At 39.5% G+C, this 72,089-nt stretch overlaps 2 protein-coding genes across 3 annotated transcripts; both read left to right on the top strand.

The window, feature by feature from the left end:
- The first annotated feature begins 13,837 nt into the window (after positions 1-13,837).
- LOC130913718 (homeobox protein orthopedia B-like) lies at positions 13,838-17,993 on the top strand. Of its 2 annotated transcripts, none has more exons than XM_057832530.1 (3): positions 13,838-13,983; positions 14,223-14,644; positions 17,053-17,993. In XM_057832530.1, exons 1-3 carry the CDS (start codon positions 13,908-13,910, stop codon positions 17,554-17,556), a joined length of 1,002 nt encoding a protein of 333 aa, XP_057688513.1. In that variant the 5' UTR covers positions 13,838-13,907; the 3' UTR covers positions 17,557-17,993. The 2 variants fall into 2 exon arrangements, with proteins under 2 accessions (XP_057688513.1, XP_057688514.1); XM_057832531.1 differs by having other exon boundaries at positions 13,840-13,944.
- A 30,651-nt stretch (positions 17,994-48,644) lies between these two features.
- On the top strand, positions 48,645-68,880 carry LOC130913500 (corticotropin-releasing factor-binding protein-like). Its single transcript, XM_057832165.1, has 7 exons — positions 48,645-48,770; positions 48,838-48,928; positions 56,363-56,523; positions 56,815-57,025; positions 62,582-62,736; positions 65,977-66,097; positions 68,484-68,880. Exons 1-7 carry the CDS (start codon positions 48,687-48,689, stop codon positions 68,636-68,638), a joined length of 978 nt encoding a protein of 325 aa, XP_057688148.1. The 5' UTR covers positions 48,645-48,686; the 3' UTR covers positions 68,639-68,880.
- The last annotated feature ends 3,209 nt before the right edge of the window (positions 68,881-72,089 follow it).

Here is a 72,089-nt window from a genome sequence, read left to right as displayed (position 1 = left end):
TGATCATTAGGGCCCGAGCACTAGACGTGCGAAGGCCCTATTGTTTTGCAAAGGATTATTATTTTTTTTTTTATTATTATTATTTTTTTTCAGGGCAAATGAAAACGGCCAATTTGGAGGCCTCAACATGCACGAAAAGTCACCAAAATTTGCACATACGTCCGGAAAATTGTAAATTTCGATAATTTTGCAACGTTGCAAAAAAATATAACAAAATGGCTCAGTGGCGCCCCCTTGAAATTTTAAAATTGGCCTATAACATTAGGGTCTGTCAGCGTAGAGCAATGAAATTTGGGGGGTCTATACCTTGTCCAAAACCGCTCCAAAAAAGCATTTACACGCATATTCCAAACCCAACAGGAAATCGGTTATTTTGGATCAAATATGAAATTTTTATCGATTTACAGGGTGCACATTTGAGACCTTTTCGCCGAGGGAGTTAGTTGGATCATCTTCAAAATTGGTGAGACTGTTCAGGAGACATATGAAATCTTAAGTTTTGAAAATGGTGCGTTTTCATTCACGGGTCTGACCTGGGCGTGGTGCCAAAGTCGACCATTTTTTCGGCAAAATGACAAATTCAGTAAATGACTTGTAGTTCCTTGACACAACGTTCAATCTTTTTCATATTTGGCATGTATGTGTGGTATCCCACCCTTAACACGAGTGCATTGAAATATTACCCATTAGGTCTAGCGCCCTCTAGTGAGAACAGGAAATGCCTTTTTTTACGAGACAGGTTCCTCCTCCAAGGGAAAAAAATCTGTTGACCTCAAACCTGCATCAGGGGAGCCTTAAGACCTGTGTTCAGGTGCCTGATGAAAAATATTGAGGTTTCGTTGAGGCGGAGGGGTCCAAACAGGAAAGTGAAAATGAACGTCAACAATTTGTCACGCAAAAAACTTTGAACAGTCATAACTCGGCAGATATACAACATATCTGCGCCAAACTTCCCGTGTTTGTTGAGAGTCATACCCTGAAGGTTCTTGTAGGGGTCATTTGCATCAACTCTACAGTGCCAACTAGTGGCGACAGAAAGAAGTTTTAAAAAAGGCCTTTCCTATTGGGTTTTTTCAACATAGAGCAAGGAAATTTGGGGAGTAGATACCTTATGCAAAACTGCTCCAAAAAGTCTCTTGCACCCATATTCCAAATCCAACAGGAAATCGGGTATTTTGGATCGAATGTGAAATTTTCATGGGTTCACAGTAGGAGTTTACATTTGGAGGCTTGAATATGCACAAAAACTCGTAAAAATTTGCACATACATGCGGCTTTAGATAACGTTCGATAATCTTGCAATGTTACGAAAAAATGTAGCAAAATGCCTCAGTGGCGCCCCCTTGAATTTTTCAAAAAGGCGTTTCCTATTAGGTTTTTTCAACGTAGAGTGATGAAATTTGGGGAGTCGATACCTTGTGCAAAACTGCTCCAAAAAGTCTCTTGCACCCGTATTCCCAATCCAACAGGAAATCGGGTATTTTGGATCGAATGTGAAATTTTTATCGGTTCACAGTAGGAGTTTACATTTGGAGGCTTGAACATGCACGAAAACTCACAAAAATTTGGACATACATGTGGCTTTGCATAACGTTCGATAATCTTGCAATGTTACGAAAAAATGTAGCAAAATGCCTCAGTGGCGCCCCCTTGAATTTTTCAAAAAGGCGTTTCCTATTAGGTTTTTTCAACAGAGAGTGATGAAATTTGGGGAGTCGATACCTTGTACAAAACTGCTCCAAAAAGTCTCTTGCATGCATATTCCAAACCCAACAGGAAATCGGGTATTTTGGATTGAATGTGAAATTTTTATCGATGTACAGTGTGCACATTTTACACCTTGGCACCTAGGGAATTAGTTTGATCATTCTCAAAATTGGCGAGACTGTTCATGAGGCATATGAAATCTTAAGTTATCAAAATGGTGTGTTTTCATTCACGGGCCTGACCTGGGCAGGGTGCCAAAGTCGGCCATTTTTTCGCCAAAACACCGAATTCGGAAAATGACTGATAACTCCCTCATACAACGTTCAATCTATTTTAAATCTGGCATGTGTGTGAGGTATACCAGCCTGAGCAGGACTGGATTGAAAATTTACCATTTGTGCTTGGCGCCTCCTAGTGGGAACAGGAAATGCCCTTTTTTTACGGGACACACTCCTCCTCTAAAGGGAAAAAATCAATCTACCTCAAAGCTGCATAAGGGAAGCCTTAAGACCTGTCTTCAGGTGCCTGATGAAAAATATTGAAGTTTCGTTGAAGCGGAGGGGTCCAAACAGGAAAGTGAAAATGACTGTCAACAATTTTTCTCTCCAAAAACTTTGAACAGTCATAACTCGGCAGATATACAACATATCTGCGCCAAACTTCCCGTGCTTGTTGAGAGTCATACCCTGAAGGGCCTTGTAGGGGTCATTTGCATCAAACCTACAGCGCCAACTAGTGGCAATAGAAAGTCACTCGTTTTTCCAATACATGTTCAGTTCTTTTCAGGTTGGTCATTGTAGTTTCAAGACCTATTAAAATACTTATTTACGGCCCATGTCCACGTGTCTCTGTCTGTTGCCGTGACGACCCTTTGTTCGCCATTTAAAGGAAATATTTTTTTTCAGAGACTCAGGCAGCTTATAGAGCCACAATATTTGGCACACTTGGTCGAATTGGCCCACTTAGAAGATTAGTTTTGGGTTTTGAATAAGGGCTTGGCTGCACAGCTCAGTAGTGGCTCCTTTTTTGTAGTACTCTCTCCAATAGGGGTTTTTATCTCTTGGGTGTGGGAATGTATATAGGCTACTTTCGAGCATCTTAGGTTCTAATGAGATGATTAGAGAGGAGGATCTGCCACCACCCTGACCTGCACACAGTCCGAGTTGCGTGACGTCTGAGTTGCGCTAGATTGCGAGGGCCCGTTCAGTCCTGCTTGCAGGCCTAGTTACTTTTTTTTTTTTCCCCCTCAAAAAAAAAAAAAAAAAAAAAAAAAAAAAAAAAACATTGGCCACACTATGTGAAGTTTTTTGTGGAGGTTTTTGGTACAATTGGCCCGAGCCCAATTCTGTACCCTAATTTACCCTTTACCCTGAATCAACTGTTAAAAGTTGTTAAAATTGCTCCCATTATTGCATTAGTTCCCTTCTCTCTACTTTCGACATATGAAAGTTTTAAAACTGTTTCATCATTTAAAGATAGATTCAAGTCAAGATTTTGCCGATTTAGAAGTATTTTAGATAAAAAGTTACTTAGGTTCGCTAGGAAGGTTGTCTACAACAGAGCCGTCCTAAAAAGCCTACTGCTTTAAGATGGCGGCTGTCTACTAACGCATTTAGTGCCATGTCTGTCATTTTGCATCTAGTTATATCTATGTACAGTACATGTGATATCTACCATGTCTACCATATCTACCATAACATGCGGGTACACGGGCGTAGTTTGTCGGCTATCGGCTATGTCATATTGGAGCTACCTAGCATCGCGTTTGCTCGGCGTCACAACTTTCTTGCCTCCTCCCCGCTCCTGCTCTGCTCTGTCGTCTCGGTGAGTCCGTCTCCCTCAGACTTTTCGACCAATATAGTAACGCATGCCTTTCCGTCCTCAGTAACGGTAACGGCGTTGCCAAGATGAGAAAAGTAATTAATTAGATTACCCACTACTGAAAAGAATAACGCCGTTAGTAACGCCGTTATATTGTAACGCCGTTATTAACAACACTGATCGCCTCACATTGAAATTTTTAAAAACAGCTACTGTCTCTTTGCAAATGAGGCAGACCGAGTTGTTGCGTATTTTAGTGAAGAAATAGTCCAATTTCCACCTATCCTTGAAGCGTCGGCTGTCGTAGTCAACTTTCTTTTTTTTTGTTTATTGTCGCCATTTTAGAAAATTGGAAGGGTCACATGGAGTAATGTTGTTTAGAGTGCTGCTGCCTTTTAGCGGGTAAATGAGCAGCAGCATTTAGTGTGTAAGCTACTTCGTATGCTGGTAGCAGCACTGCTGACCAATTTATTAAGTCTGTGCGGGCCAGACGTAATTGATTTTATGACAGGCTGTGGGCCGGATGAAATTTGACTGCGGGCCGCATTTGGCCCCCGGGCCGGACTTTGGACACACCTGAGGTAAGGCGTGATGCAAAGAATGACTAAGTGTCATGTCAATAGGTAATGAAGTCCATGATAGAGTAAAAATAAACAAAATTAGACGCAATTGTATTTCATTCCAACAGCGTCTAATTTGCGTCTCATTGCGCCATCAATAGCACTGAATTTAAGTCATTTGGACATCTATTGTTGTCAGTGGAAGCGAACGAGTTAATGTCTTCCCTTCCCTTCTTTCACTTCCTTGTAATGTTAGGGTACTTACAGTTCACGTCCTGTACACTTTGGATCATTTCCTGTTGATTTTAGTGGATTTCTGGGTAACTTCTTGTTCATTTTGGGATATACCCAGGTTACTACCTGTTGATTTCAGGTCACTTCCTGCTGGTTTGGAGGCATTTTTGGGTACTTCTTTGCTCATTATTTGGCTGCCATTGATGGTGCTGGACGTCAATTCTATTTTGACTGGGAGAGGGCGAATGAAGAATGTAACTGCCTACAGATAAGTGAGTCAAAATGCAGTTGTGTACAAATATCTGGTTGTTATGTCAAAAAAAAGCATGTCATTCTGTATGAATAGTTTAAATGAACTATAAGATGCCTGTCAGGCAGAAAAACCCCGGGGGCCAAATTGGACACCTTGGTGGGCCACTAACGGCCTACGGGCCATATGTTTGACACTACTGCATTACGCCTTTATGAAACTTTACCTGTTTTACAAATGTCCATTGAAATTTTAAGATAAGTTAGACAGCCTCTAATACCCCTTAAGTTGACATCTTTTTACCTTTATCTAGAGTTGTCCAATATTATCGGGTAGCCGAAAACATCAGCCGGTTTAAGCATTTAAATAGATATTGAATGGTTTCGATATTGCTTTTGAGCCAATATGCATGTTGACTTCAATGTGAATGCAGAAGCCTTTTGTCTATGCACAGAGCTGGTCACAGCTTTGCAAAGTAGTTATGCTTATTAACTATTAGATATCTCCAAACTAAGATGCTTGGGATGTGTTATGTTAGCACACCATTTGCATTTATGGTGCAAAAATCATTCAATAAATGACTGAAAAACAATGAATTATAAACTCATTATATTTAACTACTGAGTTACCAGAAAGAAATAGTCTCTAAGAAAAGTAATAAAATACAAAAATCCAATGAAAAGGCCCAGCTAAAAGCATCTTGGGGATTGTCATTGTATTGGCTTATCATATGACTGCTTCCTGTTTTTTGGGGTAACTACTGTAAATGTGATTTAAATGTGAATGATTCCTCTTATTTAATTATGGACATTTTGGCTCATTTATTATTATTTTCTGTAACTTCAGTTGAAGTTGTTCTCTTTTTTTCACAGAATATTTATTTTATTGGGAAAACCTGAAGTTCTTATATTTATCATTCTTATAGCATCCAGTAAATGCATGACCGCATGTATCGGTATCTGTTTGATATCGGTCTCAGATTCTTGGAGTTGGACAATTTCGGTTATCGGTTAAAAAGTCATTATTGGACAACTTTACCTTCATCCATTGTTACCGTCTCCATCAAAAAAGACAAAATTCTGGCAATATAACTTAACTAATAAACACATATTTTTCAACAGGGTATTTACCTCGAAATCAGAGGCGGGGTTAGTTGACCGGCAAGTCAGGCAAATGCTTAGTGCCTTGGCTAATTAAGGGGTTCCAGAGCACTGACAAATTGTACCAAACAGAAATTAAATGATACCGCAGTAGAAAACCCCCTTGTGGGGCTCCACCCCACCTGCCGTAGCAACCTGCACGTATTTCGTGAAAAGTGAAACTTGAGTGTTTCATTTTTTAAATGATGTTATTTATTTATGGTATTAAATGTTTTTCTATTAAAATGTTTAAAATATTGTGTATATTGTATATTTTGTGTGCCAACTTCATTTTTTTTTTGATGTGGCCTTATACATTGTTCACTTATTGTGCATTTATATGTGCAAAAATATATATATTTGCAGTGTGCATAGGTGAGGAAGGGGCCCCTGAGATTGCTTGTTTGTAGCCCTAAAAGCAACGAGCAAGGCCACAGCTCACAATGGCAGCTATTTCAGAGTCAAATGCAAAATGCTGAATTTGGTAATGAGAATAAAATATAACTGGGGGAAAAAATATATATATATGTATATATGTATATAATAAACATATGTTTCAGATAATAATTATTCGCGGAATAACCCAATCCTGTTACAATAGCCTTAGCAGTGAATCACATGATATGCTCGCCTTCACATCATCAGACAGTTTTCCAAAAGGTCGAGGAAAATTAAACCTATTTTTCATATTATCTTAAATTAGTTAGTCTTGATTGAATGTCATGCAACCATTTCATGAATATGATCAGAATAATAAGACGTCTTTTTCTGTACTTATTTACATAAGTAAATGTGTCCTGTAGGTCATAGCACTAACAGATAAACAGCTAGCATTTTACTCCAGCGAAAAAGCCAACATTAGTTCGGATTTGCAAGCCTGTTAGTGTGATTACACCATATATTGTAAACACCACATAAATCAAGTCATCATTTTTAGCACTAATCAAGCATTTGATAAGTTATTGGCTATTATTAATAAATGTGTGGCAGAAAATCAGAAAAATGAAGGCTTATTTTTCAAGAATTTTGATTGCAACAGCATTATAAAATGAATTTTTGTGCTGTCGTCTGTGCCAATTTTTGTCAGTTTAAAAGATTTTCGTGACTGCCTTGATTCATCAGATTTAAACCATATTCCCAGTTGCTTTTTAATCTGATTTTACTGAATCTGAATAAATCATCAAAATGATCTCCAAATAAAAGTTCAATAGATGACACTTAAACATAATGATATTAAACACTTAAACCATCATTCCCCCAATTTGACTCCATCTGCCAGAATTTGCAGTGTATATATATATATATATATATTACAATTAAAAGTTCATTAAAATGTTGTAGTTACACGTTTTTTTGTCATTCATATTAGTGGCTATTAGCCTTGGCTTTACCATTCATGCAGTAACCACACAAGTCTTTTAATGAAAGAATAGCCGAGTAAATCTCATGCGAAATTTAGGCCCATGCTGCACTATGTGTCCACTGCCCGCCGGCACCTGTAATGTAAGGCCCTCATTACCTTAAATGATGCATCACAGCTTCCTAATGATGGAGCCACTGTAACGGAGCCACCTAATGAAATGCCCTTAAAAGAGAGCATATTCTTATTGTTGGAGCAGAACTGGAGGGAAAGTTGAGGCATGGGATGTAAACATATTATATTAAAGCTTCATAGTTAATCCTTGGACCCCATTCACTTCAATATTTACCTTCTTTTGTTTGGCATTTGGCCTCTTACGCCTTAACACTTAAATTATATGGACAAAAGAGAAGCAGATTCAAGTCATTTACTGTTCATTTTAATCAAGTAAATATGACATTTAGAGAAACGGCAGCAAGAAGTCTGAATACTAAATAATATACGCCATCTGTATTCTGGGAATCATCTGGTCTCTGATGAATGAATGCAGTTTGCTGTTATTTAGATTTCCACAGTGCGGATGAGCCCTGCAAAAGGGTTGTCACGGAGTCAAGTGGGAAATCAGACGGTGATATTTTTTCCTGATGTTTCTATGAATATTTATAGCATTCCCAAGGAGAATCCACAAGAGGCTGTACATTTTCACACATTTTCTGTCTGTTTTTAACACCATAAGGCACTTTAATATGTCATCTGTTCAACTGGTTATCCAAATCCTCATTTGCTGCCATTGGCGGCGATAGATGTCCGTTCCATTTAATCTTGGATGGCTAGCAGCAGCTTCCCAGTTTAAATGAATTGGACGTCTGTTACCGTCAATGGCCGCCAATGAGTTAACTGGAAGCACAACCACATCCTGGTCACTAGAAGGTGCGCATACTTGTGCAATCACATTTCATGTGTTTATTTTTATTCATATTTGCAAAATGACAAAAATCTATATAACATTTTATTCCCATGTGCATTCACTTTTAATAACTATCATTTTCTTGATACATGCTTTGTGTTGTGGCTATTTTAATAACCCCTCCACCGCACGCGCATGCACCCACGCACGCACCACCATCACCCTCTGCGTGACACACTCCTCCTCTTCATCATTAAGGAAATGGCTCTTCTTGGCTGATTATTTTATTTGGGACCTGTGATTACCGCCATGTGCAATAGATCACGCAGTAGCGGGGAGCAGGCGGAGGGCGGCGGGCCTAATTGGGGCTCAGGATGCACGCCGTGGTGCAGCCGAGTTGTGTGGCCAGCCGGAGAGGGAAGCCTGTCACGAGGAGGGAGTGAGTGAGTGAGTGCATGGGGGCGTCTCGTCACATCACCTGCACACACACAAATGCCATTTGAACCATTTCTCCAGATGGAACATCGATTTCCCCCCTTAAGCGAGTCAATGTATGTGCCTAAAAAGTGATAGACCTAATCCAACCTAAACACTGTATTTTTTGTGTATTCTTCTTCTACGGTTTGTTCTGTTAAAAAAAGAAAAAGAAAAAAAAAAAAAAACGATTTCCACAAAGAATTTAAGCATTTCAATAAGTGGAAGTTTGCACCAAATTTTGGGCCGCTCTGAATATGCCAGAAACGTTCTGTTTCGGTCCCAAAGCACAAAACAAAACAATAACAACAGCAAAAATAAAATAAAATAAAGAACACTGATTTTTTTAATTTGAATGTGATGACCGTAAACAGAGATTAAGGGAGGCTGGGTTGCATAGCCCCCCATGGTGGCTTAAAATGTCATTGCATATAATTGACTTTCCAATATATGAAGTTAAAATTAAGACTTTGCCGGTAAAATGTTGTCTAGAAAAGTTGTAAAGCAATAAAACAAACAACAAAAATGTATTAAATGAACAAAACATATATTTTCATAATGAGTCGAAATTATTTATCAAACAGACCATGTGACTAGCACCTTAGAGACAGTCATTTGCTTTGCTTCGCCCCCCCAAAAAACACCTGAGGACAGAAGAGGCAAGATGGATATACGTAATTTTTTCAAACCTAAGCTTTCAAAAGCGACAAAAACTACTGAGCGAGGACCAAAGATTGAAGATGTGGACAGTGAAACGCCAGAAAGCACAGCCAAAATCGTGAGCGGAGTTTCACTTTGCTCCACTTAAGACATTAACCCTAAAAAATGATGGGAAACAAAAAGACGCTCATTTTCAACAAATTATTATAAATGTTCCTGGCTGGAATATTCAGTCAAAATGGATGCAGCATCTACTTCTCCACTAGGCAAGACAGAAAAACACGCACGCTCACAACCGCACACACACACAGCTGGGATGGGCTAAGCTACTAAACGAGCATATATCTTGTAAGTTGATTTTATTGCTGACACTGCGTTTCGGGGTCATCAACATTTTTGCCTAGGTGATGATGAAATATGATCAATCACGTTCAATTCTCCCAGTGAAAACAAATTGGACGTCTGTCGCAGTCAATGGCAGCCAATGATTGAAGTATCAACTTGATTTGTTGTTCAAGTTGCTCGTTCTTACTCGTCTGGTTGGAGGTCCCCTGCAGAAGACACTACCGTCTGGGGGTGACGTCTTCCCAATAAGGCCTTTTCCTTCACAGTATTTACTTTCGACTTCACAGGAAGGAATCCTATTTATTTAACTTCCTTTTACTTGACTTCATTTTTTTTTTTTTTTTTTTTAAACTCTAAATATGTATGCGCATGTGTTAGATAAAATGTCAAAACATGCACGTGCACACGTATGATACAGTGGGGAGAGCAAGTATTTGATACACTGTCAATGGGTTTTCCCATTGGCAGTGTATCAAATACTTGTTCTCCCCACTGTATGTGTATCACTTGTATTTTTTTCTAATATAGGACATTGTGCTGCATGATGTTGTTTGCATCAAAAAGTGCTGTATGATTTAATGTCTCGAATTGGCTGATTTAAAATGCCAACATACTTACCAAAGAAGCAACAATGGGCCTCACTCTTAAGATAAGCGGATTTTAAGGGGGGGCCAGCTGAAAAGTATCATTGCATGAAATTGACTTTCCTATATAGATAAAAGTTATAAAGCAATAAAACTGCAACAAAAAATGAATGAAAGGAACAAAAAAATATTTTTTTTTATAAAGGGTCAAAATTATATTTCGAACAGATCATGTGACTAGCACCTTAGACAGTCATTTGCTATGCACATAAATATTTTTCTTTGATTGAAAATATTTTTTTGGATTGAGGCAACTTTTTGGGGGATTGAATGATTTAGACACAAATGTCCTACCCATAATATGGCCCAAACACAAAAAGGATTGCTCCAATCAAATAAAACTTTTTCAATGAAAAATTAAGTGTTCAAATGCAAATTTTTCAATCTCAAATATTTGTTTGCATTCAAAAACGTTTTCTATGATTGAAATATTTTCTTTTTTTGATTGAAGTGATTTATCATTTTGAAAATATATATTTTTTGAAGCAACTTATTTTTGATTGAATAATAAAGACAAAAACGTCCTATAGCCAAAATGTGGCCCAAACACAAATCAACATTACTTCAATCAAAAAAGTTGCTTCAATCAAAAAAACAAACAAAAAAAAATTAAATCAAAGAAAAATAGCTTTCACGTGCATTTTTTTGTTTGTTTCAAATTTAGTTTCCCATTGACACATTTTTGTTGAAAATGTATATTTTGATTGAAGCAACGTTTTTTATTTCTTATTTTTTTGATTGGATAATAAAGACACAAATCTACTTCTATATGGCTCCGCCCAGGGGATACAATTTTTGACTGGGGTATCTACATTGGCACGACACCGGCGGGCGTCCCATATTCAATGGTTGACGATCTTGGCGAAAAGTATTGCCTAAGCTGCCTGATTTAGAATTCCCCTCAAGAGCGATGGGAAACAAAAAACACTCATTGTCAACCTATTATTATAAATATTCTTGTAAGTTAATTTTATTGCTGACACTGCGTTTCGGGGTCTTTAACGTGATATTTCCCTCCTGCCCCAAAAGTCAAATTCCGCCTATGCTCTTTATTTGGCAAAGTGCGCAAAATAAAATATCATACATATAAATTTTGGGTGGGGGGGTTGGTCGGCCTTGGTTTCCTCATTTTCGGTTTGGACAAAAATCTTTATTGGAGTGCATCCAAAGTGTTGCAATGTTGATCTTTTCAATTCAAAATCACAATTGTTTTTCTTTTGCGTTGCTTTCCATTCAAAGTGTGTGTGCTGGCGTATAAACAGCCCCGCGTGCACTCAGATGCGCCGCATTAACCCGCGTGGATTGCGCGCGAGTGTTTCCAGTGCAAACGAGAAAGATTGATGTGGTCCAGTTAGGGAGGCTGAGTGAGACATAGAGCCTGCACAAGTGTCTCCCTCTTATTACACCAATAAAGTTTGAGTCGGAGGCGCGAACGGCAGCAGAGGTTGCTGATTGCGTTCCGCTTTCCTCCACCCGTAACAAACAGCGTTTTGCTGCTGCATGTTTTCTCACGCACGACCCCAAAATATACACAATTGCTAATCTTTAATTATTGTGCTTTTAATTTGAATATTTCCTCATTGTTCATGAGCAATATTTGTTTATTTTCAGGCGAAACTGAAACTACAATTGAACTGGATAATATTACAAGATCAAACGTTATTAATGAGATATCATTACTATAAATCTAATTGTATTAATTTAAATTTTGGGACAGCATGTCATTTATAAATGCCATTGTAATACCCAAATATTAAATGAATCACTTATATTGATATAGTAATTCGAGATTTACTTCAAACATTGCGTTTGTTTCTCATTTCAATTATTTATGTTGTTTTTGGAAAATCGGTTCAAACGTTAACAATGGTATCACTTATAGAGCAAATAATGATTTTGTGTGCCCTTTCTTTTGAAGCTATAAATAATTATATAGACGCAAAGCTTATACAATGATGCAAAAATAAATGTTTCCTGTACTTGGCATAAATCTGAGTCAGCCTTTTCCATATTATTGCTAGATATTTTCAAGAAGCTTATACATTTCTTTAACCAATTCGATTTCTGGCAAACAATTACCTTATTCAAAATGACTTATTTTGCACTTCATAACTGAGAAAAAATGTGCCTTGTATTATATCGCATGCAATATATATTACACCATTTTGTGTTCGTATTTTACAAAATTCCCTGAAACAGTAGAAATACAAATTAGGATTTCATTTACCGGATTTTAGATGTGCTTTAGAAGTCTTCGAACCCCTTCTAGAACCTTCTAAAAATAATAATAATAAAACTTGCATGGCCTCCTTGTTCCTCTCTGAATTTACAGCTTCTCATGATGACGATAATGATTAGGATGATGAAGTTCGGGATCCCTCCTCATCACATGCACGTACCGGTCCATTTCCTGGTGTTTTTCACGCTGCATGCCCTCCTTGTCTGCATCCTGACAGATTGAGCACAAAGCGGAGAAGCAGGGACTCCTCGCTCGGACGCCTCCTTTGTCAAGTCCCGGGGTGTGCTGCTCCATTCACCGGCCTCCATCCGAACATCTGCCCCCCGGGAAAAGAAAAAAAAAATCATCCCATATCCCCAACGCGTCGTGACGAGTTGCAGATCAATGCTCGTCCCTTCTTTTAATTGTGGAGCAGTCCTACTTGTGTGCAAGACGGGGGCAAGCGTTTAGGCTCCTGCACGTCTGATTTAGTTCCAAGCAAAGCGGGCCTAAATGGCTCTAATTGCCAACGCCTTGATGAAAAGTCGATGGGAGTTAAAGCGGCCCGATCACTAAGCGGAGTTGCGATCCATCTGTACTCGTTTATTTATTTAGTTCCTCCATTTGTCTCCACAAATCACCTGCCAGTCGGGACTGGGACGCATATTTGTTTTCTTTCTGCAAGCGTTACCAAAATAATCGCCATCGTTTGGCTGAGCTCTCGCTTCCAATTCATATCGTGGATTTTATTTGATTATTTCAATGGAACTAAAAATAAATAATAATAATAAAAAATATTTGAAGTGAACTAATTCACTGCCACTGAGACGATAGACGTCCAATCTATGCTGTCAAGATGGATTGGACGTCTATCACCGTCATTGGCATTGAAACATCATTTACTGCCATAGATTTAAATTTTGGGACAACATGATCAATTATATATTCCAATGAATTACCTAAAGATTAAATGACTTACTTGTATTGATATTGTATTTAATAATTTACTATAAAAATTGAATTTATTTCTCATTTCAATTATTTGTTTATCCACCCAAAATGAATTGGACGTCTAAAGCCGTCAATGGCAGTGAAGTATGATCACGGACTGCCAGATCTCTCCAATCAAACGGATTGGACGTCTATCGGCGTCATTAGCACTGAACGAGTTAAACAAACACATTAAGGCGTTTTAACGTGGAATAATTTGAGCATGAAAACGCTAATAAATCAGAGGATGGTATGGCACAATTGAATTGTAGTGCTTTTTTACGCGTGCTCACTCGGGCGCGTGCGTGGCTTAAAAACACACACACGCACACACAACAGGAGGGTGGGTGCGGACTTGGGGGTGTTGGTTCGGTCCGATCCTTGCCTCTGATTGGTTCTTATTTGAGGAAGCCGACGGCGTCTCTCCACTAATAAGCGCCTCCCAGCCTTTCTAAGGGCCATTATAATGCAAGAGACCTCCTTTTTTTAAGCACAAAGCGAATTTTCCTTCATTTAGAACATCTATGCCCCTTAAATTGCCCCCAAAGTTTGTAGGAGCGTTTAGCCCGGACCTCTTTTCGCCCTGGAGCGCTACGCGATGCTCTCCCACGCCGACCTCCTGGATGCTCGGCTCGGTGAGTTCTCGGCTCTAAACCCGGGAGCTAAACTCCACTGTAAGACTTAACTTCTTATTTATTTCAACTTGTCTATGCACGTGTGTGTATGTATGTGCGTGCAGTGATCAATTGAGTGTGTATTTAATTACGTGTAAGTGTTTTTGTGGAATTAGGAATCATTTGACAGCATAAATGTGATTAAGATCCCCAGCTAAATTAAGTTAATTTATTATTTTGTCATCATTTTTGTGTGCGCGCGCGCTTTTGAGCTATATTGACATTCTGCCTACTCACAGGGATGAAAGATGCTGCAGAGTTACTCGGACACCGAGAGGCTCTCAAGTGTCGGCTGGGCGGTGGGGTGCCGGACCAGGGCCATCCGGGAGACATGGCCCCCGGTTCGGACTCCGTGGAGGGAGCCACACTCCTGCCCGGCGAAGACATCACCACCGTGGGATCCAATGCGGCCGGTATGCCGGTGAACGGGAAGGAGCCCGAGAAGCAGCAGCAGCAACAACAACAACAGCAGCAGCAACAACAACCCCAGCAGAGCTCAGGCGGCCAGGCCAGTCAACAGAAACAGAAACGGCACCGAACCCGCTTCACGCCAGCACAGCTCAACGAACTGGAGCGGAGCTTCGCCAAGACTCACTACCCGGACATCTTCATGAGGGAGGAATTGGCTCTCAGGATCGGCCTCACCGAATCCAGAGTTCAGGTGGGCCCCCAATTGCGTCCGATCAACCTGCAAAGATGTCATCATTCTGCATGGAGCGGTCGGCATCAGTGCGAACCTCACCTTCGAGCTCATATATCAGTTTTAATTTCGCAATCAATTCATATTGATGCCATCGAGGTATATAGACAAACTGATGTGATGGTTTTTTGTTAGACTAACAATGTTAAATGTAGTTAATTAACACTGTTTAGTTTTAAATCTCGTTGTACACTGTATAATGACAATAAGTACACAATAAGTTGTGTTAAATATTAGCTAAATTGTTTTATTGAAAAACAAACAAACAAACAAACAAAAAAAACATTGCATCTTTCCGGAGAAAAAGAATTTCGATTTCTAGGCGCTGTCCATTGTGCTGAAGTAAATAAATATTCATACAGACGCATATGGTACAGGAAATTATATAACGAAGAAAACATATTATAATTTTCTAATCTAAGTAGTTTTATACAAGTCAGTCAAAAAAAAATGAAAAATACATTTTTTCTTTTTAATTGTTAAAAAAAAAAATAAGAAAACGTAATTGAAATAATTCGTCAATATTTTTTTTTACTTTGAGCACATTTGTCAACGTCTAATTATTCCGAGTTTTTACTGATGTCTTTCTTCCACCCCCAAAACATAATTATATCAATTGTGCTCATGAGCTCCACCCCTACCAGAATTTGTAAAAGAAAACACGAGTTATGACAAAACGTACTTTCTTCTTTATGACAGAATTCAAAACTTGCATTATAATTGTATTTCAGAAAATCACAATGATAAGCAAAACATAATAACGAATATAATGACATGGTCACAGTTTAAAAAAACATTTTACTTTTATTGATACATTACAAAAAATGTGCATGATTATGTAACACTCGAAACCAAAACAACAAATGATACAATTATGTCTTTTGACACGTATTTTTTTCCCTACAAGTGTAAATTTGAGTTGCAGTAAAGCCAAGACATAATCGGCCACTTTAAACGCTTTTTTATTATGACTGCGAATTAACGCGTTATTAAACAGTGATGCGGACTCCATGCAAATAAAAGCAATAAAAGCAACCCAATGGTTAAAGGTAATTATAATACTGACGGCGAGGACGTCCAACCCATTTAAATAGGGAGATCTGTTCCCACCCAGTTCAAATGGATTGGACGTTCATCGCCGTCAATTGAAAGACCTCGGCGGTGACTTGCACGCCCTGCTCTGCTTTTGCCAAAATATTCCATCAACAAGCTCTTAATAGGATTCTAGGAGAATATCTATACTCTTTTTTTGAACGGGATGAGAGATTGCATTTTCTTTGTGGTCGTCATGTAATAACCTCGGCTGGTGCGTCACGCGTGGCTGCGTGGAAGGAGAGCGAGTTCATCACATGCTGCCTCGCCTGATGAAATCTTTACGACGGAGACGGCGCGTGTTTGTGTTGTCGCGCTGCAAAAACGGTCTTGCTCTTTTTAAATTTTATTCACACGATAGTTGAAGAGAAATTTTGGCCGCCCTTAACGGACAAAACAACACTTTTCCAATGGAAATGTGAACATAATAATGGCGCAGTGACTTATATTCAGAGTGATCACACTTCAATATTTTACTCATATAGAGTTCTCAAGGTCACATTGCAAGAATTTATTGATTTTAGTTTTAAAAATGTAATATGCGTTGTGATTATTGCTAAAAGGATAACTGTATTTTTAAATTTCTGTCATATATATCAAACTATAACAATGTGACTTTTGAACGAGACGAAATCTTTTTATTTTCTCAAAACTAAAATAATGACAATATACGAATTTCGTGACATTCAATTTGTACTAAAATATAGCAATTCAAGTACGTGAAGGTCATATTTCAGCTATAATATAGCCTATATTTACTTGCGTGTGATAATATTCAAATAATGCTCGGAGGTATTAAATATTTCATTTTTTCACTAATAATTATATCATGACATGCTGTATATTTTTCTGTGTTGAAATAATTTGCTCCACAGCATTCCTTTATTTGTTGCATATTTCAATGAATATAGTCAATAGATAAATTAAATGGTCAGCTAAAATGCTCTTAAAATGAATGAATAGTAACTGTAAACAATGACGATACATCCTAAACGTAAATAATTTAATGGAGTCCTGATGAAGAAATAAAAGACCGATATTTTGACAGGGAAATAATCTTGTTTTTGATTGGAATATTTATGTTATGTTGTCAGACGAAAATCTAAATTTCATTTTACTTAAAAATGAAAATGCTGCTTATGTTGATTGGTGTCTTCCTTATCGCCGCCCTTCTGAGGTGGACACGCAGGGCTTGATGATATTTATTATTATTCGATCGTGTACGTGTAGTGGGTCTCACTATAGTTGAGCAACGCCCGTGTCCGTTCGCCCTTCAGGTGTGGTTCCAGAACCGGCGCGCCAAGTGGAAGAAGCGGAAGAAGACGACCAATGTGTTCCGCGCCCCTGGCACGCTGCTGCCCACCCCGGGCCTGCCGCAGTTCTCGGCCGCCGCCATGGAGAACAGCCTGTGCTCGTTCCACGCCAACGACTCCCGCTGGGCCACGGGCATGCCGGGCGTGTCCCAGCTGCAGCTGCCACCGGCGCTCGGCCGCCAGCCGCCGGGGATGGCGCAGTCGCTGTCGCAGTGCAGCCTGGGTCACGGCCCGCCGCCCAACTCCATGGGGCTCTCCAACGGCCTGTCGTCCAACGGCTCCGGCCTGCAGTCGCACCTCTACCAGTCGCCTTTCCCCGGCATGTCGGCGTCGCTCTCCGGCCCGACGAACGTGTCGGGCTCCCCGCAGCTGTGTAGCTCCCCGGACAGTGACATGTGGAGAGGGACCAGCATCGCGTCCCTGAGGCGCAAGGCGCTCGAGCACACAGTCTCCATGAGCTTCACTTAGTGACTTGTACACAAGAGAAGAAGAAAAAGAAGACAAAAAAAAAAAAACCGAGACAAAAAATTAAAAAACGAGCTTATACCCATCACCGCCATGCACTCGTCCCAATTTAGACGCCAAACGAGTGCAGGAGCCTGTAAAGATGACGCGAGGAGCGACGTTCGTGCAGCAGCCACGCGTGGGTTGATTTGTAATGTTGTGTTCAAGTGAACTTGTGTTATGTCCAACGGTTATTTATTAAATAGACATCAGGTTGTTTGCTTTCCCAACAGCCTATGCGTGCAGAGCCCGTCCGAGCTGCAGGCATGCACTCTGCATGCGTGGGGATTTTACACGAGGGGACACGCGCATGCACGCGCTCACTTATTCTATAACAGTGATCTTTCAGTCTAGGCCTAAACTCTGTTTTAGGGTGTTTTTGTGTAGATAAACAAAACATTCTCGTGTGACATGTTTTAACTTATTGTATGTGCTATATTACTTGACACATTTCTTATTCAATGTTTGATCTTACATCGAAATGCATCACATTGACAGGTTTGTACCAATTTAAAAACACACAAAAAAAGCAACAAATAAAAGTACTTTTAAAGAATAGCCAAATGTGTCCCCATTAAGTCTGGTTCTATACTGTTTTAGCTCATTTCCTGCCTTTGACGACTTCCAATCCATTGGATTGGACGACAATCACCGTCCATGCATGGCAGAAAACGAGTTAATTGCCTTCTCAACATGATAATAATGGTAATCAAAATTTGGTGAGTTTAAAATAGGTGCGATTTGACTTTCCAGTATAGCACCTGCCCGCGAGCTTTAATTTTATTTATTTATTTTTTTTTTTAGCTTTTTTTTTTGTCAAAACAGCGCGCTCTTAATCAAGGATTCCCACCAATTAACAAAAGTTTAGTGTCGTTTGCTTGGCAGCTTTTTCTAGCTTCAACTTGTTTGCTGCAAATATCACAATGAGGCCATAACCTTAACGACAATTTATTGCTGTAATGTGCCTGTGCACAGCGGAATAGATCGTACATCTAATAATGGAATTGTAGCAATTTAGAGTTTATAAATTTCAGTGATGTTGTTAGGTGTTTTTGGTGCGGGGTAGTGTTGGAGGGGCATTGTTCTGAAGCTCCCCTAAATAATCTGGGTTTTTCATTATATACAGTATACTGTATGAGTAGGTGTGTGTGTGCTTGTATATGTGTATACACGCACACATATACAGTATATGTATATTAACAATAAGAATAATCATAAGAATAGCTGACTAAAGGATGTAACAATCACCCATGATCGGCATGTGAATTGTTTTTCAAACACATTCAAATCGAAATTGATAAGGCATCCATTCAAACATGAGTTAACATCTTCATTCTTTACATTTTATTTTTTTTTGGGGGGGGGGGGGGGGTAAAACGAAGCCTTTTAATTCAAATGTCAAAAATATTTCGGGAACAAAATTGTCAAAAACATCAAAATGGCTTTGTGTTTTTTAATGCTTAAGGTGAAATAGAGCTGATTGACTTATATAATTTTGCATTAAATTACTCGAGGGGCCTATAAATCAAATCAAATTGTGGCAGACTTTGTAATATCGGCAAAAATCATATCGATCATATCATAGCTATTATTGATCTGAAAAAAAAGCTGCAGCTTGTGTTTACGTCCAGCGTTTATCATGTTAACGTGATACAAACTGAGCTCATCCACAGCAGACAATCACAACTGAATAAGTACGAGAACACACCTCTATTCCTACTGAGTCTGAAGAGTAAAACATTTGAGTCCAGGTGCATCACATTAAGATTTCATTTGTATTAGGAGAGAAAGGATCAGATCAGGCATCGATGGAAAAATATCACAGCAAAAAAGCCCCAAAAGTATGAATACTAAAAAATGTATGTGTGTGTGAAATATGGGCCTTTTTAACTGTAAGTTGTTCTCTCAAGAATCAATGACAAAAAGTAAAGTACAGTATTATGAGAATGGCAACAGGTTGATACAGAACTTAATCTAACGTTCTTTGGCCAACTAATGGACTAGCATCTGATTATTCTTTTTGTTAGTGCTTCATAGATACGAAATGAACAAAAAGATATTCCTATTGAATAATTATTTAAATATAATATATAAATATAATTAGGTTCTGTGTGTCTTTTGATACATCAATTATTCAATTGATTAATTAAATAATCAGGTGAACATTCATTTGAAATTAAACTCAACAATTATTACCAGATTCTTTTTGTGGCTAAAATCAGGGGCCGCACAGTGGCTAACTAGTTAGCATGTCAGCCTCATATAGTAATGAGGTCATGACTTCTCTCCAAGGTTCTGGTCTTGCTGTGTGGAATTTGTCCTATATGGTTTTTGACTGGATCCTGTAGTTTCCGCCAGCATCCCAATACATGCATGCTAGGTGAATTGAACACTCCAAATTGTCCGTTCGTGTGATTTCAATTGGCCGTTTGTCTGCTTGTGCCCATTGTCAGCTGAGATTGGCTCCAGCACACCTGTGACAACCCAGATTAATTGGTTATCAAAATAGTTAACTGATTAATCGTGAAAGCTGTAAACACTATATCTCATTAACCCGGGGCTAAGCAACCCGTGGCTCTACAACCACATGTAGCTCTTTAGCACTACTCTAGTGGCTCCCTGGGGCATTTAAAAAAATGTTTGAAAATGGAAAAAGATGCGGGAAGGAAATATATGATTAGTTTTATTCTGCTTATTGTTGCACAAACATGACACAAACAATCTTCTAATTCATTAATATTGTAATGAAGTTAAACTTGAGGCGACATCGTACAACAGAAGAGTCACATGGTGCCTCATTCTCTATGGGATGCACTGCAGGGAAAATGAATATTTACTGTATTTTCCGCACTATAAGGCCCATCAGAGTATAAAGCGCATCTTCAATGAATGGCCTATTTTAAAACAGTTTTCATGTATAGGGTGCACAGCATTATAAGGTGCAGTAGTAGTATTAGTAGTTGTAGTAGTGGTTGGCATTATGCTATGCATCCACAAGATGGAGCCGTGTTAAATTTAATGTCTTGCCATGATTAACCAATATTAATCCATATAGAAGGCAAATCGGATTATAAGGCGCACGGTCAGTTTGTGAAAAAATTGAAGCCTTCAGGTGTGCCTTTTAGTACGGAAAATACGGTAATCATGAAGGCTCATTATGTATTTGTAGCCAACTTAGTCATTTTGATAGTAGGCTAATATAGCTAAGATAGATACAGTACATACAGCATGTGTTGCCTTCAATATAAGGCTGATATAAGGCTTCAATTTTTTGCAGCTCCAGACATTTTATTTGTTTGGTTTTTTTTTTTTCTCCAGTATGGCTCTTTCAACATTTTGGGTTGCTGACCCCTGCATTAGCCTAATAGCATAATTGCCTCCGTCATTTTTTTGGCCAAATTGTGGTATCTGCCAAACTGTATGCTACTTTAAATCTGCATAATTATGACATTGTGCTTATATCCATGGCTAAATCACAACACTTTTGATAAACTCAAATAATATAAATGAAAAAAAAAGCCAATTTGTTTTTAGAAAAGTATGTTTTTTCTTGTTTTGAAAAACCAGTGAAATAGGATTTAGGCAATTATGATATGAGGCTAATGATATGTATTGACGGTAGCGTGTATGTGTGCTACATTTGCACACATTCTGTATATATCCTGGCGGCTAAAGCTAAACCCTCCCTAACAACAAAATTTAACTGGCGCATACTTTCCATTTGGAAAAATATCGTTGCACCCACGCGACATTGCTTCTCTACAAACTAATCGTTTTGTTATGTAAACACTCACAAAGCATCGGCGTAAGTGTGTAAAGTCATGTCTTCCATTTTAAAATATCATCATCAAAACCCATTAGGTCACTATCATATCTTCAATGTTGAGATGAAGCATTTCCTCTCCCTGCAATCTCCATCTTCTCAGCTGGCCATTGCCTTTACTTTACAGTGCATTGCATCATTTCCTCTCTCCCTCTCGCTCTTATCAGTGCATGAGAAATCATCTAATGAGGAGTGGGTCGCACATTTCCACAAACTCATTAACCCGCGAGCGAGTGAGACTAATTGCGGTGTTCGGTTAATGCGATTCCGCATCTGTCGGTGTGCAGCCCGGGCGGGCAGGACCCTCACAGGCCGTCAGCACTGCCCAGCTGGATGTGCTGGGCTGTGCCCGTGAAGAGCACTCTGCGGGGAGATTTAGCAGAACATCACACTCATATGACACCCTTTCAACCAGACGGGGCTGGAGTTCATCAGTCTTGGTGTTTATTACATTTGTTCAACTATTGTTGCGCGCTATCCTTTCATGATGTGACTGTCTGGGAAGCACCTGCATGTCCATACTGGAGCGCAGCTGCACCAGAATGTCACATACAGTATTACAAATTTTCATGCCACTTGCTGTACTATATAGACACACAGGCCCAAAATAGAAGATTTTATTTCTCATATAATGTGATCATGATTATTCTTATAAATTTTTAAAAACTTGATTTTTCCATTGTCTAAATCGTACTTTTTAAATAATCTGCAATGGAATCATAGGAAACTAGAGTGTATTATTCACGCATGAAGTAAACATTAACAAAATTAACAGCACTAAATACTCTGCCTCTTGAAAACAAATCTTAAGTTCTATGGCTCACCAGATACCAAATTATCGAGATTTAAAGTCAATAATAAGTCAGATCAATAAAATAAAATGAATATTGAAACAATTATAAAGACACACTCGATTGTATAAATCTTTCCATTTGCTTGGCCCTGATTGTGTGCGCGCCTTGGTGACTAGGATGCAGTGATGTTTTGTAGAGAATCGCAAACAGTAACATACAATAGCAGAAGGAAGGCGTCATAGGAGAATAAAGCATTGTTGATATAACTTAGTTATAGAGTACAAAGAGAATATACACTGTATGTATTTCTGTCTACGAGTATTCCAGAAGTATTTGTGTATGAATATTCATTGTTTGGGTAGTTAAATATCACTACATGATGCTAATTTTCACCAGCGTGTGAATGGCATCTTCCATTACCTATTAGCATTAAGGCAGGCGCATTGGAAGTCACACAAAGCAGGTGGTGCTGATGGTCTTATTTTGTTCATCCCATCCAAAAACAGCCGTTTCGGTCCAAATTTGTCATGCTAACACTTTTTCTCCATACAAGGCGTGCTCAACGGCAAAACACACGCATGCTGGACAGTTTACATACTACTACTAGGCTACTACAAAGACAATGTTCTATTTCAGCTACAGTGTGTGGTGGAGTTTTTGTATTGGGAAAAACAAAACAGCCCACGTAGTATAATGGAAATCCCTACAGCTCGACGGCACAATGACACATAAACACATTTGAAAACTAAAAGGTCCAATAAGCCTCGGTTTATTACCCACTTTTCAGAACGCTCAAAAAGAAAGCTGAGTGAGGTAAATTTACTTGAAGCACTACCAGATAATTTCACTTATTTCTAGAAGATTTACACTGAAAACAAGGGAATTTTAATCTTTTATAATAATATTTTTTCCCCTTCTTTTTTCCCTCAGTTTTAACAAGATGGGGTTTTGCAGTGCATATTTATTGGTTTAGGTGGTACATCGTTCGATACAAACCCTTATTTTGAAAAGCTGTCAGGAATGAGCGGGCAGGCAGGTGGTGCGGACCCAAATGCAGGGAAACAAAAAAAGGCAGCAAGGCAGGGAACTCAAAAAACGTTTTAATTATAACTAACCAAAGGCACAAAGTACAAACAAAAGGACTGGGGATCAAAAAGGCAAGGTTCAAACAAAGCTTACTTTACCGGAGGGACTAATACACGAGGGCTTGGGCAGGACTTCAACTTTGACGCAGACACTGACATTCACAATGACGCAACAAGCAGTGACAAGAAACTGGGTCTTTATATACACACACGCAGACAAGGGGTAACGAGACAACGAGGAACAGCTGGGTAACACAGGTGGATGCAGACTGCAGGATACACTGGGAGAACACACACAGGTGAAAGCAATGGGCAATCACAGGGACAAGTCACACTAGGAGAAAACAAACACAAAACCTAACAAAAGCTACAAAAGAAACATTTTGAAAACTTCCAGAATATGTGTCTGGATTTTATAAGCAAATTTAAATTGCAATATTTGAACGCTAATTTCATCATCATACACAAGAAATACAAACTTGTTAATCGTTACTTAACTATCCAGGAATGCAAAAAATTAATTGTTCTGCGCATGCGCGTAATGTTAAAAATGGCTGCGAATGGCACAGTTCCAAAGGAAACACTACAAACTTTCGATAAAGAAAGGAGTATTTACTTACGTTTGATCATGGACGGACATGTAGAAAAGTTCTCCTCAAACACATCCTGCCATGTGGCTGCACACAACTGAACTACACGCCGCTCTATCACTTTTAACTTCTTCACCGTGTCTTAAAGCATTCATTTATGCCATATTCATGTTGCACATGTAAGTTTATGATAACTTGTTTATTTAGCACCTTTGGATAACATTGAGAGTCCAACTGAATGTAAAAGAGTTCTTATTCATCCCCACAAAAGCTGCGGGAGCAAAATATTATCAGGGTGAAAATTTTGACACAACACTGGCTGTGAACGCGTGTGTGAGTGGGGGTCAGGGGGATGAAGTCATCACCCAATCAAACTTGCATTTGAGGGAAAAAAATGGACTGGCACATTCTGCAAGTGAAAAGAGGTCAGTGTAAGTCTGAACATACTGTAATTAAAGTACTGTAATTCACTGAATAATGGTAGGGTGAATCCTATCCTTACAACATGGGAAGACAATTTAAATTACCTATATATTTGACGTCATTATATAATGCAAATAAGGTTGTCTAAAAGTTGGTGGGGACAATTTGAGCATCCTGAAAAGTTGGTAGTGTTATGTCACACAAAAAAATGAATCAGGCAGGTTGTAAAGTTTACTAAAAGACAGTGTGCATTTTCAGCAAGAAACCATCATGTTTCGAAGGTGAGCATGATTGAATCTTGCAGTCTCTACATAAACATGAACAGTGAATGAGGAGCTAGATTAGATCATGTTGATGCAACATAATGTTAATGTGTCTTTCCAACTAATTGCAATAGTCTCGTGATTTCTCGCGAGATTTAAAAGTAGGATTGCCAACTTCCTGAAAAAGTAAGGGACACCTCATTGGTACCGTCACCATTGAATTATTATTTTATTTGTGAAAAGAGATTTTTTATTAGATAGGACTTTGAAAGGCGAAGGCCCAGCTAGTAAAATTCCTCAACTTTATTTTTTATTTCTTTCTTTCATAATTTATTATCCACATTTTTTCGGCGCAGTGTAGACTCCAAACCGTTTGACCGACCGGCACCGTTTAAATATCAAAATGACCGGAATTCCATTCATTTTTAATGGCAAACATTTTCCCTTCATTTTCAATGACAGGAAAACATAGGTGGTTGTGATTTTTGATCACTTACCATTACAGCCCATTGACATTGAAGTGGCGCCTAAGTAAGTCAATACCACTGACAGCTATGTACGTCCATGCCATTGACTATCATGAATGTCGCTACTATTGATGCCAATGTACTGGATTCCATTGAGGCATACATATACTGTAAATTGATGCCACTGACGGCCATTTACGTTAAAACTAGGGCTGTCAAAGGATTAAAATTTTTAATTGAGTTAATCACAGTTTAGAAATTAATTCATCGTAATTAATCGCAATTCAAACCATCTCTAAAATATGCCATATTTTTCTGTAAATTGTTGTTGGAATGGAAAGATAAGAGAAGACGGATATATACATTCAACATACTGTACATAGATACTGTATATATTTATTATAACAATAAACCCACAAGATTGCATTAACATTATTAACATTCTTTCTGTGAAAGGGATCCACGGATAGATTCTTAAAGGATAAATGTAAGTTTGTATATTGTGACTAAATATTGCCATCCAGTGTATGTGTTGAGCTTTCAGTAAATGATAATGTAGTGACAAAACTGTTCTGCCCAAATGCATGATGGGAAGTGGGTAACCATGACTGTGTGTGGCGGCTGCAAATAATATATCTTCTCTGTGTTGTGTACAATGCAGGGTGTTAAGAAAAAGACTCCTGTCATTCTTCCCCACGTTGCTCGCCTCAATAGTTATAATTGTTGTGGAAGAGATGTCAAAGCTTTACGCAATTAAAACCAAGTTCCAAATGAATGCCTGTATCCACTCCACTCACCTGTCACTGCCTCTTAGCTCTGCATATACGTAGAACGTTGCCATTGTAGTCTGTTTGCGGCAATGTGTGAGTGGGTCATTCGGTGCACCGTTAAATATTTTAAAGTGATTAATTAAAAAAGTTACCGCCCGTCAACGCGATAAATTTAACAGCTCTTATGTTGGCTCAACATGTGTGCTTTATGTCAAGAGAACTCAATTGTTAAATACTGAAGGAAAGCAATTTAATCGGGTGCAAAATATGTATTTCTTTAATGTCGGTTCAACATGTATTTTGGGGAGACCATGAGTGCCTTATGTTGGCTCAACAAGAGTGCTTTATGTTCGCGCAACATGAGTGCCTAATATTGGCTAGACATGTGTGCTTTATGTTAAAAGGACACAATTGCTAAATGCTAAAGGAAAGCAATAATATCAGGTGCAAATTCTTTCCATAATTTTTTAATGTCAGTTCAACACCCCATTTTTTTGAGTGTATGCAAACCTACGCTCTTGATTTTAGTACACAATATGTGTAATTTTATTTGTTACTTTTTATTATATATAGGTTTACAGCTATACATATACAGTACATCTCCATGCATAAACTGCATAAACACACCTCCATAAAATTAGTGAAATTCCCTTGTGTCCAGTGTAAATCTACAAGAAATAATTGAAATTATCTGCCAGTGCTTCAAGTAAATTTTACTCACTTAGATTTATTGAAATAAGAAAAATAGCGAGCTGAAAAAAAGCTTAAAAGACTAATTTTAAGCAAAAAAGGGGAAAAAGGTATATATAATCTACAAAAAATGACGGTCAGAAATGTTCTTAATTTAAGATTAGATATTGTTGAAAACATCATTTAAAAGCTATTTTTCTTGATTTAGGTGGAAAATGTTCCAAAAAAGATGCATGGGCTTAATAAGAACAAATAGTTAATATTTACCTAAAGTAAATAATCTAGTCTAGAATAAACTACTTTCACTTTAACACTCAAAACAAGATGGAGAAAATTATTTGACTAGGTTTAGGAAAAATAATCTGATTACGACGTTATAAATTTGCAGTGTGGATTGTAATAAACGGCATGAAAACAACACTAGACCCTTTTCGAGGGACTGTTTGCTCTCTGCCAAATTGTAAATGTTTACAATTGTCTGTGTAAAAGCATACTGAGTCCCAATGGTCTCCTTGTTGTGTCTCATTAAGATTTGCAGTGCTTATTTCTGCAATTGTGATGACACAGAGGTTAAGCGAGAGTGAATAGACGACCCGGGGCCAAGCTGTGTGTGGACAATGCAGCAAAACACCAAAAGGACTAATTAGCAATCAATTACTCGCGTGTTTCTGTACTGCACCTTTTATATGGTCAGAGTGGAAAGCAGGTTACCGCTTAGCATGGCCCATTCGCACACACGCACATGCACCCACATGGACTTTTACACCTGCTGCTTGTGTATGTGCAGGGATGCACTAATGCTGTAACTGGGCGACACAAGCTCTGATGTGGGACAATTCGGGATAGCACTCCAAAGACCATATTACAGCATTTGTATACAAGCAGTTAACAAACCCAGTGCCATTGACAGAGTGAGACGTTCAGCGCATTATGACTGGGAGGGTCGGTCGCGACGATCCACACTGATAATAATCAAATGAATCAAAAATATCTGAGAAATTGGCAAGTGGTTGTCATACGTGTGCACACATAGTGTAACATGGGGGACCATGAGGAGGCTGGGAGGGTCTCTCATGCAAACAAGTCTGCATCTCAACAAGCTACATCCATCATCATCAATGCTCACATCTGCTCAGTGCCTCAGCTTTAAATCTCACTATGCCAACCAACCCCCTCCTCCATGCCTCTACCTTTCTCCCCTCTTTTCACCCTCTCCACTTCCTTTTCACCTCTGGCCACCTCTCGTAACTCCCACTCCACCCCCCTGTTGAATCTGCATCGTGGGGTTGGCAAAGCACGGCGTGTGTGTGTGTTGTGGTCTTCACCTTCCTTCGAATCAATATTTAATGATGATGTTATCAGTGGTTTTATGTGTAATTTAGCCTGTGTCAGTATGAATGAGACGCTGTCAGATTTATGGCATGGTGCATTTATTTTGTGTTAATGGCCGCACAAAAGCAAAGCCCAATGGATGGCTGATAGATTTTGATCTGTGTCTGTCAATTCTACTCTGTATGGTGCACATGCATGTGTAGCAAACAGCAGTGATGGTCTGAGCCTTTATGAGGACCAGGGTATCATTTGATTTCGAACCCCCCTCCCATCACTACTTTACTACTACCAGGGGTGTAGCAATCAGTTCAGAAATAGGGGGAGTAAGGCAAGTTTCAGAGCAATTGATTTGATTTTCCGAATCCTCCATGACAGCAGAAAGAAAAATATTTTGAGTGCCAAGTCATAATTTGAAATAATTTCATAAATAAATAAAAATGCTCTGAAGCCAGCCAAAACCTCAAGACTTTGTTAGCCTCAATATATATGAAGTATATTAGGAAGCTTGCAATATCTGATTCTCAAGGGTCGATTTTATCGTAGTATTGATCGCTACCACATTATAATTAAAGATAATTATTATGGAACTATCATACACAGTGGTACCTCGAGATACGATCGCCTAGACACGAGATCTTTTGGACATCGAATGTAAAATTTGGCTCGCCATTTGTTTCGACATCAGACGACATGCTCGAAACACGGCGATTTATGACAGCGCAGCGGTTTCTTTGTTTTCCCGCAAGACTGATGCACAGCAGATTTTCTTGTGGTAGAAATCAACACGGGTTCCAAGAATTTTAGTGCCGGTGGCGAAAAAAAGAAAAAGGTAAGGCTTACAATTGAAATGAAGATGAAAATGATAGAAAAATATAGTCATGGTGGGCGCATCCATGAACTGGCTTGACAATACAGCCGTGGAATGCCTAGAATCTCGACGGTCCTTCTCGGACCTCTGTTCGCCAGTCTTTATTAGTTAAGGTGACAATTATTATTGTGGTAACATTGCAAAAAAATCGCCTGCTTCGTCAGGTTTTTAATAATTTATTTCAGAATTTGTGCAACACAACATGCATACTGTCCGCCCCAGGTGAACAAAGTGAAAGCAAGAAGTCCTCCCTCACTCTGTCAAGTCAGTGTTCAGGTACAGCACGCAAAACGCAAAACACATCCGCCACGTTAGAACCCGATTTGCTACATGATTACAGGTATTATTACGCATTATTATTACTATTATTATATTATTATTCTGATTTGTATTCATAATGTATTTGTTTTCCTCTGTTTAATTGCTCTTTGCAATAGTACCAACAGCATTTATTAAGGATTTAGTGTAGCTTTTCAGGCTGTGGAACGAATTGATGAGATTATAATGTATTCTTATAGGAAAATCCTGCTCGACATATGACCATTTTGACTTACATCAAGGTCCTGGAACAAATTTACTTCGTACGTAGAAGTACCAATGTATGTACAGTGCCTTGCATAAGTATTCGGCCCCCTTGAATCTTGCAACCTTTCGCCACATTTCAGGCTTCAAACATAAAGATGTGAAATTAAATTTTTTTGTCAAGAATCAACAACAAGTGGGACACAATCGTGAAGTGGAACAACATTTATTGGATAATTTAAACTTTTTTAACAAATATAAAACTGAAAAGTGGGGCGTGCAATATTATTCGGCCCCTTTACTTTCAGTGCAGCAAACTCACTCCAGAAGTTCAGTGAGGATCTCTGAATGATCCAATGTTGTCCTAAATGACCGATGATGATAAATAGAATCCACCTGTGTATAATCAAGTCTCCGTATAAATGCACCTGCTCTGTGATAGTCTCAGGGTTCTGTTTAAAGTGCAGAGAGCATTATGAAAACCAAGGAACACACCAACCAGGTCCGAGATACTGTTGTGGAGAAGTTTAAAGCCGGATTTGGATACAAAAAGATTTCCCAAGCTTCAAACATCTCAAGGAGCACTGTGCAAGCTACCATATTGAAATGGAAGGAGCATCAGACCACTGCAAATCTACACAGACCCGGCCGTCCTTCCAAACTTTCTTCTCAAACAAGGAGAAAACTGATCAGAGATGCAGCCAAGAGGCCCATGATCACTCTGGATGAACTGCAGAGATCTACAGCTGAGGTGGGAGAGTCTGTCCATAGGACAACAATCAGTCGTACACTGCACAAATCTGGCCTTTATGGAAGAGTGGCAAGAAGAAAACCATTTCTCAAAGATATCCATAAAAAGTCTCGTTTAAAGTTTGCCACAAGCCACCTGGGAGACACACCAAACATGTGGAAGAAGGTGCTCTGGTCAGATGAAACCAAAATTGAACTTTTTGGCCACAATGCAAAACGATATGTTTGGCGTAAAAGCAACACAGCTCATCACCCTGAACACACCATCCCCACTGTCAAACATGGTGGTGGCAGCATCATGGTTTGGGCCTGATTTTCTTCAGCAGGGACAGGGAAGATGGTTAAAATTGATGGGAAGATGGATGCAGCCAAATACAGGAACATTCTGGAAGAAAACCTGTTGGTATCTGCACAAGACCTGAGACTGGGACGGAGATTTATCTTCCAACAGGACAATGATCCAAAACATAAAGCCAAATCTACATTGGAATGGTTCAAAAATAAACGTATCCAGGTGTTAGAATGGCCAAGTCAAAGTCCAGACCTGAATCTAATCGAGAATCTGTGGAAATGGCTGAAGACTGCTGTTCACAAACACTCTCCATCCAACCTCACTGAGCTCGAGCTGTTTTGCAAGGAAGAATGGGCAAGAATGTCAGTCTCTCGATGTGCAAAACTGATAGAAACATACCCCAAGCGACTTGCAGCTGTAATTGGAGCAAAAGGTGGCGCTACAAAGTATTAACGCAAGGGGGCCGAATAATATTGCACGCCCCACTTTTCAGTTTTTTATTTGTTAAAAAAGTTTAAATTATCCAATACATTTTGTTCCACTTCACGATTGTGTCCCACTTGTTGTTGATTCTTGACAAAAAATTAAAATTGTATATCTTTATGTTTGAAGCCTGAAATGTGGCGAAAGGTTGCAAGGTTCAAGGGGGCCGAATACTTTTGCAAGGCACTGTATATACAGTGTATCACAAGAGTGAGTACACCCCTCGCATTTCTGCAAATATTTAAGTACCGTATATCTTTTAATGGGACAACACTGACAAAATGACACTTTGACACAATGAAAAGTACTCTGTGTGCAGCTTATATACTGTAATAGAGTTAATTTATTTTGCCCTCAAAATAACTCAAAATATAGCCATTAATATCGAAATCCCTGGCAACAAAAGTAAGTACACCCCTATGAAAAAACGTATATCCCTATATGTCTAAATTGAGTAATGCTTGTCATTTTCCCTCTAAAATGTCATGTGACTCGTTACAGGAGTGCTGTCAGCATTGCTGCAGAGATTGAAGAGGTGGGGGGTCAGCCTGTTAGTACTCAGACCATACGCCGCACTCTACATCAAATTGGCATGCATGGCTATCACCCCAGGAGGAAGCCACTTTTTGTTTCAACCCAGCCATAAAAAGGAGATAAGTAATTATATTTATTATTTGAAATATCTATAAGTTTTAGCTCAGAATCATTAATTGATGTATTGATGATGAATTGATATATATATATATATATATATATATATTTTTTTTTTTTTAAATCGACTTTAACAAGTTATTCATTTGCATATTTTAAACTTTTAAACAAATTATGTCACAATGAAAAAAATTGTGTCTATAAATAGGTCACAGATATCTACCTCATAACTATCACTTAATTGTATTTTTTTTTGTTACTGTCGCATTTACCCCAGTATTTTAGATGATAAATAATCGATCCAAACAAAGTAAAATTGAAAAGAAGGTTTAAAAGGCTAAATATTTGAAAAAAAATCTCGACCATTCCTTGATGTCTGCAATTTCTGCATTGTGACCTTTGTTATATTACTGTATTTGACCCATAAAATTCCCCAAAAGTCCGGGCGTGGCCATTCACAGCTGTGTCTTGACACTCGGTGAGACATGGTACACAGAGTTTTTGGATCGAAACAAGGTAAATACATGATAATGTTTTGTTAAAATCATGGCGTCTTTATTTATGCTCTCTCATGCTCTCACCTCGAGTTAGTGTTTAGGGGTTCAAAAAAAAAAAAGATTTAAAAAAAAATGCCCTCCTGTTCAACATTTTTCTTCCCCCAGAAATTGAGATTTGTATCACACATGCATATAGGACAATTAAAAATTGGCCAAATTGGGGGTCTCAGAGCTGAAACTCAAATCAGTGTTTTCCGCCATATACAGTGTATTGCAAAAGTGAGTACACGCCTTGCATTTCTGCAGATATTTAAGTATATATTTTGATGGGACAACACTGACAAAATGACACTTTGAGACAATGAAAAGTAGTCTGTGTACAGCTTATATAATAGAGTTAATTTATTTTCCCCTCAAAATAACTCAAATTATTGCCATTGATATCTAAACCCCTGGCAACAAAAGTGAGCTCACCCTTTAGAAACTACGTACATCCCTAAATGTCCAAATTGAGTACTGCTTGTCTCATCCCGCAGATCGCCCGTCTCATCAGACCATAGGAGGGGGAGGCGCATGTGACCTTGGGGAACATGCTTTTTTTTTTTTTTTTTTTTTTTTTGCGGTACTAGAATAAAGTGTACTTGCACATCCACTCAATTGGTGGCAGTGCCGCTCTCATTTTCAGAGTGTGCGCTGTATTTTTTAACTAAGCAAGAGCACACAGAAAAGCGATATGACAAGCTGTGCGCCATTTGCGAAAGCCTTTTTCCGGCCGGACTCACGCAGCGACCCACTGTCTTCTCCAGTTCTCATGTGTCCACCCGAGAAGTGCCATTTTCGGCTTGGGATCGTCACGACGACCACCCTCAACCCCGGTTCTCCCCCGGCTGCCGAGAATGCGCTGTTTTCAGGCCGTTTAGCTTTTGGCTTTGACTTTTAATACAGTGGGAGACGAGGAAAGACCACTGACCACTGTGTCTAAAAATGATTATAGCAGACAGCCGGAAGCCAAATCAATTGAAACGCCACTTAAAGACATTAGACCCCAATCTCATTGATAAGCCGCTTGATTGTTTTTCAGCGAAAACGTGCCAAATATTGCCAACAATCGTCCCGCCTTGTCAGTGTTATATCAGTAAACCAGTGAGCACAGTTAGCATGCTCAGTGCAAAATAACCCCACACCATTGCAAAGGTGATACTCTGAGCAGCGAAAATAAAAACTGTCCTTCTGTCCAAAGACACTTTTTTTTCTCTTCTATTCAGTTTTGTTTTTTCGGTCAAATTTTTTGGCGTATTGTCCTCATGAGTTAGTATTTCTTATCAATATGAATGTGTTATTATTTACTGATTTTATTACATTTTATTTTTCAGTATCAAATGGCCAGAAATGTACTTTTGCGTATTTTACAGTTTGGATTTGACTTTTAATTCAGGCAAATTGATGCGCTTTAAGTCTTTTCTGTTACAACCAAAACAATGTTAATAAAGTTATACTTTATTATAAGTTGATGATCTATGTTACTTTTTTTCTTTAATAGAAAATAGCACACAATGTTAGCCAGAGGCGACTTATAATAGTAATATTATAGACAAATGATACTATTTATAGTGGCGGCAGAGAGTTGGGGGGGGGGGCGCGAAACATTTACGTCTTCCTTGGGGGGGGGGGGGGGGGGGGCGTAACAGAAAATTATTGAGAAGCACTGCAGTAATCCATGTGCTTTGTTGACATGTCTTCAGCAAACTGTTTGCGGGCTTTCTTTTGTACCGTCTTCAGAAGAGGCTTCCTCCTGGGGTGACAGCCATGCACACCAATTTGATGTAGAGTATGAGCATATGGTCTGAGCACTAACAGGCTGACAGCCCATCTCTCCAATCTCTGCAGCAATGTTGACAGCACTCCTGTAACGAGTCACATGACATTTTGGAGGGAAAATGACAAGCAGTACTCTTTTTTTTTTTTTTTTTTTTTTTTTTTTTTTAAATAAAAATAGGATACTACAATTTTCAATACTGGATTACACATAGTAAGCTGCAAACCATTACCAGTGAACATACACTCCCACATTAGATAAATTTCGCTTGAAACCTCATGGAGTCGTTTATCATTTCTTTAATAAGTGTTAAAGAAAATCTGAGCATTTTAAGAGGGGACTTACTATCCAAGTGGTCCCAAACAGCTGCTTAGTTGGCTTGTGCTTGCTCCACGTCAATGTGAAATCCCGAGGCAAGAAACAACTATAGAAAACAAGACTTTGATGTGACATTTCTTACTGCACAGCCTCTCATTGATTCCCAAATGAAACGCAATCCATCAAATCAGGCATTTGCGGGCACACACCTGAATCTGATATTTGGCCCAGCACTCGCACAAGCAGAGGCAATAATTATGACGGCATATTCTGGTGGCTTTTTCTCCCAATAACAAGTCATTTTTAATCCAATTAAGGCCCTCTAACGTGAGAGGCATAATACTGCGGCCCCTGGGACACATGAGAGAATATGCAGGACATTTATCCCGACAGTCAATATTGAATTTCTCAGCAAGCAGCTGTGCCTGCTCTCGCTGACATTCTCCACCTCTGCACAGTGATCCGTCCTGATTAAAGCGGCTTTTCTACTTCATCAACATTCATTATGTGACCCAGCCATGCATGGCCACGTGGGCCCGCAGTAAACTTACATGCTCTGCCTACTGTACTTTTGTTGGATGCTGATACAGTGTGTCACATTGTTGCTGTCAATTGGAGCTACTTTCAGAACTATTCCCTTAAAACTTTCTGGGAGTGTTGATGCCTCAATGATCATAAATGGTCATGTTTTCATGACATAGACGGAGATAGATTTCCAATCTGTTTAGACTGGGAGGGTTGACAGAAAGCCTCAAAGTCAAATTGGATTGGACTTTTTTCGTCGTCCATGGCAGCCAATAAGTGGTCTCGCCCATGTGGGGAAAAAATGATATCTTGACAATGAGTTAAATGCTATCACAATGGAAAAAAAATGAATATTGGTTTTTATATTTTTATGTAAAGAAAAAAATGAGTGAGAGCATGAATGAATATTGGGGGGAATTACTTATTGGAACATGAAATATTATTACGATACCATATTAGAAAATGCATGGACATGATCACAGTCTTGAAGTCACACAGTTAAGCCATTAAAAAACATGTTCTGGTGCAGTTTTAAAGAACTGTGGTTTATTTATAGACCAGCTGTGGCTCAATGTTGACATCTTGTGGTGGCTCGCAGAAATGACTTGGCAAAATGTTTATTCTTACCCCTCCCCAATAACGGTATCCCTTTATGAAACATTGAAATATGAAAACATTACATATTTTATTTGTTTTAGTTTAGACGTGGAAAAAACGAGGTGCTGATATTTCGGAGCCGATTGCAGTCAATAACATTTATGCAGAACTCTAAATCCTTGTCATTGAGCACCCATTGATTACGCTCTCTAATCAATGTTTATTTGCTCGGAAAAGATGAGTTAGCGCTGAAAAGAATCAGGATGATGGAAGGGACGTGTTTACATTGAGTCGAAAGATTACATGGCACACAGCCAAAACATAACGAATACCTGCAAATCCTATAATGTTCCTTAACTTTAACTTACCTGAACAAATTAGCGACTTGCCTCAATGGAGGTGGGGGGTGGGGTTGGGGGCAAAAAACAAATAAGAAGACTGGCAGCAGGAGACCTCCCCTGAAGTTGTGAGCCGGGAGTTAATTAAACCAAGACGGTGTTATCCATCGCTCTTCATTAACACACTTTGAACTAACCACATTTGGGAGGAGAGGAATGAGGATAAAAATCCATGCTGGGCTTTGCGCTCATCTCTCTCTGTCCAGCTAGTCCAAATAGGGAGGGTCGCCTCATTATGAACCCACCGCACACAAACACACACACACTTAGGAAATGATGGGTCAAGTTGCCCTGTATGTGCACCATAAGTCAACAATCATCTACCTATTTACTGCCAATGACGGTGATGGGCACCCAATTCATGTTGACTTGGCGACTGATTGCTGCCAGCGCTTCCCTGTAAAAATGGAATGGACGTCTAACGTCGTCAATGGCATTGAAACACTATCATCATCTGTGATGATCGGAATAGAATAGAATAGAATAGAATAGAATAGAATAGAATAGAATAGAATAGAATAGAATAGAATAGAATAGAATAGAATAGAATAGAATAGAATAGAATAGAAGCACCTTTTATTGTCATTATACAATTCTACAATGAATTTGGGGTCAAAAGTCAAAATCAAAAATGACTTGCAAGAATAAAAGTATCAAATCTAAATAAATATAATATGTGAATGAGGTAGTCCTATGTTCAGGCAGTGCAAATAATTGAAGTAGCAGCAGTTGACAGTGAGGGCATTGAATATTGCACATTAATATGTCACGTAAATAAGTATTGCACACAGAATATGTGTGAATAGAAGTTAAGTAGCAGCAGTTGACAGTGAGGGATTAAATATTGCACGTAGTAAGTATTGCACATAGTATATTGCATGTAAATGAATATTGGACATTAGGTGATGTGGTATTGGTGATGTGATGTGGTCTCCCAATCTACAGCGGTGCAGCTCCCGTACCAGGTAACTGTAAATAAATTATTAGACACGGTAGACCACTGTCAAAGCGTCTATTTTCCTTTAGATATCTCACAAGTTTTTATTGAACATGTAGTAATAGTAGTAACGTGTAACATTTACTCCGTTACATTTACTTGAGTAACTTTTGGAGAACACGCACTTCTAAAAGTATTTTTGCCACACAATACTTTTTACTTTTACTCGAGTAGATTTGTGAAGAAGAAACACTACTCTTAGTATGTTACTATGGACGACACAAGAATTGTTACATTTTTGCACTTTACATATTGAATTTTACTTCATTTTGGCAGAAATGCTGACAGTGGCTCTACAAATTTCACCAATGAAATATAGCAGCAATAATCACATGACTCCATTATACCAATCATACGTAACAAAACAGTCACATGACCACACTCAAGCATGCTGTTAGAATGCCGGCCTGTTTAATCATGTGGTGTCTTTAAAGCACCATAGAAATGAAACTATTTGACATACAGTCAAACATTACTGGAAAGTGTGGATTTCAACCTCTTTCCCAGTTTTTATTTGGTATCAAGTGACCACGAAAAACCAGAGATATCATTGTTTTAATTTCATGGTAGGAAATATTCTTTCTCCACTAGAGGGCATTCATGTTCTTTTGAAGGGTAAAGTTTCATTTTTCTATTTTGAATTCCATGATGTTTGTGTATTTTTGTATCAGGTCATATAGATGACATTGTTCAGAGAAAAATATATAGCTTACATTTTTTACAAAAATATCACTCTATGACCAGTTACTCACAATTAGGGCTGCAGCTATTGATTATTTTAGTAGTCGATTGATCGATGAACTTGTTAGTTCGAATAATCGAGTAATCGGATAAGAAACATAAAAAATTAGAATACCTTATCTGAGCCTCAAACGGTATAGAAAATAAACCAATAAATAATAATCTAGGTACAACAAAACAATTGGCTAACTTGCATAGTAAAAGTCAGCTAGCTTAAATGCTATAAATTACTAACGTTTTTTTTTTATTTATACAATGCAAACCATGGTTCAGACACATATTCCTACAAAAATTGGCTAAATATACCTTTAAAGTAAACTATGAATGCATGAACAAAAACATTAGCTCAAACAAAAACTCAGCTTATGTTGATCTTCACCTGGAGCAATTGGATTCAGCCATGTGAATGAGGCAGACTACAGGGCAGTGTATCCACCCAAATCAATAAAACTATAGGCAAACACTTTCAAAAGAAACCATTACAACGCCACTTTAATTAAACGAATACTCGAAGCAGCAAAATTTAATTGGAATATTTTTTTCTAGGCGAATACTCGAGTTAATCGATTAATCGTTGCAGCACTACGAACAATGTTACTCGTTAATTGAGTATTCTTTTCAATGAATACTTTTTTTTACTTGTACTTGAGTACATTTTTGGATGACCACTTTTACTTGAGTAATATTTTTTGGAAGAAACGCTACTCTTATTTGAGTAAAATTTGTGGCTAGTCTTCCTACCTCAGATGAATACTGAGCTATATTTTCTCTCAATGTAGATGAAAGCTGAACAGAAAAGCAGTTCTTCGTTTTGGCCGCAAGAGAGCAGCACAAGCTACCATTAGGATAGCTAGTTTGGCCTATATTTTATAATATTTGGGCAAGTTGTTTTGTGTATATCTCATTGATTCACCGTCAGTTATGTTTGACAGCGTTGAATAAGGGGAAGTTGGCCCATAATTGGCAACCATTGAGAGCAACAGAGGTCCAATTCCTTTGAAGTGAGAGGACAAGCAGTGACTGACCAGATTACGGTTTCATCTTTTCACTCACTTTCAGATTTTTGTGTATTTCTCTGTGTTGGATGTGTTTGAGATGATCGTTCACCCTGCTAGTTCTCCTACCTCAATCGAAGCAAATAAGTAAACTGTATTTAGCATGAACTTTCCTCTGCTCTCAACTCTAACAATGACAGCAATAAATCGACAGAGACATCTTCTACGCACAAAGGCTTGAAAAAGAACACCAATTAATTCTCATTGGCCCCCCGCGGCCTTGACTTGAAGGTAATACACCTCGAATAGGTCACTGCACACCGAGGGGAGAATGCCCCTGTCTAGAAGCCATTGTTGCTCTTTAGTGTTTCTTATTTTTGGAGCTGGCCATGTGGCATCACAGACCTTCATAAGCGCATGGGAAATGTCAACACTCATTACAGAATAATTTTAGGCTAGAAACAGTGGTTTGTGTGTGAGGGGGTGTATTTTAGATGAATGGGAGCAAGCGTGGCGACCCCAACACTCAGCTTGTCAAGTTTGACCTTTCACAATGGCTGTGTGGACTCTTACAATTAGCCTCATCTAAGTGAATTGGATGAATTAGATTAGAGCACAGCTTCTGTCTCAGTACATTCTTTTTCCTCAACGTAAAACAATATGTTGGTTCCTTAACTCATTGGCTGCCGTTGACGGCAATAGACGTTTGATCCATTTATTGTTTTTCAGTGCCGTTGATGCCGACAAACGTCAAGTAAGGGCTGTCAGCGATCAATCGGTAGGCAACTGTCAAAGCGTCTTTTTTCCTTCAGATATCTTGCTTGTTTTTATTGAACACCAGTAGTAGTAGTAGTAACGTGTTACATTTACTCTGTTACATTTACCCCAGCGACTTTCTAATGAAGTGCTTAGAGGCTGCATGCGGCAGTCAAAATGGATGGGACGGCAATTGTCATCAATCGCAGAGTGCTTTTGTTTATGAGTTTAATTAACATTTAATAAGTAGTATTAACATTTAAAAGCAGCAATCGAGTAAAATATATGTACTGTTGGAAAGTTAAGACTGTTTCTGCTGGCTAGGAGGCAGCTTTGGCCCGCCGAACCATGACCTACCAGGGCCTAATGGGAGATGGAAATGACTCTAGGCAATGGGCCCCTTATTCCACATTAGCCAGGGAGGATCGTGGAGACCATCCATTGTGTCGGCTGACAGCAGACATCTAAATAACATTCTACCCATCTGGCTGACAAGGAACAGGGACTTATTGGACCAATCAAAAGAACACAAATATATATACTTTATATATTTGTTACTATCGTTTCACCATCCCTATAGACAAGTTTTCGAGGTGCTTTCGCTTTACTTCCGCATTTCTGCTCGCGACTTCTGTTTTAGAGGTTCTCTAACCAAAACAAATATGGAGCTGGAGTGGCATCACTCATCAAAATCCGTCAAAAAAGACAATTTGGAAATCCTACATCCATCTGCCGTCATCACAACATGGGAGGACAAGATTTTCTTGAAGGCAAATGTGGACCCAAGCCGCTGCCATCACAAAGACATCTAGCCATGTTGCAGCTGTGTTAAGGAAAGTGTGTTCTTCCTATCCCAGCATTTTCATGTGTCCAGTGCTCCAAAGATACTAAAGCTAAAATCTTGCTCGTGAAATGCCTTGTATTTGATATTGTTATTATGATGGTAATTGTAATTGTTTTATATATATATATGTATGGCGGAAAACGCAGACAAGACTGAAAAAGTAGTGTCTGCTCTTTCACCCGTCTTTAAAATAAACTGCGGTATTTTAAGCCAAAAGAACTGTTGTGTTTGATAGAATGTCTATATGCAGCCATAGCAGATTCATGGCGCACTAAGCATCCAAACAATTTTTATTTTGTCCGTTTTACCCTGAAAACCCCCGTTTACAGATGTCGCGCAACCACTTTTGTTTCAACCTAGCCATAAAAAGAAGGTAATTACAGTATATTTATTATTCAAAATGTCGTTTTTAGCTTAGAATCATTAATTGATGTCTAATATTTAGTTTCGAAAAACAACTTTAAAAAATTATACACTCGCATATTTTAAACTTTTAAACAAATTACGTCACAATGAAAAATTTGGCGTCTGTAAAAAACTCACGGCTATCTACCTCATAACTATCGCTTAATTGTATTTTTGTTGTTGTTGTTATTACTGTCGCATTTTCCCCGATATGTTAGATGATAAATAATCGATCCAAACAACAACAAAATTGAAAAATAACGTTTAAAAGGGTAACTATATACAAAAGAATCTCAACCACTCCTTGTCTGCGATTTCTGCATCGCGACCCTAGTTATATCACCATGTTTCACCCATAAAATCCCCCCAAAATCCAGCTGTGGCCATTCACATCTGTTTCTTGACACTCAGTGATACATGCTACATGGAGTTTTTGGATCGAAACATGGTATGTACGCGAAAATATCTCGTTAAAATCGTGGCATCATTAATTCTGCTCTCGCCTCCACTTAGGGTTTTGCTGTTTAAAAAATTTTTTTTTTTCTAAAAATGCCCTCCTGTTCAAAATTTTTCTTCCCCCAGAAAATTGAGATTTTAAGCTTTCCAATGATGTATCACATATGCATATCGGACAATTTTGAAAGTTGGCTAAATTGGGGGTCTCAGAGCGGAACGTCAAGTCACGTGAGTGTTTTCTGCCATATATTATTTACAACAACTACTGTACTGCTGTGGCTGTAACACATGCTATCTGTTGCTAGCCTGTTGCTAATCAGTATGTGTAGGATGGCACAATTATGTTCAATCTGGCTACAATTCTGTTTTGCGTCACAGCTGAGACATCATCAGCTTTGCCAAATCTAGTTATACAATGACAAAGAAAACAAACACTACTACAACTCATACATGGGCTTCTTGCCCGGAATGCATAAATGCTCGTGTTACAAGTTTTTGTTTGTTTGTTTCCAGGTGGAAAACGCCGTTAGGCAAGGGAAGACATCTTGATGTGCCACACAGCAACACTTAATGTACGTTGATGGACATATATCAATACTGTGTGCATTCTACTTTGATGATAAAAGGCTCAACTTATGGTCCACCTTCGTTAATATTTTTCCAATAATTTTATAAATTGTGATTTATTGACCTGTTTCGCACATGCACCAATCATTTTAAATGAAACAAGTAATGGAATCATGCTGTCCAAAAGTTTTATTGAGATCAGTATCTGCAATAAAAAATAATGACATACTACTGTATTTGTGTTTTTATGCTCATGTGTGATGAACTCATAACACCATAACTATAAATAAACACATGAAAAATACCTTGTAGTATTTCTTTGTAACAACAAAATCCGTGTCAGCCCTTTTGCATTCGGCAACTGTAATATTATTTGTAATTTTGCCTCATTTCGGTCACTCAAGTGGCCCGCGTATCAATCTACACTTCATGTTAACACAGGCTGCACAGATTGTTAGAATTTTGTCCACGAACGATCAACGAAGCGATAAGAACAAACGCACAACACAGAAAGTTCTGGAGCTTCCTCTACGTCGTGCTGAATCCATTTTTGGAGATTCTGTGGGTTTCTCTGGTTTGATTCATGTTGTTCTGTCTAAACTGGAAGTCTGCAGTAGAAAATGTTTATTATTATTATTTATATTAGATATAATAAAAATAATTTCTATTATTTTCCTATTTTGTATGACTCATTTACTGTTATTTATTCATTTTACATTTGTCTGTCTGCTATATAAATAAACCTGACTTGACTTAATGCTTGAGAAAAAGGTGATGCAGAAGGGCAGCTATATTCTGACGTCACGTTCACGCGCGAAGCAGTCAACTGTCATACAATATATTGCATTCTTTCTGTTTTTTTCTCTAAATAAAGTGAATCAATCCAGTAATTGAGAGGACTGACATTTTAATTGTTACCGTTTTGGGGGTTGTCATTTTTCATTCACTTTCCACCAGACTGTTTTTAAGCACAGTACACAAACAATAATCAATGATAGGATATTATACCTTTTCACTTCATAAGGCTGACAAATATTTATTTACACCAAAGTATGTTGATCGTATATCATGGTGACGTACACTTCTGATGGGCAAAACAATGAAATACTCTTCTGCATTTCATACTATTAATTCCAGTCACATGCAACACATTTTACCAGTTTGTACCGTTTGCCAGCAATTGTCATGAGAAAGGATAATATTTAGCTGATCTGGTCATTCATGCCAGTGAAATATATAAGGACAGTCAGAACAATTAGAAGAAACTTCAAAATTAACTAGGCCTGCAAGCAGGACTAAACGGGCCCTCGCAATCTAGCGCAACTCGGACGTCACGCAACTCGGACTGTGTGCAGGTCAGGCTGGTGGCAGATCCTCCTCTCTAATTATCTCATTAGAACCTAACATGCTCGAAAGTCGCCTATTTACATTCCCACACCCAAGAGATAAAAACCCCTATTGGAGAGAGTACTACAAAAAAGGAGCCACTACTGAGCTGTGCAGCCAAGCCCTTATTCAAAACCCAAAATTAATCTTCTAACTCGGCCAATTCGACCAAGTGTGCCAAATACTGTGGCTCTATAAGCTGCCTGAGTCTCTGAAAAAAAATATTTCCTTTAAATGGCGAACAAAGGGTCGTCACGGCAACAGACAGAGACACGTGGACATGGGCCGTAAATAAGTATTTTAATAGGTCTTGAAACTACAATGACCAACCTGAAAAGAACTGAACATGTATTGGAAAAACGAGTGACTTTCTATTGCCACTAGTTGGCGCTGTAGGTTTGATGCAAATGACCCCTACAAGGCCCTTCAGGGTATGACTCTCAACAAGCACGGGAAGTTTGCCGCAGATATGTTGTATATCTGCCGAGTTATGACTGTTCAAAATTTTTGGAGAGAAAAATTATTGACAGTCATTTTCACTTTCCTGTTTGGACCCCTCCGCTTCAACGAAACTTCAATATTTTTCATCAGGCACCTGAAGACAGGTCTTAAGGCTTCCCTTATGCAGGTTTGAGGTCGATTAATTTTTTCCCTTGGAGGAGGAGTGTGTCACCGTAAAAAAGGGCATTTCCTGTTCCCACTAGGAGGCGCCAGGCACAAATGGTAAATTTTCAATCCACTCGTGCTCAGGCTGGTATACCTCACACACATGGCAGATTTAAAATAGATTGAACGTTGTATGAGGGAGTTATCAGTCATTTTCCGAATTCGGTGTTTTGGCGAAAAAATGGCCGACTTTGGCACCCCGCCCAGGTCAGGCCCGTGAATGAAAACACACCATTTTGATAACTTAAGATTTCATATGCCTCATGAACAGTCTCGCCAATTTTGAGAATGATCAAACTAATTCCCTAGGTGCCAAGGTGTAAAATGTGCACACTGTAAATCGATAAAAAATTCACATTCAATCCAAAATACCCGATTTCCTGTTGGGTTTGGAATACGCATGCAAGAGACTTTTTGGAGCAGTTTTGTACAAGGTATTGACTCTCCGAATTTCATCCATCTACGTTGAAAAAACCTAAATGGAGAGGCCTTTTTGAAAATTTCAAGGGGGCGCCACTGAGCCATTTTGTTACATTTTTTCGTAACGTTGCAAGATTATTGAACGTTATGCAAAGCCGCATGTATGTCGAAATTTTTGTGAGTTTTCGTGCATGTTCAAGCCTCCAAATGTAAACTCCTACTGTTAACCGATAAAAATTTCACATTTGATCCAAAATACCCGATTTCCTGTTGGATTTGGAAAATGGGTGCAAGAGACTTTTTGGAGCAGTTTTGCACAAGGTATCAACTCCCCAAATTTCCTCACTCTATGTTGGAAAAACCCAATAGGAAAGGCCTTTTTTAAAACTTCTTTCTGTCGCCACTAGTTGGCACTGTAGAGTTGATGCAAATGACCCCTACACGAACCTTCAGGGTATGACTCTCAACAAACACGGGAAGTTTGGCGCAGATATGTTGTATATCTGCCGAGTTATGACTGTTCAAAGTTTTTGGCGAGACAAATTGTTGACGGTCATTTTCACTTCCAGTTTGTACCTCTCCGCTTCTACAAAACCTCAATATTTTTCATTAGGCACCTGAACACATGTCTTGAGGCTCCCCTGAAACAGGTTTGAGGTCAATAGATTTTTTTCCCTTGGAGGAGGAGCCTGTCTCGTAAAGAAGGCCATTTCCTGTTCCCACTAGGGGGCGCCAAGCCTAATGGGTAAAATTTAAATGCAGTCGTGTTCAGGCTGGGATATCTCATATACTTGCTAGAAATGAAAAAGATTGAACGTTTTATCACGGAGTTTTTAATCATTTTCTGAATTTGGTGTTTTGCCCAAAAATGGCCAACTTTGGGACTACGCCCAGGCCAGACCCTTGGATGAAAACTCACCATTTTGAAAACTTAAGATCTCATATGTCTCCTGTATAGTCTGACCAATTTTGAAGACGATCCAACTATTTTCTTCAGCGACAAGGTCTCAAATGTAAATCGATAAAATTTCGCATTTGATCCAAAATTTCCGACTTCCTGTTGGATTTGGAATATAGGTGCAAGAGACTTTTTGGAGCAGTTTTACGCAATGTATCGACTCACCAAATTTCATCATTCTACGTTGAAAAAACCTAATAGGAAAGGCCTTTTTGAAAATTTCAAGGGGGCGCCACTGAGCGATTTTGTTAATTTTTTTTGTAGATTATCAAAATTTACGCAAAGTTGCATGTATGTGCAAATTTTGGTGAGTTTTCGTGCATGTTCAGGCCTCCAAACGTAAACTCCAACTGTGAACCGAAAAAATTTCACATTTGATCCAAAATATCCGATTTCCTGTCGGATTTGGAATATGGGTGCAAGAGGCTTTTTTGAACAGTTAGGCATAAGGTATCTACTCCCCAAATTTCATCGCTCTACGTTGAAAACCTGAGAGGAGAGGCCTTTTTGAAAATTTTAAGGGTCAAGGGGGCGCCACTGAGCCATTTTTAAAAAATTTTTCAAAACGACGCAAGATTATCAAATTTTACGCGAATCTGCACGTATGTGCAAATTTTGGTGACTTTTCGTGCATGTTCAGGCCTCCAAATTGGCCATTTTCATTTGCCATGAAGAAAGAATAATAATAACTAGGCCTGCAAGCAGGACTGAACGGGCCCTCGCAATCTAGCGCAACTCGGACGTCACGCAACTCGGACTGTGTGCAGGTCAGGGTGTTGGCAGATGCTCCTCTCTAATCATCTCATTAGAACATAACATGCTCGAAAGTCGCCTATTTACATTCCCACACCCAAGAGATAAAAACCCCTATTGGAGAGAGTACTACAAAAAAGGAGCCACTACTGAGCTGTGCAGCCAAGCCCTTATTCAAAACCAAAATTAATCTTCTAACTGGGCCAATTCGACGAAGTGTGCCAAATATTGTGGCTATATAAGCTGCCTGAGTCTTTGAAAAAAAATATTTCCTTTAAATGGCGAATAAAGGGTCGTCACGGCAACAGACAGAGACACGTGGACATGGGCTGTAAATAAGTATTACAATAGGTCTTCAAATTACAATGACCAACCTGAAAAGAACTGGACATGTATTGGAAAAACGAGTGACTTTCTATTGCCACTAGTTGGCGCTGTAGGGTTGATGCAAATGATCTCTACAAGGCCCTTCAGGGTATGACTCTCAACAAGCACGGGAAGTTTGGCGCAGATATGTTGTATATCTGCCGAGTTATGACTGTTCAAAGTTTTTGGAGAGAAAAATTGTTGACAGTCATTTTCACTTTCCTGTTTGGACCCCTCCGCTTCAACGAAACTTCAATATTTTTCATCAGGCACCTGAAGACAGGTCTTAAGCCTTCCCTTATGCAGGTTTGAGGTCAACAGATTTTTTTTCCTTGGAGGAGGAACCTGTCTCGTAAAAAAAGGCATTTCCTGTTCTCACTAGGGGGCGCTAGGCCTAATGGGTAATATTTCAATGCACTCGTGTTAAGGGTGGGATGTCGCACATACATGCCAGATATGAAAAAGATGGAACGTTGTGTGAAGGAACTATTAGTCATTTACTGAATTTGTCATTTTGCCGAAAAAATGGCCGACTTTGGCACCCCGCCCAGGTCAGGCCCGTGAATGAAAACACACCATTTTGATAACTTAAGATTTCATAAGCCTCATGAACAGTCTCGCCAATTTTGAGAATGATCAAACTAATTCCCTAGGTGCCAAGGTGTAAAATGTGCACACTGTAAATCGATAAAAATTTCACATTCAATCCAAAATACCCGATTTCCTGTTGGGTTTGGAATATGCATGCAAGAGACTTTTTGGAGCAGTTTTGTACAAGGTATCGACTCTCCGAATTTCATCCCTCTACGTTGAAAAAACCTAAATGGAGAGGCCTTTTTGAAAATTTCAAGGGGGCGCCACTGAGCCATTTTGTTACATGTTTTCGTAACGTTGCAAGATTATTGAACGTTATGCAAAGCCACATGTATGTCCAAATTTTTGTGAGTTTTCGTGCATGTTCAAGCCTCCAAATGTAAACTCCTACTGTGAACCGATAAAAATTTCACATTCGATCCAAAATACCCGATTTCCTGTTGGATTTGGAATACGGGTGCAAGAGACTTTTTGGAGCAGTTTTGCACAAGGTATCGACTCCCCAAATTTCATCACTCTCTGTTAAAAAAACCTAATAGGAAACGCCTTTTTGAAAAATTCAAGGGGGCGCCACTGAGGCATTTTGCTACATTTTTTCGTAACATTGCAAGATTATCGAACGTTATCTAAAGCCGCATGTATGTGCAAATTTGTACAAGTTTTTGTGCATATTCAAGCCTCCAAATGTAAACTCCTACTGTGAACCCATGAAAATTTCACATTCGATCCAAAATACCCGATTTCCTGTTGGATTTGGAATATGGGTGCAAGAGACTTTTTGGATCAGTTTTGCATAAGGTATCTACTCCCCAAATTTCCTTGCTCTATGTTGAAAAAACCCAATAGGAAAGGCCTTTTTTAAAACTTCTTTCTGTCGCCACTAGTTGGCACTGTAGAGTTGATGCAAATGACCCCTACAAGAACCTTCAGGGTATGACTCTCAACAAACACGGGAAGTTTGGCGCAGATATGTTGTATATCTGCCGAGTTATGACTGTTCAAAGTTTTTTGCGTGACAAATTGTTGACGTTCATTTTCACTTTCCTGTTTGGACCCCTCCGCCTCAACGAAACCTCAATATTTTTCATCAGGCACCTGAACACAGGTCTTAAGGCTCCCCTGATGCAGGTTTGAGGTCAACAGATTTTTTTCCCTTGGAGGAGGAACCTGTCTCGTAAAAAAAGGCATTTCCTGTTCTCACTAGGGGGCGCTAGACCTAATGGGTAATATTTCAATGCACTCGTGTTAAGGGTGGGATACCACACATACATGCCAAATATGAAAAAGATTGAACGTTGTGTCAAGGAACTATAAGTCATTTACTGAATTTGTCATTTTGCCGAAAAAATGGTCGACTTTGGCACCACGCCCAGGTCAGACCCGTGAATGAAAACGCACCATTTTCAAAACTTAAGATTTCATATGTCTCCTGAACAGTCTCACCAATTTTGAAGATGATCCAACTAACTCCCTCGGCGAAAAGGTCTCAAATGTGCACCCTGTAAATCGATAAAAATTTCATATTTGATCCAAAATAACCGATTTCCTGTTGGGTTTGGAATATGCGTGTAAATGCTTTTTTGGAGCGGTTTTGGACAAGGTATAGACCCCCCAAATTTCATTGCTCTACGCTGACAGACCCTAATGTTATAGGCCAATTTTAAAATTTCAAGGGGGCGCCACTGAGCCATTTTGTTATATTTTTTTGCAACGTTGCAAAATTATCGAAATTTACAATTTTTCGGACGTATGTGCAAATTTTGGTGACTTTTCGTGCATGTTCAGGCCTCCAAATTGGCCGTTTTCATTTGCCCTGAAAAAAAAAAAAAAAAAAAAAAATAAAAAAAAAAATAATCCTTTGCAAAACAATAGGGCCTTCGCACGCTTAGTGCTCGGGCCCTAATAATAATAATAATAATAATCCTTTGCATTACAATAGGGCCTTCGCACGCCTAGTGCTCGGGCCCTAATTCACCTTTGTATAAATCCACTTTTGTGAAATCGTGAAGTAGAATTTGAAAATGTAAAGAAAATACTCTATGTGCCTTCTCTTGGACATACATACATACAGTACAGTGCAATGAGCAACTCTTGCACATGATTCAAGTGAGACTGCCAGATGCTTAATTGAGCGTGTGCGACTGCAGTATAAAAGCAGCCACGTTGCATCTGGAGTTGTTCTTTTCCTCTCCAACATTTAGTGAGAAAGCCAGACAGACACACTGGCCTCATCGGCATGTCTCTGTCCATGCGAGCACAACATCTCCTCCTCCTCCTCCTCTCTCTCTCATCCCATATGATACTCAGCCGCTATATTCGCGTAAGATTCGATTTGCAAAACACCCATTTGCTCGCATGATGCCCCGTCCTCAAATGTGTCCTTTCAGGATGATGACAACACCTCGGCCGGATCCTATCCGCTTCTCAGCTTGGAGCAGAAGAGGGAATCAGCGGACTTTATTTTCAGACGAACCCTCAGTAAGTGGCTTTACTATATGTGGGGAAATTAAGTCAGCTCTTCTGTTTGTGTACATTTCCTGTCTGCAACATGACATTGCCAGAGTATGAATTACAATCTTTTAAGCGCACTGAACACTGTTGAGCCTATTTCAATTCTTTTGCTAACCAAAACAGTGACACCTATTGAGGCTAGGGCTCTTTTAGCAGGTTTTAATCAAAGTAGTTGAAATTAGTTCCGCTGCCACAAACGATTATTTTGATTCATTTCAATAAACCAGTTGTTTTTGTGATTTGTTGACTAAAAAGCTCAAACAAACAAACAAAAAAATCACCTATGAATTATTGTCATTTACATAACTGTTGGCTTAACATTTTACCTGTGAATGTGCATTGGAAGCAATAACTACTGTATGCGCGGAGAAAAGTTAGACTATGGATCTACTGTATGTAACTGTGTCATTGTTTTCAAAAGCAATTGTTTTTTTATTTTTATTTATTTATTATTTTTTTGACATTCCAATCCATATTTTTTTTAAGATAGGTTTTGCCATTACCGATCCGATAGCAATCCCATACCTAAATTTTTAGACCAATAAAAATAATGCAAAAAATAATCTAACCAGTAAATGACAAATTATATTTTTTCCTTAGTCTTGTGTTGGGGTTGGTACCGACCCGTTTGCAGTTTTAAATAATTATGAGCACTAAATATTTTTTGGTATCACACTGAGACTCAATTACTTTATCAGGAACATCAATTTAAAAAATTTAATCTTGGAATTCAATTTTTTTTTTCCTTTCTAAAATGTTCTGGTGAAAATTATCACATTTGTGGTGTTAGGTTCAGTTTTGACCCGGTTAAAATGTAAGACTTAAAAAAACATAATATGTGCCACCCCTGAGCCAACAGTCCACAAGAAACATCCACCCCATCCACTAGAGCTTTTTCAGTACTTCCCTAGGCATGTCAGGCAAGGTCAGTTTGGAGTTTGTGATTATCAGAGTAAGCATTTCAGATTACAAAGCGCGACATTGAGGCAAACTTTCTCTGCAAGCCAAGCTTATGATCACATCTTTGCTGATAATGAGGCTGGGGACTCAGAACAGCAGTGGGATGCAGAAGACCAGAGTTCTGAGGAGTTAGACATTGTGGAGTATCCATCGGAAGACTCTTACACATCCTCTGAAGAGGAAGTCATTCATGAGGAGCTGCACCCGCTTGAACATATATGTCCGAAAATGGCAATATCGGTCGGAGCTCTGTTCCTTCTGACTGTCTAGACCAGTCATGTCCAAAGTCCGGCCCTGGGGCCAAATGCGGCCCGTGGTCAAATTTTATCCGGCCCCCAGCCTCTGTCATAAAATCAATAACTTCTGGGCCGCACACAGACTTAATTAATTGGTCAGCAGTACTGCTACCAGCATATGAAGTAGCTTACACACTAAATGCTGCTCCTCATTTACCCACTAAAAGGCAGCAGCATTCTAAGCAACATTACCCCGCGTTACCCTTTAGTCCCCATTTCTAAAATGGCGACAATCAACAAAAAAAAGAAAGTTGACTGTGACGGCCGACGCTTCAAGGATAGGTGGAAATTGGACTACTGTATTGTTCTTCTCTAAAATATGCAACAACTGTGTCTGCGTCATTTGCAAAGAGACAGTCGTTGTTTTTAAAGAGTTCAATGTGAGGCGATATTAACAAACAAGAGCCGCTGACATGTACGACAAGATTACAGGGAAGATATGTAGCGAGAAATTGAAGCAACTTGAAGCTAGTTAAATTTTACAGCAGCAGGATTTCGCAAGAGCCCGAGAGTCGAAAGAAAACGCCACAAAGGCTAGTTGTGAGATTATAATTATAAATTATAAATAATTAATTTAGGGTTGTCAAACGATTAAAATTTTATTCGAGTTAATCACAGCTTAAAAATTAATTAATCGTAATTAATCGCAATTCAAACCATCTATAAAATATGCCATATTTTTCTGTAAATTATTGTTGGAATGGAAAGATAAGACACAAGACGGATATATACATTCAACATACTGTACATAAGTACTGTATTTGTTTATTATAACAATAAATCAACAAGATGACATGAACATTAACATTCTGTTAAAGCGATCCATGGATAGAAAGACTTGTAGTTCTTAAAAGATAAATGTTAGTACAAGTTATAGAAATTTTATATTAAAACCCCTCTTAATGTTTTCGTTTTAATAAAATTTGTAAAATTTTCAATCAAAAAATAAACTAGTAGCTCGCCATCGTTGATGTCAATAATTACACAGTGCTCATGGTGCTGAAACCCATAAAATCAGCCGCACCCAAGCGCCAGCAGAGGGCGACAAAACACCAAAAAACACAAGTAACAAGTGGACATGACACTGTGCAGTCATTTTAAACTGTTTGAGCGGGGCATGTGCGTTAATTGCGTCAAATATTTTAACGTGATTAATTTAAAAAATTAATTACCACCCGTTAACGCAATAATTTTGACAGCCCTAAATTAATTTTTTTTTAAAATAATAAAGCAAATGTGACACATAGAATGGCTTGCTAAAATTAGCTTAAATATATTGTTCTACGTAACGGCTAAGGTCGGCCCTCCACATTTTTACCACACCAAATCTGGCCCCCTTTGCAAAAAGTTTGGACACCCCTGGTTTAGACTCTAGGATGTCTGGTAGAGATGGTTAAAACTCATTCCTGATGGTCAACCCAGGGCCAGAGGTGAAGGTGGATGAACATTTTCTCCCTTTCCAAAGAAGATGCCCCTTATGGCCATACATGCCGAGTAAGACAGGAAACTATGGTATAGAAATATGGGCAGCCTGTCACGCAGAAACAAGCTACGCCTGAAATCTTCAGATTTACACTGTCAAATCTGCTAGTGGCATTCTCCATTAAAAAACAACCCCCCCCCACAAAAAAAAAAAAAAAAAACACGGAAAATACATTGTTCTTGATATGACGACATCAAAACATCACTTTTGACAATTTTTTTGTCGTTATGACCTTGCACAATTACTGCTCAGATGGAAACTTACCAAGGTGGGCTCAGTAAAATAAATAAACCTGAACTCCCTACTGAATTGTTGCATGTAAATAACAGAGCTCTACTATCATTAAAGTTTGTTTTTACAGTCACCGCTTTTGCTACTTCATACTGTCCCAAAAAACGCCGGAATGCCATAGTGATGTCCACTCATCATAGAGTTGCAGCTGTGTCATCAAGAAGTGGAAAAACCCCAAATCACACTTCATTACAATAAAAAACAAAGAACGAGCACACAACCTGGACAAACTGACTGCCACCTATACCAGTCTCGGATATACCAAGAGATGGCTGTTTTTTACAACATCCAAAATGTGTCCTGCATACGATACATTTTTGTTGTGGACTCAGATTTACCAAAAGTGGAATTAAACATAAAAATATAAATCACAAAAAAAAAAAAAAACAAGCGGATAATATTTCTCAGTGAGTTAGGAAATTCACTTGTAAATCCATACATTGGAAAAAGGAACGGGTAAACCGAGTCTCAGCCAACTTTGCATTGGTCGGACAGCTGCAGAGCTCACCAAGTACTCCATGCCCACAGTGGCATCTGCCAGCCCTACCTCAACATCATCCAAAACACCCACAGAGAAATTACAAGACCCCCCCTCCCTTTTTAAATTTTTTTTTTTTATTTCTAAGTAAATATATACGGGTCGAAATTGACCCAAGCACCATATATGTTCCTATAGTTAATAAAATATTAAAATTAAAATACAGTGCCTTGCAAAAGTATTCGGCCCCCTTGAACCTTGCAACCTTTCGCCACATTTCAGGCTTCAAACATAAAGATATGAAATTTTAATTTTTTGTCAAGAATCAACAACAAGTGGGACACAATCGTGAAGTGGAACAAAATTTATTGGATCATTTAAACTTTTTTAACAAATAAAAAACTGAGAAGTGGGGCGTGCAATATTATACGGCCCCCTTGCGTTAATACTTTGTAGCGCCACCTTTTGCTCCAATTACAGCTGCAAGTCGCTTGGGGTATGTTTCTATCAGTTTTGCACATCGAGAGACTGACATTCTTGCCCATTCTTCCTTGCAAAACAGCTTGAGCTCAGTGCGGTTGGATGGAGAGTGTTTGTGAACAGCAGTCTTCAGCTCTTTCCACAGATTCTAGATTGGATTCAGGTTTGGACTTTGACTTGGCCATTCTAACACCTGGATACGTTTATTTTTGAACCATTCCATTGTAGATTTGGCTTTATGTTTTGGATCATTGTCCTGTTGGAAGATAAATCTCCGTCCCAGTCTCAGGTCTTGTGCAGATACCAACAGGTTTTCTTCCAGAATGTTCCTGTATTTGGCTGCATCCATCTTCCTGTCAATTTTAACCATCTTCCCTGTCCCTGCTGAAGAAAAGCAGGCCCAAACCATGATGCTGCCACCACCATGTTTGACAGTGGGGATGGTGTGTTCAGGGTGATGAGCTGTGTTGCTTTTACGCCAAACATATCGTTTTGCATTGTGGCCAAAAAGTTCAATTTTGGTTTCATCTGACCAGAGCACCTTCTTCCACATGTTTGGTGTGTCTCCCAGGTGGCTTGTGGCAAACTTTAAACGAGACTTTTTATGGATATCTTGAGAAATGGCTTTCTTCTTGCCACTCTTGCATAAAGACCAGATTTGTGCAGTGTACGACTGATTGTTGTCCTATGGACAGACTCTCCCACCTCAACTGTAGATCTCTGCAGTTCATCCAGAGTGATCATGGGCCTCTTGGCTGCATCTCTGATCAGTTTTCTCCTTGTTTGAGAAGAAAGTTTGGAAGGACGGCCGGGTCTTGGTAGATTTGCAGTAGTCTGATGCTCCTTCCATTTCAATATGATGGCTTGCACAGTGCTCCTTGAGATGTTTAAAGCTTGGGAAATCTTTTTGTATCCAAATCCTTCTCCACAACAGTATCTCGGACCTGCCTCGTGTGTTCCTTGGTTTTCATAATGCTCTCTGCACTTTAAACAGAACCCTGAGACTATCACAGAGCAGGTGCATTTATACGGAGACTTGATTACACACAGGTGGATTCTATTTATCATCATCGGTCATTTAGGACAACATTGGATCATTCAGAGATCCTCACTGAACTTCTGGAGTGAGTTTGCTGCACTGAAAGTAAAGGGGCCGAATAATATTGCACGCCCCACTTTTCAGTTTTCTATTTGTTAAAAAAGTTTAAACTATCCAATAAATGTTGTTCCACTTCACGATTGTGTCCCACTTGTTGTTGATTCTTGACAAAAAAATTAAATTTCATATCTTTAGGTTTGAAGCCTGAAATGTGGCGAAAGGTTGCAAGATTCAAGGGGGCCGAATACTTTTGCAAGGCACTGTATATACAACAATGAACATTTGACTGATGTCTTCTTTTATCCCTCAGGAATAGTCTGGTAACATGACAACATTTTATGTAATTGTCTTGGGATTTTAGAGGGCATTTTTTTAATATTGAAAATGAGTATGCCGTCAAAAGAAAAGCCCTCAATGGGTACAAGGAAAATATTGTAACCATTTTTTCATAGATGAAGAATCCTAACAAGTAACCAGGAGGAAACAAACACATTGGATCATATATATTTATTTCTTAATGATATTCTATTGCAGATTTAAAAGACGGGTCAAAAACAAACCGAACACCGGGGAAGGTAACAGAAAGCTAACACAAGACGAATGTTTTTTTGTTTTTTTTTTCCAACAAATATTACATGATGCTCTGTTGTTATCATTAGTTTCTATACAGCAGTTGTCACTCAGCGGATATATTTGCCTAGTGGTTTGATTAACAGCAACCAAAAAGCATGATGGTTCTGAAAACACTCGACTACAGGATTCGATCCGATCTTGTATAGGATTGGGACTTCACTATTTATAATAAGTTTGCATTCACTGTTATCTCATTGGCTGTCCTTAACTATGTTGGATGCCCACATTTCAAATAGATTGGATGTCTATCAGCATTAATGGCAGCAAACAATTTAGGAGGCTCAAAGAAGATAATCTGGATCATTTCTAGTTAAACAAGCAATGGCTTATCAAAATACTTGTCGGTTATTATGACAATCGATTAGTTGTGGATTAATCAAGGCAGCCTTAATGCGCAGTATTAACACGTAAGTCTACCTCAGTTCTTGTTTGGCTTACGATTCTCTATGAAAGCTAAATTAAAAATACCGTATCGGCCCGAATATAAGACGGCCCTGATTATAAGACGACCCCCTCTTTTTCAAGACTCAAGTTTGAAAAAATACTTTTTGAACAACAAATTTTTATTCAGAAAATAATTACAGTACATCTGAAATAAAAGATTATAACAATATATTTGAGAAAAAGCATGTTATTTTGTCTCATTCAAATCTTAATGTCTGAACATTTAAATATGTAAACTAAAGTGCAAACACATTCGTAAATGAATGGCTTCTGGTTTTTGAAATGTAAATAAACCAATCTATAGTGATATTGTGTTTTTCCACAATATTGTACAAATTAACACCTTTCCATTGATAGGCACCCAATGAGCAGCTGAATGAATTCTTTGTTGTTTTTGGAACATGTTGCAGGTATCAAATTGACAAAACCAAAAATTATGCCACGTTGTCAAACTGATTCATGAATGAACTCTCACCTCAGAAACTCTCAATTCAAGGTTTGCTTCTTAAAGTTGTGTTTAAGTGTGCTTTTGGAATCAGGCCGATCCTAAACTTTGCTGTAACTGAAAGCAAGCAGACATTTCTTTTCTACCTGAAGGAACTATGTTTTAAATAACCTGTTAACTCTTTAATCCTCAAGGTTCCATGCATGTTCATTTTCGTAAAAGGACTTTAATAACAATGACATGTTCAAAGCCAACAATTTATTGCCCTAAATTCCTGACAGAGGATTCTAAACAGCATGCTGGGTCAGAGAGCTATTTCTGTCCTAGCCCTTAACAATATCGGTTTAGACTGACCAAGGCTGTCTGACTTGCAAGCGATGTTATAAAAGTTAGAAAACTGAGAACAGACTTGACTTCTTGTGATTGGTCTAATGACCATGAAGTCCGTGGCCATTATTGCCAGATGAGGAGAATGTTGTCCTAGACGTGTGCTCTCGGCTTGGCCCGATTGCCGGACACCCGCGTGCTGTCCTCCGACCTGATGAACAGTGCCCTTTGCTCTCCTCTATTCTCCAAAGCGAATGTCCTCGAGATGGCAAGTTGTCTTTCGCCGCCTTTTCACCCTTCTGGTATCCATCACTGGTCCGAAGTGGTATGTTATCGAAAGGCCACCCCTACTTAAAGAAACAGTCTCAACGTTCTTGTAGCAAATACATTTTATTGTTTCGTTCACATGTTAGTACTGGTTATTAAATGTTATTTCCCTTTATATGTCATTGGCCTCTTCATCAGGATGCCTGGACATGTTGGCCACCGAAGGCCACTTCACCTTCACGGTGGCGGTGCCACAGCAGCTGCTTTGCGCCACCTTCATTATCAGCGAGCCTGGCGAGGTTATCAGTCTGGAGCTCTCTGACGTCAACATCGACTGCAACGCTGGCGACTTTATCAAGGTTGAGTGTCTGTCACACCCTGAAATGGACATTGAGTTGCTGTTATAAACAAATGATTTTGTATATCAATCTTTAAAGATCCAAATAATGTAATTATTTAGAAAAATACAGCAAAATGAGGGCTAAATATACAAAATGAAAAAACTGAAGAATTAATCTCATGAGTTTTTGAAACTTTTAATGACAAAACATAGTATTAAATAAATGGTCTGGCTCATTTTAAACTTGAGGGCTACTGATTTTTTTTTTTTTTTTTTTTTTTGTCTGTGCATTTTTGATGCCCACTTTCAGATATTTGATGGCTGGGTTTTGAAGGGGGAGAAGTTCCCCAGCAGTCAGGACCACCCGCTGCCTTTGCACCGGCGCTACACGGACATCTGCTCCTCTACGGTGCCGGGCCATGCCATTCGCTCATCTCAGAATGTCGCCATGGTCTTCTTCCGCATTCGCAGCCCTAACAGTGGCTTCACCCTCATTGTCAAGAAGCTGCACAACCCTTTCCGTAAGTGCAGACCGGGGCGTGCTTGTTGCACATTTCACACTCAGTAGTGCGTCATTGCCAGGAGTGAGATTGAGAAGAAGAGGTGGGCACCTGCTGTCAGGCTGCAAGACAAACAGGCTGTCAACATGGTGTTCATCACATTCTGGCAGGGAGGCCAAGAAAGGCTAGAAAATAGCACTCAGCGGGGGAAAATGTGAGTTTGAATGGCAGCTCTTGGTAATCTGCTTGCTGTTGGCTTTCCTGTTTAAAAAACAACAAACAAACATAAAATAGCATATGCTGGTGAGTACCTACAGTGGTATGAGAAAGTATCTGTAATTTCTAACATTTTTGCATAAAATCATCATCAAATGTGATCTGATCTTTGTCATAATCACACAGATGTAAAAACAGTGCCTGCTTTAACTAAAACCACCCAAACATTTAAAGGTTTCCATATTTTATTGAGGATAGAATGCCAACAATGACAGAAGGGAGGAAAATAAGTAAGTGAACCCTCTGCCTAAGGAGACTTAAAGAACAATTGAAATAAATTTTTACCAAACAATTTAAGTCAGGTGTGTGCCTAATCACCGATGAGTGGTTTGACCCACTATAAAACACACACCTGGTAAGAATTGTCTTGATAAGAAGCATTGTCCATGTGCAGCATGCCTCATAAGAGCTGTCTGAAGATCTGCGATCAAGCATTGTTGATTTGTATAAAGCTGGGAAAGGATAGGACATTCTCCAAGAGTCTGGATGTTCATGTAACAATAGGCAGGTTTTGTACACCCCTGGAAAGCAGTAAATGGAGACTAGAAGGGTACTTTGCTTTGTCCAGACAAAGTTGGTTAATTAAAAGGATCAAAAGAAAAAAAAAGTTTCGATTTTGGCTTGGGCAGGGCTGTGTGTGGTTCGTACAGCTCTGCTTTTGGCACAGCACTGAAATCCAAAACAACACAAAAACAAGTTCACGCCAGCAGGCCTCCGGGGCTCCCAGGCATTGAGGCCACAAACTTCACACTGGGACCACTTGTAGATAGCCAGGGACCACCTCAAAAATCTCGCAGTTGAGAGCAGTCGCTTAAAAATGTATAACATAATAAAACAATTTGTCGACCCCCCCCCCCCCCCCCCGCTAAAGAATGTGCCGTTCTTGCTTACTGGCGCTCTTCCCTTCTTTGTGGCCAGTTTGGCCCAGCAGGCCTCCGGGGCTCCCGGGGATTGAGGCCACAAACTTCACACTGGGACCACTTGTAGATAGCCAGGGACCACCTCAAAAATCTCGCATGTTTGAGAGCAGTCACTTAAAAAATGCATAAAATGATAAAACAATTTGTCCACCCCCCCCCCCCCCCCCCCGCTAAAGAATGTGCCGTTCTTGCTTACTGGCGCTCTTCCCCTCTTTGTGGCCAGTCTGGGATTGTCCCAAAGGCAGGGGGGCGCAAGAGACATTTTATGGCGTCAATTGTCGAGGCTAACAGCGGACAGGGAGGTGGCGTCTTAGCGTCTGGGTGTGCTCCTCCAATCCTGGCAGATGCAGACACTGTACGGTCGGTGAGTTATGTGGCGTAACATTTGGGCTGGCCTGTGTTCGTTGCCCTCGTCTCGTGCAGCGTGCTGTCGAATTCTCCCCAACGTTGAGTGTGTGCCAGAAACAGCCAGTCCTCCCTTTCTTCCTCCTCATGTCCTCTGGCAGTGTTGCATTTATTGCTAATCTACACTCATCCCCACCAATCCGGCTGGCAGGGTGCTGATCAGGCCCGATTGGAATCACCTAGAAAGAAACGTTCACACACACTCTCTCCACTGCTTGCCACGCCCACTAGCTCCCAGCTGTCAGCACACTGCCTCCATTACCACATTCTGGTCAGCCATCGCTTTTACATTCATCAATCCACAGTCACAGAAGTTGTCTACAAATGGAGAGAGTTTGGCACTGTTGCTTCTCTCCCAAGGAGTGGCCGTCCACCAAAGATGACGCCAAGAGTTCAGCGCAGAATACTCAGAGAGGTAAAAAAGAACCCTAAAGTGTCTGCTAAAGCAGGGGTCCCCAACCTTTTTTGCACCACGGACCGGTGTTATTTGGGTCTTTTTTTTTCACGGACCGGTGTTCTGACAAATTTTGCAACCCATCAAAAATTGCAACGATGCGGTTCTGCGCATGCGCGTAACGTTAAACATAGCCGCAAAATGCGCAAATGCAGCGATTCCAAAGTAAACACTACTAACTTTCTTGAAAGAAAGGAATATTAACTTACGTTTAATCATGGAAGGACTTGTAAAAAAGTTCTCCTCAGATACATCCTGCCATGTAAGCTGCACACAACTGCACACCGCTCTCACCATTAACGACTTCGCCTTGTCGTTAAACAGAAGCCCGCTTCACAAAGATACGATGTTGGAAATTGTAGCAACGTTTTCAATGCTCTTGTAGCGATGTCAGGATATTCCAGAGCGACTTTAATCCAGAACCTCGGTAGAGTTGTTGTGTCAAATGTACGTTTAATAAGGTCGCCGTCATTTGCGATCTCTACAAGTTGTTCTTCCTTTTGCACAGACATGCTCGAATCACTTGGTTTATTCACAAACGGGTCACGAATCCATTCCTTCGCAGTTTGTGGGTCTTGGAGGTTGTAGGCTTGTCAGGTGCCCTTTTCGCCGTAAAAATATCTGCAAAGACGTCCGTTTTCCAGTCATCTTCGCTCGTGTGGGGGCTAATTATTTCCGTGAACAAATGTGCTGCGCCCACGGCCTAGCATTACGTTATTATCGAGGACAAGCACACATAGATATATTATATACACAAACAAGATGTATTGCTAGCAGTCCAATCAATGGATTTCTATGACGACATTCTAATCTATCCCGTAGTATTATATCTAGAGTAGACAGGGATATTGGTGTGTTAAGCAGGGGCACAGGGTTAATTCTGCCAGAATGCGGTTGTTATTAAATTATTATTTCTGTGCGGCCCAGTAGCAAATGCGCCATGGACCGGTACCGGTCCGCGGCCCGGCAGATGGGGACCCCTGTGCTAAAGACTTCCAGAAACCACTGGCACAGTCCACTATCTCTTTGTACACATCTCTGTGCATACATCAACTATATGGAAAACTTTGGCCAAGAATCATGGAAGTATTCCACGGAGGAAGCCACTGCTGTCTAAAAAAAAACAACATTGTTGCTCGTTTAATGTTCGCAAAAAGGCACTTTGACACTCTACAGACGTTTTGGCAAATATTTTGTGGACTGATGAAACCAAAGTTTAATTGTTTGGGAGTAACACACAACGCCATGTGCAGAGGAAAAATGGAACAGCTCACCAATATCAACACCTAATCCGCACTGTAAAGCATGGTGGAGGGAGCATCATGATTTGGGGGTGTTTTGCTGCCTCAGGGCCTGGGCAACTTGCAAGAAGAAGAAAGAGGAAGAGGAAGAATGAATTCAAAGGTTTATCAGGATATTTTGCAGGAAATCCTGAGGCCGTCTATCAGACAGTTGAAGCTAAAAAGAGGATGAATGCTGGAACAAGACAATGATCCAAAACACAGAAGTAAATCAACTTTAGAATGGTTCCAGAAGGGCAAAATACACGTTGTGGAGTGGCCAAATCAAAGTCCAGACTTGAACCCCATTAAGATGCTGTGGCATGACCTAAAGACCGTGATTCATGCCAGCCATCCCAGGAATCTGACTGAACTACAGCAATTCTGAGGAGAAGAATGGGCGAAGATTACTGTAGTCCTGATCGATGTGCCAGACTCATCTGAAGCTGCAGGAAGTGTCTGGTTGAAGTTCTTGCTGCCTGGGCGGGGGGGCGACTCAAACAAAATATTAAATGTGATGTTCAATTACTTATCTACCCCCCTACCGTCATTGTTTGCATACTATCCTCATTAAAATATGAAAACCTATAAATGTTTGGGTGGTTTTAGTTAAAGCAGACACTGTTTTTTCATCTGCATGACTTTGACAAAAGATCAGCTCATATTTGATGGTGAATTTATGCAGAAATGTAAGAAATTTCAAAAGGTTCAAATACTTTTTCATACCACTGTATGTTGGTGGTTTTTGTGCTGGTCTTGCTGGTGATGGTGGTAACCAGCCACTATCTACCAATGGGGCAAAGCATTTTTTTTAGCAAGGGTTGCAGTGCGTGTCACTTCCCAGCCAACATATCTGTCTGGGCCCCATGTCAGTTTTAACAAGGGGATATGGGCTTCGGAGGCGGCACAGTATTTGAATGGTCCGCATGTTTGCCTTCCAGTTCTGAGATTAAGGTTCAATCCTGTGTGGAGTTTGCATGTTCTCCCCATTCCTGCATGGAAACCTCCAGGTATTCTGGTTTCTTCCTCCCTCCCTCACAAAAAAACGCAGGGTAGACCGATTGACCACTTAAGTTGTATGATGCACATGAATGGTTGTTTGTCTCCTTGCAAGCAATTCAGGGTGTACCCCGTGTACTGTCAATAGTTAGCAGCCAGAAGACAGAAGATGAATGAATGAATGAATGAATGAATGAATAATATCGACTTTGATTTAATTTGGTTTTGCTCATTGGCACTACCTATGTCAGCCCACATGGGTTCACATTAGTTTTTGAAATTTTGACAATTTTAAGTGGTGCCCAGGTGTTTACCACAATTATTTGCTTGTATCATTTTGGTTCGCAGGTCACATTCAGGGTAATTAGATCTCAGTTGGCCAGAACCACTATTTTTTGGCGCCTAAAAAAAAAAAAAATCATAAATAACAACAAAGAGTGGTTAGCATGTCCACTTCACAGTTCTGAGATCAAGGGTTAAATCCCAGGCTCCGTCCCTCCCTGTGTGGCGTTTGCATGTTCTCGCTGTTCCTGTGTGGGCTTTCCCCGGTTACTCCAGTTTCCTCACCCATCCCAAAAACATGCATGCTAGGCTGATTGAACACTCTCATTTGTCCCCAGGTATGAGTGGGCGTGAATGATTGTTCGATTCCTTGTGCCCTGTGACTGGCTGGCAACCGATTCGGTACACTGTGAATCGGCCAGTAGTTAGCTGGGACAGGCTCCAGCGACCCTCGTGAGAATAGAAGATCGGAAGATGAATGAATAATTTCTTTTAAAATCCATTTTCCAAGTAAATACAAACAATATTCACATAAATAAATATTGACATTTTTGGACTACAAGGCCCACTTAAAATCCTTGTTTTACCCCCAAAACTGACAGTGCGATTTATATTCCAGTGTGCCTTATGTATGAATTTTTATTTTGGTTAATGACCTCGAACCTATTTTGTTGGAGCATAACTGCATTATACTGCTCCAGTAAATTACTCAAAATCACTCACACATCATATATCAAATCCATGAATAAAACAAATAATAGATAAAACAATAATTACAATTTTAAATGATGAAGAACAAATGCATCAAGTTAAACTCACAGGTCTCACTGTATCACCATCTCTCTATAGACTATGTGTCTCACTTAGCATCTTTGCATTTCAATAGTGTTAGCGTTCAAAGTATACACTGATGCTGCCTATGTCCCATGGCATGTCTTATACGTATGTGCGTGTGTTGTAGCGTGCAACATCATGTCTCAGAGTCCCGAGGGCAGCTTCACCATGGTGATGCCCTATCAGAACAGGAACTGCAGCTTCTCCATCATTTACCCGGTGGAGATACAGGTGACGCAGCTCACCTTGGAACAGGACCAAAGCAACCAGCTCAGGCCCATGGTCAGACACATATATCTATATGCTTGATTATAATCATGATCAGTCTCGTCACCGATTACTCGAAAAAGTAATTTAGTGGCTGATTATGCCTCAGAAAAAGAAATCTAGTTACTTTACTGATTAATTTATTATTGAAGTAACAAAGTTACTTTAAATTAATTTATCGGTTACTTTTTATCAATTTTTCACCCTTTGCCGCCTCAACATAAGAATGACCACATAAAAATGTAATCGCATGTAATTGACTTTCCGATAATTGAATTTGAAGGGGAAGATCAGAATTTTTCACATACAGTGCCTTGCAAAAGTATTCGGCCCCCTTGAATCTTGCAACCTTTCGCCACATTTCAGGCTTCAAACATAAAGATATGAAATTTAATTTTTTTTGTCAAGAATCAACAACAAGTGGGACACAATCATGAAGTGGAACAACATTTATTGGTTAATTTAAACTTTTTTAACAAATAAAAAACTGAAAAGTGGGGCGTGCAATATTATTTGGCCCCTTTACTTTCAGTGCAGCAAACTCACTCCAGAAGTTCAGTGAGGATCTCTGAATGACCCAGTGTTGTCCTAAATGACCGATGATGATAAATAGAATCCACCTGTGTGTAATCAAGTCTCCGTATAAATGCACCTGCTCTGTGATAGTCTCAGGGTTCTGTTTAAAGTGCAGAGAGCATTATGAAAACCAAGGAACACACCAGGCAGGTCCGAGATACTGTTGTGGAGAAGTTTAAAGCCGGATTTGGATACAAAAAGATTTCCCAAGCTTTAAACATCTCAACGAGCACTGTGCAAGCCATCATATTGAAATGGAAGGAGCATCAGACCACTGCAAATCTACCAAGACCCGGCCGTCCTTCCAAACTTTCTTCTCAAACAAGGAGAAAACTGATCAGAGATGCAGCCAAGAGGCCCATGATCACTCTGGATGAACTGCAGAGATCTACAGCTGAGGTGGGAGAGTCTGTCCATAGGACAACAATCAGTCGTACACTGCACAAATCTGGCCTTTATGGAAGAGTGGCAAGAAGAAAGCCATTTCTCAAAGATATCCATAAAAAGTCTCCTTTAAAGTTTGCCACAAGCCACCTGGGAGACACACCAAACATGTGGAAGAAGGTGCTCTGGTCAGATGAAACCAAAATTGAACTTTTTGGCCACAATGCAAAACGATATGTTTGGCGTAAAAGCAACACAGCTCATCACCCTGAACACACCATCCCCACTGTCAAACATGGTGGTGGCAGCATCATGGTTTGGGCCTGCTTTTCTTCAGCAGGGACAGGGAAGATGGTTAAAATTGACGGGAAGATGGATGCAGCCAAATACAGGAACATTCTGGAAGAAAACCTGTTGGTATCTGCACAAGACCTGAGACTGGGACGGAGATTTATCTTCCAACAGGACAATGATCCAAAACATAAAGCCAAATCTACAATAGAATGGTTCAAAAATAAACGTATCCAGGTGTTAGAATGGCCAAGTCAAAGTCCAGACCTGAATCCAATCGAGAATCTGTGGAAAGAGCTGAAGACTGCTGTTCACAAACACTCTCCATCCAACCTCACTGAGCTCGAGCTGTTTTGCAAAGAAGAATGGGCAAGAATGTCAGTCTCTCGATGTGCAAAACTGATAGAAACATACCCCAAGCGACTTGCAGCTGTAATTGGAGCAAAAGGTGGCGCTACAAAGTATTAACGCAAGGGGGCCGAATAATATTGCACGCCCCACTTTTCAGTTTTTTATTTGTTAAAAAAGTTTAAATTATCCAATAAATTTTGTTCCACTTCACGATTGTGTCCCACTTGTTGTTGATTCTTGACAAAAAATTAAAATTTTATATCTTTATGTTTGAAGCCTGAAATGTGGCGAAAGGTTGCAAGGTTCAAGGGGGCCGAATACTTTTGCAAGGCACTGTAAAGGCATAATATTCGAGTTAGCGTAGGTTTAATTAGTCGAAGGAGTTTCAACCACCATTGACTCCCGCTAGCTTAGCCACTCCGGAGCCCTGAGACTAACAAATAACTGACAAACTGCATTGAATTTGTTGAAGTAAACTCCACCGCCTAATTAAACCCCTCTAACCCAAAGATTAAGCCTAATGACAACAATTCTGAATTTCGGGTTAGGGTTTAGGGGTAAGGTTTAACAGCATATCAGTGCCAATATAAAACCATGCAAATTGACTGGACAATAATTAACAACACACAAATGAACTGCACAGTGCAATAAACACAAAGGTGGGGGCGGGCGCGGATGTGCGCCATACACACACACGGTCAATTTGGCCACAAAATGTGGCGGCAACTAAGCACTTTACACTCAATCAGACTTACGACACATCCCAAAGATACTAAACGAACACATCACCTCACGGCATATATGTGCAACACTAATATGATGTAAACAATGGTCACCGACTACCCGCCATTGCAACGGCAAAGCTACGAAACAGCCACGCATGTGGCTGCTCCAACCTATTGCTGGAACCCTCTAAAACACTGGTGTCAAACTGATTCCATAAAGGGCTAAGTGGGTGCAGGTTTTTCTTTCCAACCAACGAAGAGGACACATTTTGACCAATCTGATCTCTTACATGGGTAATCAGTTAAACTTTATGAGGTGCTGCTTGTTTCAACAAAAAATTCAGTGGTTAAGCTGTTTGCGCTTTATCGGTTGGAACAAAGTCCAGCACCCACTTGGCCCTTTGTGGAACTGGTTTGACACCTATGCTCTAGAATGAAGGAAAAATACTCACGTTCATTCATGGACACACAGATTAACATTCCCTCTCACATGTCAACAGGTGGCTGCACTCGGCTCGAATGTGCACCAGCGCTGGCACACGACTTTATCAGTCCCTAAACACTTAGCACGTGTGACTCGAGAACAAAACAGGAAAAACTTTGAGCGGTTACCATGGAAACAAACACATAGCGGGAACCTTTCTATCACTTTCTATTCAAAATGCTCTTCGTGCACGACTACAATAGTCTTCATTCTACATACATTATGAGGCAATAACAAAATAGTAACGCACAGACACTAAGGAAACTAACTTTAATCAGATTACTGGTTTGGAAAAATGAACGCATTAGATGACGCGTTACTGAAAAAAAGTAATCAGATTACAGTAACTCGTTTCTTCGTAACGCGTTAGCGACAACACTGATCATGATTTTTTCCAGATGTTCACCTACTCCTGCGCTTCATCGGTTGTTTGTCTTTGTTAAGGTGAGGCCATCCTCCGGATGTTTGGGTTCTGGTGACTACGTGGAGTTACTGGGAGGAAATGGTGTGGACACATCCCACATGTTCCCTGTCGCTGAGCTGTGTTTTCCTCTCAGTGCACCTGGTGAGTCCTCCGTTCCTTTGCTTTGAATATTACCTCTGTGCTAAGAAATACTTCTTGGTGTGCTCTGTAACTAAATAAACAGTCTTTAAAGTGCCTGTGACAAGAAAAAGCATGTTTATTTCATAATACACGAGGTATTTTATGCACCTGAATGGACCGCTTGGATGTGTGTGGAAGCGATTGATATATTTATTTAGTTTTTTGAATCCCGCGCCATGAAAATGTGTGACATCCGGCAACAGTCTCGAGTTGAGAAAGAGACGCTGTGACGTGTATGGAGGAAGGAGTCCTCTTCACTATACAGCCGTACTTTTGTATAAGAAGGACTGATTCAGCTGATTTTGCGGAATACATTAATTTTTCTCATCGCGCCAGCCAAACGGCTGCAGAAAAATCTTGCTGTAGGAGGGAGAGGCGTCTGAGCCTTTTTGGGGTTTCAAAAGGTTCCCATTCACCGGTGGATATTGGCCAAAACAAAACAAGTCCTACTACTGTGGGACCATGGGACATACGAGGAAGTGAGTAAACATCGTGTTTTGTATTATGTCAAATACTGGGATCATTTTAATGTGTAGGTGGCTTGCATTTTGAGGCTGACATGCATGCGGGGCGGCTATTTTTCGGCACAACACCGGCGGCTTGTCGCACATCCACCTGCCGGGAGAGCACTATATTCGGATTATTGTGCTCATGTGCCCGGTGTTCTGTCAAATTTTCCGACTGATCAGAAATTGCAACTTTGAGTTAAAAATAGCCGCGAATACAGCGATTACAAAGTAAACACTACAAACTTTCTTTAAATAAAGGACTACTTACGTTTGATCATGGATTGGCATGTTAATGTTCAGCGGTCATTGTCCAGCTGCTTCCTCGGCGAGCTCTCCTGTCCATATTAGCAGGGGAAGGAGCTGTAAATTGCTCTCCGCCAGGCGGTTTGCCGATCGGCGAAGACAGTCGACAACCCAGTCGTCATGTGAAATAATCCGGGCTAGTTATGTGTGATTTTCCGCTTCGAAGACTTTGAAACATCACTCGTTTCGGGTTAGCATGTCGGCTAGCTGTCACGCCTCATGGTTTGTTTACATTCATCGAAGCCGGGGAAGGGAAATGACATAAACCTGATTTAGGTGGGATAAAATATTGTTCGGGAGGTGCGACCGTAAAGGTGAAGTCGACAGTTTTGACCATTATGGAGTAATTTTGCCAAGTCGTCTTGAATAAATGCATTTTTATTATTTCATGTTCCATTTAGCACAAGACTGTTATTTGTCATGACCATGCCATTTATTTAGCTATTGGGGAAAAATACTTGCATAAAAAAGAATATCCTGTAAAAATATTGGAGTAGAGAGACTGAAACAATGACATTTTCCGGCTCTCTTCGTCACGTTTTCCTCGTTCTGAATAATTCCCCCTCAACGGGCTGACTGGTCCTTCTCAAGCCATTTATTTAGCTATTAGGGAAAATACTTGGATAAAAAGAACATCCTGTATAAATATTGGAGTAGAGAGACTGAAACAATGACATTTTGCGGCTCTCTTTGTCGTGTTTTTGTCGTTGTGAATAATTCCCACTCAATGGGCTGCATACTAAATAAGATGAAATCGTGACTCCGCTGATGTCATCCACCTGTTGGGGACGCTAGAGCCCTATAATGGTGGGCGTGGCTAACCTGCAGATTAAAAGACTAATTTCTCGTCATCTGCGCTTTGCTAATTTGTTGTATATAGTCGAATCATCTCAAAATATGATTCTAATTCACATAATAATCCTATTTAAGACTTTTTTTCTCGTGTCGTACGCACTTCAAGACTATGTGAGGACATATGCATGTTCTGTTCCTGTTCGGGTTCTGCAGGTTCCCCAACGATACACCACATTTACAAAACATGCACGTTACAATGATTCAAGACAATAAATTAGTTGTTTGTCTCCGTTGTTTGTGCCGTAGGATTGGCTGGAGACCTGTCCAGGGTGTTGGTTTCATGCAAACGTCCTGAAATTTTTCTGACAGACTTCATACAAGTAAAAAGTCTCTAAAATATACAACCAACTTTTTGAAGCAAAAGAAAAATACGAACTTGTTTTTGAAATGTCACACAGATTTATGGTTGAATACATTTGCATTTTCTTCTTGTCAGAATAGTTTGCATGTGTTTGTGTTTCTCCCATTTGTCCGATTCAATGCCTACCACAAACTTTCGAGCTCATTAATCTCAACAGCCGTCGGGTCCAAATTCCCCTGCAAAGTGATGAATTGTTACTTGTCTACATTGTTTGGGAACACTTAACAGGCACAACTTCTGCGAATACTACCTGATTGAATATCCCACTGACTAATGAAATATGGTTATTCATTCATCCGTTGTCTGTGTGGTTCCTCAGCCCAGATGAAAATCGGTTGTGATAACTCAGTGGTGAGGCTGGTGTCCAGCGGAAACTACATCAACCGAGTGTCTTTCCGCTACCGACTACTCCAACGTAACGAGCTGCCCGAAACTCACGAGAATAGCCTGGACAACATGTGCAATGTCGAATAGGACACCAAATGACATCAAATCTGTAAATACAAACATCTGGTTAAACCAGTAGGAAGTATTTTAGTTTTATTAGTACTGTATTTATTTAATGAACTGTGCTGGTTATTTCTCATCGACAAATTCATTTGTTTGATGTTAAATCCCTAAACAAATATGATTTTGTTTATTGTTTAGAAAATTCTGTGTAACATTCTTATATATCACTTGTTTGTATTGCTTTGAACAAATATAAAATACAAAAACTATGCATGACAAAGCAGATTGTGAATTCTCTCTTTTTTTTTTCTTTTTTTAAATTATAGAATCTAGAATTGTCTGAATATAAGCAATTAAAATAAAATCGGGAAAAAGTCCATACCAATGCATGTAGCGCCAGTATGCATGCTGGGTCATAAATTACAGTTTTTCTCAATTGCCTTGGTACGTTTCTCAGATCAGAATTGAAATTCTAAAAACTACTTGTTCAATCCTCACATGTCGCACATGTAGCAAAACAACATGGATTACCTGCAAAAGTCAGTTTTCTGTGCAAAATACTTCGTCTATCGCTCAAAATTAAAATTTCTGTGTCAATGAACATGTCAATGCTGTCAAAATAACAAGTCCTTGTTTCATTGGGAACGGACAAGAAAGGCACATTGCTTAGCCATGCTCTAAGTTGAACAGTTACTCTGGTGGAAGGCTCTGATGCTAAAGATGGTGTTCGTACGTTTTTGCAAGAGATTCAGTATACACTTTTACTGTTTTTCCAATGTCTTGACAGACCATGTCATTGCAATACAGAAAGCAAAAGACAACACTGAGTATCACAATGAAATATAACATAAAAACAAAATTAGAAATGTGAACATAAGACAATCGGCTCAACTAAACTTCAAATGCTGTTAGGATTATCTAACCATTCTTTCTACACATCTTGACGTTCCTCTCTGTTTGGTCAAAACAGAGGTCTTCTCTTGCTATACAGCGTGGAGAAAATCTTCTTGAATGCCTTACCCAGCCTCTGCAGGCATCTGCTGTGATGTCACCACATGCTACATTCATGGCATCCAGGAGAATCATCTGATTGTGAGGCTGGCAATCATACACTTGTCATCTCCATGTGGGGAAAAATTGGGAGTATAGAGGTACGAATTTCATTACCTTGCTGTTGTGGGTTGCAAACCATTGCCTGATTATGTTGGCATGGAGGAAACTCACATTGTTCCAAACTATTAGAAATTTGGACAGGTTAAAATAAGTTATGTATGTAAAATAAGTAATGAAAATGCTCTGAAAAAAGCACACACATATTGACATATTCTTACAACATGTTCATCCATTTTGCATGTGAAGGCTTATGCAATGAAGTAATGACTAGAGGTTGTGGGTGGTGAGACTATTTAATAGAGACCCATGATAATCCATTTTGACCATCATGGCAGATGCAACTGATAATGTAGGAAACAGCAGAGAATTGTAGAAAATGTTTTGCATGGATGCACAAAAACATCTGCAACTTGCTCAAAGGAATGAGAAACTGCTTTTTTGATGTGCACTAATGATGCGATGTTGTGAGGACTGAACAAGTAGTTTTGAGAATTACCAGAGCAGTTGAGAAAAATTGCAATGTACACACCTGCAGCCTTTTACCATGGCAGCCGCTTTGTAGTGTTGTATCGGTCGCGAACGATTCGTTCTTTTTGAACGAATTGTTTGGGTGAACGAGACCGAACTAATCACCATCTGCACTGATTCGTTCTATGAAGTTGGTGCTTGTTCACTGCGTGGGAGGGCGTTGAGCAAGCGGCAGCGTCTTCTGACATCGCACACGACCAATCAGACGCCAGCCTCATCGCGGGCAGGGGAGGGACCGGAAACAGAATCAGGGCGTATGTTACTCACTTCCACGTGTGGCCAATAAGCAGCCAGCGTGCAGGCAAGGGGGCAAGACTGAGTTTTGTCACTTCCCGTTAAGTGACTCGGTCCTCCGGTTCCTGACCTAGCTTGCTGCTAACGTGACTTTCCAGTAATGACTATGCGGTGAACGAATCAAAAAATGAAAGGAAAGGACTTTGTCACATATTTGTTAACGTGGAGCCTATCAAATGCAGCTCAAAAAGACAAAAACACCACACAAATCTAGCGAGCATGGTTTAGTGTACTACTTTTCTCAACAGACTCGGGACTACCTATTACGACATACTATCAAATTTACAGTAATTTAAAACACGGGTAGCTGCGAGGCAAGCAAAAGCTGAGCTGCGGTCGCGTGACAGCAATGAAGGGGGCAAAGAACTGTCACTATATGGAGGCTTCATGGCAGCGATATTTACCTCATATGTGCACAGAAAAAAAGAATAGTATGATCACCATAATACTGATTTGCAATGAAACGGTATATACATGTCCATTTTTTCCAAGTGTTTTATTTTTTTTTTCCGTGTCAGGTGTTGGTTGGTTTGACAAATTATGTCAATCCGTCCATCATGTGCTACTCAAGCGCCCCACAACAACGCACATGGACACGGGAGATGTCGCAATATGTCTACATTTTTCTTAACAGACTAATGAGAGTAGAAAGGCGATATCGTAAAGAGCAAACAATTATTTCTCGTCAGCATTTGACGATCTGAGATGCGGGGACGACAGGGGAGCTGACCGGATTATTTTATTTATTAATACCAGTGCAAAACGTCAATACGATCACCATAATACTGATTTGCAATGAAACTGTATATACATGTCAATTTTTTCCAAGTGTTTTATTTTTTTTTTCCCGTGTCAGGTGTTGGTTGGTTTGACAAATTATGTCAATCCGTCCATCATGCGCTACTCAAGCGCCCCAAAACAACGCACGCGGACACGGGAGATGTCGCAATATGTCTACATTTTTCTTAACAGACTAATAAGGGTAGAAAGGCGACATCGTAAAGCGCAAACAATCATTTCTCGTCAGCATTTGACGATCTGAGATGCGGGGACGACAGGGGAGCTGACCGGATTATTTTATTTATTAATACCAGTGCAAAAATTCAATACGATCATCTTAATACTGATTTGCAATTAAACTGTCAAATATCAAAATGCAGTATTGTCTTTATTTCAGAGCAGCACATTCGACAACTAGCTATTTACACTTATAGTTTTAACAATAGTGACTAAAAATAATAGTGATGAGCATAAAAACAAAAATACAACAGAGCGAGAGGTAAATATGATGTGTTGGTCGTTCCATATTTAGAAATTAAACTTTCGATTCATTTTTATTTTCGTGACAGCAAGCATGCTGCGTTGGCTGGTAGCAGGCTAGCAGCAGCATTGTATATGTGATCGAGAACATGCTAAAGAAAGTCCGTGCGCCCCCGACCCCAAACCCCCACTCCTCCCACAAAAGGAAAATGTTTAACCGTGTCCTAAATCGAAATGCAAGCACGAGCCATGATTTTGAGCCCATAGAACTAGGACAGAC

Source organism: Corythoichthys intestinalis, chromosome 3 (genome assembly GCF_030265065.1).
Source record: "Corythoichthys intestinalis isolate RoL2023-P3 chromosome 3, ASM3026506v1, whole genome shotgun sequence".
In the NCBI taxonomy this organism is placed as follows: Eukaryota; Metazoa; Chordata; class Actinopteri; order Syngnathiformes; family Syngnathidae; genus Corythoichthys; species Corythoichthys intestinalis.
This window is presented reverse-complemented; position numbering and strand designations above follow the sequence as displayed.

Excerpts from the sequence above, each read along its gene's own strand:
- LOC130913500 (XM_057832165.1), top strand. The coding sequence starts at position 48,687 with ATGTCTCTGTCCATGCGAGCACAACATCTCCTCCTCCTCCTCCTCTCT. Across the intron at positions 56,524-56,814 it reads ACGCTGGCGACTTTATCAAG|ATATTTGATGGCTGGGTTTT; the intron begins GTTGAGTGTCTG and ends GCCCACTTTCAG. Across the intron at positions 57,026-62,581 it reads GAAGCTGCACAACCCTTTCC|CGTGCAACATCATGTCTCAG; the intron begins GTAAGTGCAGAC and ends CGTGTGTTGTAG.
- LOC130913718 (XM_057832530.1), top strand. The coding sequence starts at position 13,908 with ATGCTCTCCCACGCCGACCTCCTGGATGCTCGGCTCGGTGAGTTCTCG. Across the intron at positions 13,984-14,222 it reads CCCGGGAGCTAAACTCCACT|GGATGAAAGATGCTGCAGAG; the intron begins GTAAGACTTAAC and ends GCCTACTCACAG. Across the intron at positions 14,645-17,052 it reads TCACCGAATCCAGAGTTCAG|GTGTGGTTCCAGAACCGGCG; the intron begins GTGGGCCCCCAA and ends TTCGCCCTTCAG.